The 70,071-nt window shown below is 51.3% G+C and overlaps 2 protein-coding genes and 1 long non-coding RNA gene across 3 annotated transcripts; 2 read left to right on the top strand and 1 right to left on the bottom strand.

The window, feature by feature from the left end:
* Window positions 1-4,379: 4,379 nt before the first annotated feature.
* Window positions 4,380-8,593, top strand: BTG2 (BTG anti-proliferation factor 2). Its single transcript, XM_045983547.1, has 2 exons — window positions 4,380-4,667; window positions 5,983-8,593. The coding sequence occupies exons 1-2, from the start codon at window positions 4,514-4,516 to the stop codon at window positions 6,315-6,317; spliced, it is 489 nt and encodes a 162-aa protein (XP_045839503.1). The 5' UTR covers window positions 4,380-4,513; the 3' UTR covers window positions 6,318-8,593.
* A 3,032-nt stretch (window positions 8,594-11,625) lies between these two features.
* LOC123927468 lies at window positions 11,626-17,747 on the top strand. Its single transcript, XR_006815469.1, has 3 exons — window positions 11,626-11,719; window positions 15,904-16,029; window positions 16,520-17,747. It is a non-coding gene; the product is annotated as an uncharacterized LOC123927468 (long non-coding RNA).
* Window positions 17,748-31,410: 13,663 nt separating this feature from the next.
* FMOD (fibromodulin) lies at window positions 31,411-41,729 on the bottom strand. Its single transcript, XM_045983697.1, has 3 exons — window positions 41,601-41,729; window positions 37,863-38,850; window positions 31,411-33,211 (listed from the first exon to the last, which is right to left on the bottom strand). Exons 2-3 carry the CDS (start codon window positions 38,839-38,841, stop codon window positions 33,060-33,062), a joined length of 1,131 nt encoding a protein of 376 aa, XP_045839653.1. The 5' UTR covers window positions 38,842-38,850; window positions 41,601-41,729; the 3' UTR covers window positions 31,411-33,059.
* Between the last annotated feature and the right edge of the window lie 28,342 nt (window positions 41,730-70,071).

Genomic DNA, 70,071 nt, shown 5'->3' with positions numbered 1-70,071 from the left:
GTGAGGAAGAGAGGCGTCTGGTCCTCCCAGGGTGGTGTTTCTTATCAGCTCTGGACAGAAGAGTGAGCCTGTCACCAGTGAGGTCCGAAAAGAGCGAAGATCCTATTAGCATCTAAACCAGCCCCACTGAGACAGCCCCCAGCCCCCGCCAAATCTACTCTCCCCGCCAAAACACACACTCCACCAAACATCCATACTTCACGAAATGACATTCCTCAATATATACTAGTATAAGCACATTTTAACTTCTACAAACACAGAGCTGTATTCCCTCCTACCCTCAAACAGCAGAGCGCACAACACACCGAAGTGTGTACTCATTCACATATCTATATGCTGCCCTCCCTCCCCACGCTGATACACACACAAGCACACACAGAGACACATAAGAACGACACGCACAGTGTGGGAGTGAGCCGATGTCATCTTTCTAGAATACCTCAGCCCAGCCTCTGCCAGCAGAACGGCTTCACTCAACCTCAGCATTCCACATGTGGCCAGGAAACTGAGAGGTAACCTTGGCAACCAAGCCAAGGCCTTGGAGGCCTAAGAGGATGCTGGGAAAGAAGAACCAGCTGCTTCTGACTGGAGGGAGTGGAGAGCAAGGCCTGTGTGGTGACCCACAGACAGGGCAGAGCTGAGGCCTGAGGAGAGGAACCCTGTCCTGGGTGGGGTTTTGGCCCGAGGAGGACAGTGTGGAATGCTGCATGTTACCCCACAGTGGGCCACAGAGGTGGGCCAGACAAGTGGACGAGATGGGCATCCAGGATGAAGGGAGTCAGTGGGTCAGGATCATAGGGCAAAGAAATTTTTGGTCTAGAAGAGGCACAAGCTGATGGCCACCCCCCCACCCCTACCACTGCCTGCCTACTAGGCAATGGGTGGGGTCAGAGGTCAGCACCTGCGTCAGGGCAGTTCGTGTTCAAAATTCAACTCAAGGCCCTTAGGCAGAGTGGGGAGAAATGAATGAGGAGGAAGAGGAGCAGGAAGAAGAAGAGAGAGGGAGGGAGGGAGAGACCCACTGTCCTTATCTGATGCTCCAATTACACCTTGACTAGGTCAAGGAACGGGAAGCAGCATGCAACATGCAAAGGGAAGAAGTGAAACTTGGACTTTTGAGCCTCTAAGGACCCTGGTCCTAGCAACTGAAGGGCAGTTTCAGAAAATTTCAAAAATAATTTGGACAACTATCGTGTATTTGCGCTTATGAGAAACTGACTGAGAATCCAGATCCTGAGTTGGGTGCAATTGCATTGCATAGTGACTTGGGGGAACGTTGAGTGTGGGATGAATTAAGCCTGCTCTCCCTAGGCTTGTGAGTAGAAAGGAAAGAGAATGAGGAAGGAGGGGGAGGAGGGAGTGCGAGTGCCTTCTGGTTCCTATGGATGCCCTATACGGAGTTCAGGAACTAATCACCAATGAGGAGGCGAAGGCACATCTGGGTAATGGAGGAGGGTCAGGGATAAGACCTCCTTGTTTCTTCCCCCCAAATGCACCCCGTTTGCCCCCAGTTTGTTGCACCATCACCTGGAATAACAGCTCTGTGGGCCATGCCCTTGTAACAACAGCACAGAGGCTCCATGGGGGCCAATGTAAGGGCGCCATATTTGAAGTCGGCAGATGTGGCTCTGGCTGTAGTGAGAACTAGCTGTGCGACCTGGTGAATGATACAAAAATCTACGTAAGGGCAGAGTTCTGTTTCCTATGGCAAAAAATATGAATGGTCTTGTCAAAAGAGTTTTTTTTTTTTTTTTAATCAGTTCTGGACAAAAGCAAAGCCCAGATCACCCAACCCAATCAAAAGACACTCCCAGAGAGATGTAAGTATTTTCAGATTTAAGTGCTGAACCGACCTACATACCTGTCTATACTTGGATCCGTTTCCCTGACTTCCTTGGTGGTTGTCCTCGGTCAGTCCTGATCTGGGCTTCACCTGGTCTCCCTGGATGATACTCTGTAGGTCTTCCTGTTTCCACTCCCAACCCTGTTTTCTGGAACAAATCATTTTGCTCTCAGCAAGCAGAGGGAAGAGTCTCATCTGGCCTCATCCAGCTCTGGGGAGGAGCTGGTGAAGAGACCATCTAAGAGATGAGCTCCAGGGCAGCTCGATGAGCTAGATGAAGCCTTGGAGCAGAGTATTTGAAATCCAAACTGTCCCGGACAAATGTAGGACAAATGAGCATAGTAACCTTTTTCAAGCAGCCTGCAGACTGTTGTTGAGATGACATCCCCTAAAAATATCCCTACTAATACCAAACAATAGATTATAAACACTGCATAAGTGGTACAGATAACATTAATTCTGTAGAAGGAGAATGGTCAGTGCAGGTTTTCAGGGTGGAAGACCAAACTTCAGATGTGCCTTCAGGACAGTGGGAGGGAGATTGGCACAGGTGGGAAGGAGGCAGTGAAGTGTCCAGGACGTAGCAGCATGAGCCCCTATGCAGCAGAGCCTGGTGTCTTCAGGCATCCCTGGAACGGGGGCCATGTTACAGAGTAGAGATGGGGTTCATGGGGAAAATGTTGAGGACTCTGGGCTGCAGAGCTGCTCTGATGTTAGAGAACAGTGAGGAGAATGACCCTGGGGCACACAGTGGCAGAAACCTAAAAAGGTGGATGGGCCACATTATGGAAGATCTTAATAGCAGGCAAAGGAGTCCAGACTTAATGCAGTAGACAAATGGGGGTGGAAGGTGTTTCAGAACAATGTGAGCAAAAGAGCAAGTGAAGGCAGACTTTTGGGAATGCAGCTCTCCTAACAGTGGGAAGGGTCATTTGGGGATGGGATTTGACAAGTCTACTGCAATCATCTAGATATGAAGAAGTAACAAGTCTTGCGGCTGGATCTGAGGAGCAAAGCACAAGGAGAAGTCAAACGTGAGTGAGTTTGCAGGGCGGAGTGCCTGAGGAAGCGATGGTATCTCCGACAAAATGGACATCAGGACATCTCCAGGACTGGAGAAGACAGTGGGCTTGGACTGACATTGAGGTGGTGGCTGGACACCCAGGGGGCGGGACAGAGCAGGTGATAGGAGCAGCAAGATGAAAGGACACAGACTACCCAGGCATGAAAGTCAGCTGTGAGAAAGTAAAACATCAGAGCGGACAACGTGAATAGGGTAAATAGGAAGGCAAGTGGAGAGAAAACGGAGAGGAGTGAGGGGACACAGAGAGGGAACAAGGGCGGGAAGGGAGCCAGAGCAGACACAGCTGGGGAAGGAGGCTGAGAAGCCTGGCATCAGGTACCCAGGAAAAGAAGGAGGGACTGCCTCCAGAAGTGGTCAGCAGGGCCCAGAGTTCAAGAAAAATAAGAATTGACAGAGGCCATTGGGTTTGATTCATTTAAAAATGCATATGGAGCATCTATTATGCCAAATGTCAGATGGGGTTAGGAGTTAGCCCCCTTGGAGGGGACATCTGCTGAGTGCCTGTGATGGTCCCAGGCCTTGAGCACAGTCCCGTGTGTGGACCCTGGAGACTGATGCTGAGTTCTTTCTCCCAGGAGCCTGTGTTTAGAAAAGTTTCAATCTACACGGGGAAAGAATGAGAGAGGGAGGGCTGAGGGAAGAGAGGAGATGGAGGAAGAGGGAGTTGATGGGAAAATGTGTGCGGTTGAGAGCAGACCACTCATTTTAAAATTCTGGCATTTAAAGGAAAGCGAGAGCTAGGAAGACAACTTGAGGGGACAGAAGTCTTACAACACTGCCCCCACCCCTACCATCAAATAGGGAACACTTGGATGCTACCAGGCAAGAGGAAAGGCCTTGGTGTAGAGGAAGGGCAGAACTTGTTTGGCGGAGGTGGGATTATTGTTGAAGTAAATAGAAAACTTAGTCCCCATTTCCGAAGAGCCTGGAGAAACCTATTTAACAAACAGAGCAAAGCGGTAAAATGGTGACAAAGCGTCCGGTGAGTGGTTCTGACAGTGGGGATTGGAAAATGTGAGAGTCAGAGAAGGGACCGAGTGGGAGAGGTGATATCAGCAAAGGAAGGTTTCCTGGAGGAGGTGGCCGGTCACCTAAGTCTTGAAGGACCGGCGGAGAGGAGAGGTCCAGGCATTCCCAACGCGGAGCGGACTGGGCGCAACTTTCCTCCGCCGAAAGGCTCCAGTGCCCTTTTTTCTCCCCGCGCCACCCTTCGCCAGCAAGCCCGGCTCGGGTTCCCAGCACTGACGTCAGCGGGCGATGACCTCAGCGCAGAGGAGGCGGCGGGGGCGGGGGCGGGGGCGGGGGCGGGGGCGGGGCCGGGGACTAGCAGCCAGGCCTGGCCCGGCCCGGAGCGCGCGGGGCGGGGCGGGCATCCGGCCCCGCCCCCATCCGCCGGCGGTAGCCAATGGGTGCCGCCGCGGGCTCCCCCGCCTCTCTGAACAGTATGAAAGGCGCGTCCCGGGTGAAGTCAGGGCAGAGCCCGAGCAGCGGCCCAGCGAGCAGAGAAACTCCGGTAGGCGGCACGTCCCATCGGCGACCTCTCAGTGCTCCCTGCCGCTGCTACCTCCGTACGAGCCGCGCACGACATGAGTCAGGCCCGCTGGACCGGGAAGAGAACAGACATGCTCCCGGAGATCGCCGCCGCCGTGGGCTTCCTCTCCAGCCTCCTGAGGACCCGGGGCTGCGTGAGCGAACAGAGACTAAAGGTTTTTAGCGGGGCTCTCCAGGAGGCACTAACAGGTGAGCCCCCGCCGAGGATCCTGGCGTCCATTGAGCCCCGTCACTGGGGTTCGGCCCCGCCTTCCTGCCTGGTCCGTCTTTCCTCTCCTCTTAGGGCAGGGCTCCCTTCGCGAGCAGCACCGGGACTCGGTTTCCCTCTAGCCCTCTGGGCGGCCCGCATCGCCGCGTTCACCTGGGTCGTGTCTCTTCCTGCGCGGCCCTGCGCTCGGGTCTCGGTGGATGATGGCTCTGGTGGGGCGCGTTCCTCCACACCGACCCTTGTCCTGGAGTTCGAGCCGAGGCACCCGCTTCCATCCCGGGAGAGGAGGCACCTGCGGGCCTGAGTGCGAGCTCATTCCCCTTACTGAGACCTTCCAGGGGCGTTGGGAGCGAGCCAGCCAAGCCAGCCACGGGCTAGTTATGGGGGAAGAAGGCACAATTGAGCCTTCTCAATAACTTGGATCCTTATCGTGATTCTTTCGGCCGCTCGGGGCTGCGCTGTTCCCCGGACGGGTTGATGACTAGTTCCAAGTTGGAATCCCGGCCCCCTTTGTATGCTTTGGCTCCCCTTAGCCATCTGCCACCCATTTTGGCACTGAGAAAGCCTTGTAGGTAGTAACTGCGCTCTGCGGGCGTGTGTGCTGGGGCGGGGGTGGCCTGACACCGGAGGTTGACAAGAGATAAGCAGCGGCTGCCTGGGGAGAGACCTATCTCCCAGCTGTTTCTAGCAGGTTGGCCGCCAGTCCCCAGCAGCGATAGCCATCTTCAAACGTGCCCACACAGATCCTACCTTCCAAGGAGCAACATACATTTCATCAAAAACGACCGGGTTTTCACTCCTCACCACTGCAGAAGGTCCCTGGCTTTTGTAGGAGGCAGAGGGAGCCTCTGGGGCCCAGGGTGAGAGACACAGTGACTTGCTGTGGGTCTGACAGTGAGGGCCGCCTTGCTGGGCTTGCAGCTTCAGCTCATAGGTCTCCAGAGGCCCTGCCTGGACATGTCCTTCCCAGGCTCACCCCTCCTTCTTAAACAGAGAGTGTGCCAAAAGCAATACACTAGCTACTTGGGATTGCCCCGGAGCTGTGGGACTCCTTCCCCATACACCCTCACATCCTTGTCCTAGAAGGAGTGAGGGCGGAAATCCCGTAACGTTCTCTGTTTCAGTGGCCGGAGGATTTCAGGAAGGTCCTGGAACTCCTGAGAAACCACATTGCTCACTTACAATCTCTGGGTTCCTTCCTCTACTCCTGTCTCTTCATCCCCATCTCCCCTTGCTGTAGCCTTCACAGCCCGGCTGCTCTAACCAGGGCATCTCCATCTTGTTCCGTCCCCACAGAGCACTACAAACACCACTGGTTTCCTGAAAAGCCGTCCAAGGGCTCCGGCTACCGTTGCATCCGCATCAACCACAAGATGGACCCCATCATCAGCAAGGTGGCCAGCCAGATCGGACTCAGCCAGCCCCAGCTGCACCAGCTGCTGCCCAGCGAGCTGACCCTGTGGGTGGACCCCTACGAGGTGTCCTACCGCATCGGGGAGGATGGCTCCATCTGTGTCCTGTACGAGGAGGCCCCGGTGGCTACCTCCTACGGACTCCTCACCTGCAAGAACCAAATGATGCTGGGCCGGAGCAGCCCCTCGAAGAACTACGTGATGGCGGTCTCCAGTTAGGGTCCCCCGCCGCCCCCACCAGGCACGCTACTGTACTCATTCTGCCGTGACAACAGGCCACCGCATACCTCAACCTGGGGAACTATTTTAAATGAAGAGCTATTTATATATATATAAATATATATTTTTTTTTAAGAAAAGGGGAGAAAAAAAAAACCAAAAGATTTTTTTGAAGAAAATTCCTTCAAGGGAGTTGCTCGGAAGTGGCCTCCCCAGGTGCCTTTGGAGAGAACTGTTGTGTGCGCTTGAGTCTGGGACCCAGTGCCTGCCTACGGGAGGGGGCAAGTCGTGAGGGGGCCGGCCTGGCAGGGGTGAGGTGGGAGAAGCTTGGCTGGCCCCCCAGGAAGATGTGAGAAGGGAGCAAGCAAGGTTAGCAACTGTGAATGAGAGTGGCCAAGATTTGGCGTGCGGCAGGGAGAAGAGAGGCTGAGTTCAGACCTCTCGCTCGCCAGAGCAGAATACCTGCCTGCATCCCTGGGCCCTCTCCTCCTCAGGGGCATTCAAGCCTGGACTTCAATTATGCTATGTTGCCTAATCTTCTCTTCTATTTTTCTGGGGAGATCCAGGGCAGAAAGTGAAAAGTCCTCTCCCAGTTTCTTCTATCGTAAGCAGCTTTTCTCGAAATCATGACTTTGTTTCTGATTCTACTCTCAGGGGCCTGTAGATGTTGCTTCCCAGGCAGGAAACAAAAAGCTTTTTGTTTTGTGGGGGTCGTGGGGGCTAAGGCAGGAGTTAGAGGTTATTGGGGTTGGGACAGAAGGGTACCCTGCACAAAACCTTGGCTCTGCTCTGTGTGGGAGTATGTGTGGTGAATAACTTGGGGATGGTTTGCAATGGAATTTTGGGACCCAAAGAGTATCCACTTGGGGATATTTGTTTTTGGCCAAACCCTTCTTTTTGGAACCACACGGAACTCCTGATGCTGCCGCCATTACCCCTTCGAGAGTTGACTCAAAAGCTACGGGGAACTCCAGGTTCTTTATTACTGCCTTCTTTTGCAAAGCACAACACTCCTCTCCGACTCTCCCGCTCTTGTCCCCTTCTGGTTGGGTCATGGAGCCGCCCAACTTTCCAGAACAAGAGCTCTCACTCACTGTGCAATATGGCCTCCTGGGTCCCAGGAGAGTCTGAAGGAGAACTGGTTCTCGGAACCTCCTGGTGCCCTGGAGGACTTAGGGAACTCTCCCTCCTCCCTCCATGCTCGGGACTCTGGCTGGCTGGTCAGCCTTGCAGGTGTTCTTGGCTGAATGGGAGAATGCCCCAAGTCCTGCAACTACTTGGTATTCTTGTAGGGCTGACACTAAAAGCCACAATCCTGGGCATTGCTTTTTTTTTTTTTTTTTTTAATGGTTCCCCCTCCCCCCCCTCCACCCTTCTGTGGTGCTCAGAGCACCCGTGGGGAAGTTGCTGTCTCAGTACAATCCAAGTTTGTCTCTAGACTTGTGCAATATTTACTGTTCTGGGTTGCAGCCCATGGAAGTCCATACCGGGAAGAAACCCTTCCTTCGGTTCTTCAGTGACATTCGCGAGGAGTCCCTCAGAAGGCCTTGAGTTTTCCAACCCCGAATCACTTTAGAAGGGTGTAGCTAGAGCATCTGGTCGACCTGGCTCCCCTCCTACAACAGCCTACCTGGCTGTTGCCCCTTAGTGAGGAACTTTTCTCCCTAACCATCCCCTACCCCAGGGGTCCCTGCTTCATGGCCAGTCCCCTTCCCTGGATTCCTGAACTAGTCAGTTCTGACACAAAGGTGCTATTTACCAAACACTCTCTCCCCCCACCCCCATTCCTGCCAGTTCTGCCCCTTTTTCAACTCTAGACTCCAAGCTGCCTTCCCAGACCCTGCTTCCAGCCTTTCTTGCTTTAAAGGTAACTTCAGGCCCGCAGACCCAAGAGCTCCTTTTCTGGCCTGTGGGTGGAAATGAAGCTGTGAATCCCCACAGACTGTGGTGTTGCCTCTTGTCTGCAAACAGGCCCCTGCCTTTTTAGAAGCAGCTTCACGGTCTCGTGCTTCATCTTCTCTTGTAGGGTTTTTTTTTTTTTTTTTTTTTTGATGTTCACTTTAAAAACAGCAAAACACCCAGAGCTGGACTGTTGAGCAGGCCTGTCTCTCCTGTGAAGTAAAAATAATAGTCGTACATTTGTAAGCTATATTCTGACAGAAAAGACAGAGGTTACTAATTGTATAATAGTGTTTTTATATGAAAGAATGTACAGCTTTATGGACAAATGTACGCTTTTTTGTTGTTGTTACTTTAATAAAAATGTAGCAGTTGAAGCCGTGTGGTTTAGAGAAGGTCACATTCCCATATCACTGAGTCTTTCCCTTGGATCCAAATCCTTTCTTGGCATCTCAGTGTTTCCCTTCAGCCATGCCCCGAAGGCCTATAGCATGTGGCTTGTATAAAAGAAAAATCTAGTTGTGTGACTCCCTCCTCCGTCCTTTAATGCATGTCCTCACTTCCCTGTGACCATGCTGGACGGGCCGGGGTTCTAGACTGAGCACTCTGCAGTCTGGCCAGGTCTCCCGCATCTCTTCTTGCTGGGCCTCGGCTGTGCTCACACATTTGCTCATTCAGTACGTGTGACCTGTCCATCCACATGAGGCACAGAAAATATTACACGTGATTGGGACTCATAACCCGAGTCTCCGACTGAGATGGTGAGCCGGGGACCCCGAACCCCGTCCCAGGCTGGGGCAGAATTGTCAGAAAGTTCCAGGTCCAGGCCCTCTTGTCGGTCTCTGGGACGGCCATTTGGTACCTCAGTTCCTATTAGACAAGATCAGCCGGGCCGCAGGATCTGGGCCCTGCAGACCAAGGCTATACCAGTCGCTAAAGAGCAGCTACTCCCAACAGCAAAGGTTTGTTACCAATTTATTACTCCCCCTGGTCATATGGATCAGATATATGCAAGGAAATAAGAGCAGCCTTCATCATCCCAGACTCCTGTGTTCTGTCCGTGAGGCTTGACAAAGGCTTCAGCACCCCCCACCCCACTTAGGAGCTCAGCATTTCCCACGGAGGTCACAAGGACATCATGGACAGCCAGCAGTGGGCTGCATTTAAATTAAATTTTAAACACATTGATTTATGAACAGAACCACCCTCCCCATCAACACACGCTTCCTTTCGCACCTCCATGATCTTTATCAACGAACTTGTGGTTGACTGCGGTGTCCTAGATGGCCGGGGGACCAGAGAGGCTGTGTATGGTACAGTGGGAGGGTAGAGGAGGCAGGAGATGGGGCTGGGGGAAGCCGGCTCATCTGTCTCACAGATAGACTTGATTATAGGGACCCACCTGTGTCAAGAGGTTATTTGAAGGAATGGTCGCATTTTCGCCTATAGCTTCGAACACAAATGTCCTAGGCGCTCGCTTGTAAGGACCCACCTTGAGGGATGTAAGGTAGGGGTTAGGGATGCATTTTTGTCTATCCCGGTGTGTTATTCTTGTGCACCTATCTTCTTGTTTCCTAACAGGCTCCACTCATGAAGGAGATTTCATGGCGATCCTACTGTCTAGCAGAAAGCCTGAAAGGGAGGGTTATCTGGAGGCCAAGGGGACATATCCTCACCCACCTGTCTCCAAGCCAGGGTGACTGCAGAATGGCAGACTGATCTGGGGGTTGTTCACGGCTCCTGGTAGCCTGACAGTCCCTCAGTGGACATGGGAGTGTTCTGTGACCAAGCACGGTCTTCTTTACTGTAGATCTGGTCCATTTCAGCAGGGGCAGCGAGTACCCCTTGGCCAGCTGGGGTCCCGGGGCTGTGGACCCAAACGAACAGTTCGAGGAGTTGTAACTGATGGCTTTCATGTGTTCAGGGACCAGGCATTGCTCCGTCCACTCTGCTCCCCGCTTCCCCACTTGGTACACCACGCCCTCCTGGGAGACCCACGCTCGGTCAGCTGTTTCTGGATGATATCGCACTGTCCAGAGAGTGTAGATGGGGCCTGGGAGCTGCGGATTAAGAGCCCATCCCAGATTCTGATAAGGACATGTGGGTGGGGGAGGCCTTGATGCTTCAACAAGCAAGCCCAGTGGGAAGAAAGCTTCCCCTGGGAGTCTGACGAACAGCCTCTCATAAGCCAAGGCACTGAAGGCCTCCTGGCTCCCAGGCCCACACTGGCTGGGATGCCCAGCGAAGCATGATGCCGCGGAAGGAGTTCTGCGCCGGGAGGGAGAACAGATGGGTTGTAGCTCAGGTTCTTTCTAACGAGCCATGTGAACTTGGACAAGCCCCTCAATTTTCCTCTCAGAAATAGGGAGTTGGATTAGATGACCTCTGTTTCTTTCTTTGGCTTTTGATTCTAAATCATCTCCATTATCCTAGCAATGACGGAGGGCAAATGAGCCCAATTATGATCATTATTTTCAATTAGATGAACTGGAAGGTCACTTGGGTTGGGACATAGAGAAATACACCTCCCCTTGCTTGACTCTTGACTCCGGCCTATGATAAGGTTTCGATGTCACGCACAGCGAGACAGTGCTCCGGAGGTCAGTAGCTCAGGCAGTGGGGTGAGGTTGTCGGGGGTCTGATCTCACCTCTACCGCCCACCTCCTGGCTCTGCCTCCTGGAGCAAGTTACTTCACCTGGCCTCCATTTCCCCATTTGTAAAATGGGAGTAAGGATAGAACCATCTCAAAATGTTGAGAAGGATTAAATGAGGTCTAAACCACTTAGAATAACCCTTGGCATATTTAACTCTACAGGAGAGTTGTAGTTAAGTAGAAGTTAATCTGAATTGGGAGATGAGTAAGGACACTGACATTCTGGTAACCAGGAGGAAACCATGTATTTAAGGAGTATTTCTATTAGAGTCTCCCTGGAGGGCAGCAGTTAACAACATCAGAGCAGCCTTTGGCTTCCCCCACTGAAAGATGATTTTCAATCCTTTGCTGAAAAGTCTTCACAGCCCAGGGGCATCTGTCTGGCTCAGTCGGTAGAGCATGTGGCTTTTCATCTCCAAGTCTTGAGTTCAAGTTCCACCCTGGGCGTGGAGCCTACTTAAAATAAACAAACAAACAAACAACAAGTCTTCAGAGTCTAAGAGCCCTTCCTGGTGTCATGGAACCCGGAGGAAGTACTCCCTAAGTCCCTGCAGAACGAATGAATGCACTCATGCCTGATCTCTGCCATTCTTGCCCAAATGTACCATGTCCTCCCTGCCAGACATTTGACCTCATTGGGAGGAGGAGAGCTCTGACCTCTTGGCTCTGTGAGCTGCTTGTGGATTAATACCAAACTGGGCTCTGTGCTCATTCACACACACAGTGGGTGGGGAGATGGATTTTCCAATAACAACTCTGCTTATCTCCATCCTGCCCACGGGTAGAATCACACCCACGCGTTCCTTCCGGGAAGAGAGAGAAATGGGGAAGCTGAGAAGGGCAAGCCTGGTGAGTTCTGGAGAGTTCTGGTTTTCCCTCTGTACCACTTTTTTGCAGAGCTGGCATGAAAAACATCTGAACTCAGTCTAAGAGGCTATCAGGGCCCCGGATAATGATCTTACACAAACAAGCATGCTGAGATGGGTTGTCTGTCCTTTTCGCGGCTTTGACAGGGGCCTGCTGCTCTGGGCACCCACAGCTCCAAGTCCTTTTGCTCCCAGTTGAAGTGGCTCTCCCACTCTCCACCCCTGTTCCCATAAATGAGGGCAGGCCTTTATTCAACCCTTGTCCAGCAAACCTGTTGGGCTGCCCAGAGCATATCAGATAAGGCGAGGTTATAGCTGGGCAGGTCAGAGCAAGGCTACTTTCTTTATACCCACACCAGCAGGGAGGGGCTGTTTAAACTTCGGGGGGCACCAGAGGAGCGAAGGGACGGCCATGCCGGCCATGAAGAAGGACAGCTGGACAGAGACTGCCGTGAACACAGAGAGTGAGCTCAGGCTTTGTCTGAAAAGGACCCTGCCCCTTAGCTGTAGTCTGCTGTGTTCCTGGGAGACCAGTGATACCAGACGCTGTGATTTTTCAAGAGAAATCTGAAATAGAGACTTTTATTTCACATCTACCTAAGTTCTAACGATGACAGCTGATTATTTTTTTTAAAGTGGTAAACTGCTTTTAAGTACTTATTTGCCTAGGCTTCCCGTTTGTGACTTGTGACTTGTGACTTGATCTTAGACCACTGGGGTGGGGGGCGGGGGGAGTAGGGCTTTCTGGCATACTAGGATGAGGCTGTGCATTGAGGACATCAATGGCACACTGTCACCATGGCCGTGATCTCTCTCTCTCTTTTTTTTTAAATTTATTTATTAGACACACAGAGAGAGATCACAAGTAGGCAGAGAGGCAGGCACGCGCCCAGGACCCTGAGATTATGACCTGAGCCGAAGGCGGAGCCCCAACCCACTGAGCCACCCAGGTGCCCCTGGCTGTGATCTCTTGAAGGAACTTCCTAGCATGTTCCGGATAGGACCGAGGGCACACATGGGGCCTCTGCTTCCCCTCCAAGGATTAGATTAGAAGCAGTTCAGCCCCCCCTCAACTGGTGCCCATTAACTCGGGCCTCTCAGTCTTTGCTCAAGGAATATTCTGACTCCTCCTACCTACCTACTTTGGTCTGGTTAACTCTCATCTCTCAAGCTTTAGATCTTCTCTTCCAGCTTTTCAACGACATTGTCCCTTCCCATGCTACCCAGTTTTTTCCTCTGTCCTGTTCCTTATAACCCCGAATTTACTGCCAGAATGCAGGCCAGACACCTTCCCTGAGCATTGTCTGGTACTTAGTAGGTATTAGTGAATTTTGGTTGAACAGGTGAATGTTAAAGTTGCCAAGAGTGGAGGCTAATTGGTGAGAGGAATTTGGGGGAGGAGTGGAAGAAAAAAAATCAAGTCCATTTAGGGTGTGCCAGCCAGGGGTCCCAGCTCAGAATGGCTAACCTGTGATCTCACCTTCTTAAGAAAACAATCCTTTGAATCTTGCAGGCTCTTAGGTCTCTAAGCACCTGCTAATGAAATGTAAATGTTACTTAGAGAGGGGTGGACACATTTTAAATCATAATGTAGGGGAACCTCAGTTATCAATTAACTCCCTAAAGTGGGTTTATCCCGAAGGTAATCACCTGGACAGAAGGCTGGGCTATGACGTGTGGGGAAGGAATTCTGACCACGGTAGCAGGATAGGGAGAACTCACTTCAGAGATACTGAATACTGCTCCTGTCCACAGAAATCCTTCCCAGTGTCCACTTTGGAGGCCAGCTGCTGGGTGGTAGAAACACCCCTAGTCTTAAGAGTTGGGAAATAGGGGCCCTAGCTTTAGGTCTAACAAAAACTAGTACTAGATTAGTCTTTGACATTTTAGACTAGTCTCTTCCCTCTTCTGAGCCTCCGTTTTCTCATCTGTAAAATGAGTCACTTGTGCTGAATCACCTCTCACCATCCCATTTCCATTTTCAAACAGAACAGGAAAATCTCGGATTCCTCTGTGCTGTGCACTCCCAGGTCCTACCATGTCACACTTGAGATAACACAACAGCCTTCCACCCACCTCCCTACGGGGCCCAGCCAACAGCCCGGGGCCACCGAAAACTTCATTTCCCTCAAGCCATTCCCTTTCTGCTGCCTTTCTTTGCCGTTTTGAGTGTCCAAGATGAGGATACAAGGCTCTCCCAATCTTTCCAACCCCAGACACCCTGGGAAATGGCCTCACAACGCCAGGACCCCCTACCTTCTCAATTCTCTGCTTTTCACCTTTCCTCGAGCCATGACCACATCTCCAAGTCTCTCTACCCTACCAGTTACAGTGGCTGCAAACCACTTGTCTAAGTACTCTGACATACTTTCCTCTAGGACAGGAGCCGGTGCTGGGCACTGAACACCGGCTGTTCCCACGCGCTCTGCCGGGGGCCATACACAAAGCCTCTCCCCTGTGGCCTCCATGAGCACCCTGGGAGATGGTGTCACCTCAGGCCCACAGATGAAGGAGGCAAAGCACCAGTAAGGAGAGGGGGCGGTGGTGGAAACAGATTTATCTGGATGTGTCTGTCTCCAGAGTCCACGCTTTTCCCCCCTTCACCTGCCGCCTCTCCGAGATGTCTTCCCTGAATAACTCCACTGTGCCCTTGAAAAACAGTCTCACCTTGAGGTTTTTCAGCACTGATACCTATGGTTTAAAAGTGCTTACGCTTTCACAATAGATTCCTTATTCCAGGGCCTCCTGATGATGTACACACCTCGCTTATTACTGTTTACATCTGGATAATGAACATGGTCAGCACATCTCCACGTGTGGCTTGGGGTTGATGTCTGGAGGCTTTGCAAGCTCACGTCCCCTCTCGGACTGTCAGTGCCCACGAGCCCCCTGGGAAGGACCCTTGCCTTCTATTTCTCCTCACATCCCCGTGTGCGGCTCATGCCTTGGGGTGCGCAGTCTGAGGGCGCGGGCCCTCGAGTGAAAGGCTGTGGTTGAGTAAACTGTGTCTGACCCTCAGGTGGCTGTGGGGCCCATGCCTTCTCCTCACCACCTTCTTCCACTCTTCCCACTCTAGCCGCAGGAAGGAAGGTGCCCACTCTGGGAGTTTCCTAAGAGGGGATGAGGGAGCCTGCGTGGGCTGGGACCCCTGCGGACCCACGTGGCTCCCAGCTCATGGTCTGCACTCCAGCCAATGTGTTCTTGGGCCCATGCTGATGGTAGGGCTTGCCTGGCTCTCCCGAGTCCAGTCTGTTCCACCCAGAGCCACAACCACTTGAAGACAAGAGCAGTGAGCGGGCAGAGACCGAGGCAGATCTAGATAAGTCCGGAAATACATGGAGACTTTTCTTTGGAATAGGCTTTCACAGGACGTGGGCGGCTACCTTGGTTAGGGGCTCTATATTCCGGCCTGGATCGGACTCTGAAAGGGAGGAGACCACGGGAGGTAGGTGTGGGGTGGGGTGGAGAGGAGCAGAGGCAAAGTCTTCTGAGCCTTTTCGCCTTTATGGGTGTTCTTGCCCTGGTTCTAGGAAAGCTGGCGCTGGAGGGGACGATCCCTTTACGGGGATTGGTGGGGGAGGGGAGGACAGACGGCGCGGCAGTGACCTTGCATTTGAACAACTCAGCGGCTCTTTCTCAGCAGCCAGTGGGGTTCAGAAGTGCAACTAAGCACCTGAGCACTCCTCACCCCCAGCTCCTCACAGGCCCAACTCCTCAGGCAAACTCTTTTCTTCTTTCGGGTGGAGGTCCCCCTGCCAGCTGCCCTCTCCTCCAGGTGTTTCCTGTGGGTCCTTTGTTTGCCGGCGGGGTGGCTGAGGGCGGGGGCGGCGGGGGGGTGGGTGGGGGGGAGGGGGCGTCTCTTTGGGCCTCCTGTTAGCCAATGGCCGCCTGCGGAGGGGAAGCCGGGGCTCCTGTATCTGGGGAGAACCGACCACAAGCAGCAGCTGCCTCCCAACACCTGCCCTGCTGAGAGTCTGTAAACAGTGACGGGCCCAGGAGGCTTCCTCCGCAGAGCAGGGTGGAGGGGGCGGGGCGCGGCGCTGTGTGTGTGCTTCAGTTGGGTCAGACCAAAGGGGGTCATTTCCCAAGTGAATTGTCCAGAAGCTCCCCACCCCAGTTCTCTTTTCCCCAGAGGAGGAGGCAAGGCCTAAGTATGGATCACCGCAGGAACTTCAGGGCAAAGGACTCTAATCCCTACTGGACAAGCCCAGGCGGTATCGGATCACCCTCCGCTGTTCACCCGCCACGAAATGGATGGCATTGCTTCTCGAGGGGAAAGCCAAGAGCAGCCAGGTAGAGCTGAAATAACCGCACACCTCATCTTCACCAAGCCCTCCCCCAGCACCCCCAGCAGTCCCCCAGCACCCCGCCCCCCAGCCGGTTGCTGCAAAGCCACATGCTGTCTTGGGTTTCTCGCTGGCCTCTCTTCTCAGGAAGGCGGGCCTTATTTGTGGTTCAGGTTTCTCAATTTCGGCTTAGATAATCCAGTCATCTGAATGATTATTTCATTTATGTCTCCCTGTCAGGCTATTGGCCCCTAGGGAGCTAGGCTGTTTGGCTGCTACATTTTATCTCCAGCACTTGCACGGGGCCCTGGCACATGGTGGGCTCACTATAATACTGCAAATGAATGAAGGGATGTTCCCTTTCTCATCCCTTTCTGTCTTTCTGTTTGTGGTGGGCCAACAGAATAACAACAATAGCACTGGCGAACATTCGCGGTGTTCACAATCTCGTTAAATCCTCAGAAGCGCAGGCACTGATATTATTACTGTTTAACTAGAGAAGAGGAGACCGAGGCTCTGGAAGGTGAAGCCGGGGATCTACAGGTGTACCGCTACTGAGTGGTGGAGCCAAGTTCAAATCCAGAATGAGAAATGAGAAACAAGAAGAAAAATGTAGCCACAACTGGAACCCACAAATGGCTTCTTCTAATTCTTCCGGCCCTCCCTCAGTGCTCTGGTCTGCTGGACTCCAGGAACTTCTACACCAGGCCACAGTTCACATTACAGAAAGTCAAAAAAGATAGGAAAGTCTGGGATCTCCATCTTCCACATCTTTAAGTTCAAGCTCGTGTTGTCTCTCCTCTATGAAATCCTTGCCGTTTGCCCTGAAGTAACTTTACAAAAACCTTCTGAACCCTCAAAGGAAGGCGTTGCTGCTCCCTCCCTCCCCAACTCCCAGGTGGGGTTTTGTGTACATATGTCTTCCATGAATTTTCTTTTTCGTTCACGTATCATATTTCCAATCGACTATAAGACCCTAGAGATCACCTCTGAATAACATCTGGGACTAATACAGTACCTGGGTTTGAATCTGACAGCAAGAGGGCTGGGGGCCAAGGTCATCTGTTCCAGGCACTCCCGTGACCAGCCCCTCCTCTGCCCTTTGTGCCTTTCCAGTTGGAGACATCTCAATCCAGTAGGAAGGAACCAACCAGATGGATTGCTTCATCCCTCGCTGCTGATTTCCCAGCCCTGGTGCAAAACACAGGAACTCTCTGTGTTCATTGTGACCCACTTCCTTTCTTCCCTGGGCCTGCCAGGGTGGAGGTTTAGATCCCAGTGGCCTCTCTTGTTTTTCCAAAAGGCAAACAACCTCCCTGTCATCGTTGCTGCCTGACCAAGAGACTCTCCCCGTGTCACCTTCCAGGTGGGGAAAACAAAAAATGGAACGCTGAGGGTGTCCTGGGGTGAGATTCAAAGACAAGGTGGAACAGGACATACATGCACTTGTTAAAATTATAGTATTATTGGAAGATGAGGGATTGGAGTGGATCGACGCTGACCTTGGAGTCCAGGGTCTGTATCTGGAGTCTAGCACATGGCCAGCTGTGTGTGATGACTTGGAAGACCTTTTCTCTTGGTTGAGTGTCAGCTCTCCGTCTGCCCTTTGATGCCCTAAGATGGGTCCTTGGGAGGAGCCCAGGGTTGGGGGAGGGCAGAGATGAGGAAATAAAGTTTTTGTCCTCAGGGTATCGCCAGTCCAAAGGAGGTGATGGGATAATTACATACGAGATTAAATGGAAATGAATGGAAATGACACAGAACGATGCATGACACAGAAGTACGTGCCCAGATGGTTGTTAGAAACATGGAAATGGTCAGGGATGGGTGAGGTTAGCTTGAGTGAGGGTTGGGAAAGAGATGTTTTGAGAAATGCCTTTACTATCTTCTGCTAGAGAGAAGACCCCAAACCAGCTGAGCACAGTTGGTGTGCGCCAACACAAACAACAGGAGGTCAGGTGGGTGGATGAAAGGGCAGGGGCTTGAAGGCAGGTAGGAGGAGAGTGGAGAACTCTGTCCCCTGTGTCCCTGGGCAGCCACTCTGCTCCACCATCTTCCTCAATCCCCCAATCCAGCCCCCCCGCCCCCAGCACCACCAGACCAGACTTCTGCAGAAAATACAATGGGGGGTACAGTTTAGCCCAGAGGCAGGCCTGTGGCCTCAGAATCATAATTTTGCATTTGCTACACTTATTGTTTTAAGATCCAGGGAATGATTGCCCTTTGTTTTGATTTTTTTGAGATCTCTTAGCCCCTTAACCTAGAGTTCCCCCGAAACCTCCCTAATCGGGCTGATGCTGGAAGATAGAGAGAGAAGGGCTGATGCTGGAAGATAGAGAGAGAAGGGAGACAAAAATCGGAGATTCAAGAGCCTGGCAGGTGGGTGGGGTAAGCAGGGGGAGCCTCGATCCTTGCTGGATAAAAAAGGATCTTTGCATTGCCCTAGACCTTTCTGCTTTCAACTGCCTCACAAAAGAACAGGTACAAAGTACTTTAAAAAATGTTGGAAGTGCCATGCCTAGTCTACCTCCTGGGAGGTATGGGTGCGGGGAAATTGAGAGTAAAGCCTTATATTTGCACAGCCTCTCCTGTGTAGAGAACATCGGATTGCACATCAGCTTATTTTCCAGGGCGCTGGGAGGCAGAGGCCGCAGGTGATTTTACCCCCCACTGACAGAGGGAAAACTGGGACTCCAACCGTGGGGATGACCTGTCCAAGTTACACAACAACCAGATGGTGAGCACAGAGCGGAGTCGGGTCCTCTGATTCCTGGTCCACTCCTCTCCGTGAGCTTCTGATGTTGAGGAGCGTGTGCGGATTATTTTGACGGGATCCCATTCTAGAGCAACTCGAACTTGATTACTTAATGGCAGAAGACCCTGACCCCACTATTCTCCACCTGTCCGAAGGCCCTGGATTGTCCATTTAACCCTATTTCTGATGAGACAAAACAATGCCCAGTCAAGAGATTTTGCAACACGAAAGCCTCAAAGGGCAAAGCCCGGAACTCCTGTGCCCCAGCCTGGCTGCCCCACATTGAGGTGTCCCTTCCTGGGGCCCCTGGCTCTGCACGGAGCTGGCCAGAAGCTGAGGAGGAGGAGGAGGAGCCCCGGGGGCAGAGCCTCCCCAGAGGAGGACAGATGGGCAGGCTGGCCTCAGTGCCAGTGCTTTGAACAACCTTTTTGTTTTCCAGCCAAACATCCAGTCTCAGTTCCCTGCCCCCGCCAACTCCCTGGCAGCCTCCCCCCCCAGCCCCCCACCAACGTGTGCGTGTGCGTGTCTCTTTGGGCTGGCTCTGAGGAGTGGGTGGGCTCTGGAGGGATGGCGGCTGTTCTTTATGACCCGGAGCTGATGAAAGAAGGCTGGCAACTGTTGCCATCTGTCTGGTGGGACGTCATCAGGGACGTTCTTGCCCATTCACTCCTTCATGCACCGCTGGGCTCAGGCCTTTGTTTGGTTGGCTGGCCCTGGGGTGGGGGGGCTTCTGTAGGGCAGTTGAGGGAGGCAGCAGGTGAGAGAAGCAGCTTCTTTGTGTCTGGACCAAACTTTCAGTGACTCACTAAGATAATTTGCATGAGGACGCTGCCCAGGGCCCAGACAGCTCAAGTGACGACCGCCTCCAGCCCTCTCCCCATTTCACACCCCTCCACCTCCCCCCTTCTGCCTGTAGCTCCCTGGGCTTGAAGAACATGGCCCCCAGCTCCTCGGCAGGGCTGGGGAGCCGGAAAAGCCACTCTGGTTCTCTCTCTCCATCCTCTGTCCCCATCCCTTTCCCAGTTCCATATGGGTCTGGTCCCTTCCTCTCTCCCCACCCCCATCCATCCCTTAGAGTTCCTTGCTTTTTGTTTGGTTTCTGCTGCCTGGCAGAGGGGCCGGAGCAGGAGAAAAGGCCCATTAGCTGCTGGGCAGCTGAGTAGGAAAAGAAAGGAGCTGAATAGAGCCTCTGGGGTTGGCAGCCCTCCAAGCCAGCTCCTGGTCTTTGAATAACACCCCAGGCCAGGGGCTGGGATCAGAGTGGGGGAGGCTTTGGGGCATTTAATTATTTAAAGGTCTCAATAAAAGGAGTTAAGTCCCTGGGGCAGGGGGAAGCTAGGCAGATGGTGTGGCCAAGGATCTGGGAATCCGGTGCTGGTGAGCCAAGATGGGGGTGGGGGAGGTAGGGAGTGTTGAGCCCAGGGTCAGAGCTCAGGCTGTGCAGGGCTGGAGGAAGTGAATCAGGGATTGCTCTTCAGATCCCAGCAGTGGGCCCCGCAAGTAGCTTTTCCTACACCAGGTTGAAGCAGGGGCTCAGCCTTTCTTTCCTGAACTCCTGCCCGCCCCCACCCTGGCCAACCTCAAAGTTCACATCTGCCCTAAGTGAGGTCCAAAGCTGGAAAGTGTGGGGATCACCCCTTTACCTCTCTTCTGGCACTTAGGGATGGTTCAGATTGATTCAACAGCATTGATCAGGGCTGGGCAGATAGATGGCAGGATTTTCCCTTCAGCCATCCTTCCCTCCCTCCCTCCTTCCCTCCCTTTCTCCCTTTCTCTTTTCCTTCCCTTCCTTTCCCTTCCCTTCCCTTCTTTCTTCTTCGTGGTAAAATTCATATATCATAAAATTCGCCATTTTATCTGGTTTCATTCTATATGGTGAGACCATACAGTGAGTCTGTGAAAGTACGGACGAGGCACATAATTGGAGTTCCTGCTCTTGGCGGCAAACCCATCGCAGACATTTCCACTGACAACATCGCAGTAAGGGCTCCATCATGAAGATCAAGGTCAGATGGGGCCCCTCGGTGGAAACATACTACTTAGGTTCCAATCTGGCGTTGCCATTTACTAGCTCTGTGACCACAGGCAAGGTACTTCTCAATGCCTCAGTTTTCTCATCTTTAAAATGAGCATAAAATGTAGTGCCCATTCTGTGTTGTTGAGGGGATTAATACACGAGAAGAGCTTAGAAGAGTGCCTGGATCTTAGTAAGCACGAAGTTTTATTAAATATTAATATCACCCTTACCAGCCCAGAAGGCCTTTATGTACGTTACACAATGGAAACTGAGAGAAACAGGGCATTTGGGAATTGGAACAGGGCATCTGGGAATTGGGTTTGAGGCCAAAGGAGAATTTGGCGAGGACAACAATTTACTTCCCCCTTTCTCCCATTTGTAATGTGCTGTGGTTGGAAATACGGTCATAATGCGGCTCCATAACCCCCTTTCCCACCTGCACCCCTCTTCCACCTTCCCCAGGCTGAGCCAACAGCTGTAGGTCCTCAGGCTCCGAGACCTTCTGGTCCAGACTCTTGCTGTGTGGCATTTGGGGCATTACCATTAGTCCCATTTTACCGGTGGAATAACCAATCCAAAAGGTCAGGGCGCTTGAGATTTGATTCTTCTGCTTCCTGGGGCTTTTGTCACTCTCCTTAGCCCCTCCCAGACTGCAAGGGCACCGGGCATGAGGCGGTCACTGCAGGGCACACACCGCAAGACAGCCTCTTTGTTAGCAAGGCTTCATGTCTTAGTCTGGCCCTCGCCCTGCCTGGTGGGGTGTGTTTTCCGCATCTGCCAGCGGAGGCAGTTCTTTCTTCCTCAACCTGTCTGGGGGGCAGTGGCGATGTCTTTCAGCCTGGGACAGCGGAGGATCCCACCCGGGACCGCCTGGAATCAGACCTGCCTGGCGAGGGTGGAGAGAGGGCAGGCTGCGGGGGTGAGAGCAAGCAGGTGTCTGGCTCCCTCCCTCCCGGATATGGGCCAAGGGAGGAGCCCTGGGCCACCCACCCACGTCCCTCAATCCTCCACCGAGCAGCTGGCTGGACCTTGAAACTTGACCAAACACTCTTGCTTCTGTTCTCTGCGCTTCGCTACAGCGAGGAAGCCCGAACGTCCTCTCGCTCTGGGAAGCCCCACCTTGGTAACAGGCTGCTGATTGGCTGGCGGGGCAGCAGAGCGGGCCAATCAAAGTCTTCCCTGACGCGGGAGGTTCCCCCGAGTTTTTAAAGAGGGGACTAGGGGCGGGGGCATTAGGTGGTTGCGGAGCTCAGTTGAACAGCCGGTAGACTGCGGAGGTTGAGGCCTTTCAGAAGGAAGCGGAAAGGCGGAGAGCGGCCTCTCGGCGTGGTGGCTGTGGTGCCGGGAGTCCCTCCCGTTCGCCACCTGCTGCCTGAGTGCCTTGGGTCCCTAAAACACCGTCGTGTCCCCGCTGCTTCTACACCCTCGCAGCCATTCTTGAGCAAGTCTAGAGATTCTGGATTTCTGAACCTGTCCTCTTTCCAAAGTCTCTATAGATGTGGGCGTTTATCTCCCCAAGTTCGTTCCCTGGGCCCTCTTCGCTCACCCACCCCTAAAACCTAACTGACCATTGCTTCATTATATTATACCCATTGCCACCGGCCTCATGCGCTCTGATACAGTATATATTTGTGAGGACACCTTGTGAGTGTTGTAAGAGAAAGTATCTTTAATAACTTTGTTCCCCCAGCCCAACCTTCACAAACACAGAGACTCCAAAGACCGAGCATGGGAGCAACAAGATGAAGGCTAGAGACAGGTGACCAGGGGTTGACTTTAGCCTCTTCCACTTACTGACTGTGTGATCTTGAGCAGTTAATCATTCTCTCTGAAAGTATTTCTTTTCATGAAAAATGCTAAGGATAATAGCGCCTGCCTTCTAGCATTACTGTGACAAAATACCTAAAACATGAATGTTTACTAATGATGCTGTCATTTCAGTACTGAAACAAAGGAATGAGTATTCCCTGCCTACATTTAATTTCAGCCCTCCATTCTTGGTTTGGCTGCTATGGAGAACTCTTGATTTTAGGGATGTTTAAGATTCCTTTCTATAAGTCTACCATCCAAAATCTGTAAAGAGTTTATCCAACTCAACACCAGAAAAACAAATAGCCGATTAAGAAATGGGCAGAAGACATGAATAGACACTTTTCCCAAGAGGACTTCCAGATGGCTGACAGACACACAAAACTATGCTCAGCATCACTCATCATCAGGGAAACACGAATCAAGACCATAAGGAGAACCCATCTTACACCTGTCAGAATGGCTAAAATTAACAACACAAGAAACAACAGGCGTTGATGAGGTTGTGGAGAAAGGGGAACCCTCATGCACTGTTGGTGGGACTGCAAACTGGTGCAGCCACTCTGGAGAACAGTTTGGAGGCTCCTCAAACAGTTAAAAATAGAATTATCCTTCGATCTTATTATTTACCCAAATAATTTCACCTTATTATTTACCCCAATATTTACCCTTATTATTTACCCAAACATTATTACATTTGATCTTATTATTTATCCAAACAATAAAAAAATACAGATTTGAAGGGACACATGAACCCCAGTGTTTCTAGCAGCATTCTCAACAGTAGCCAAACTATGGAGAGAGCCCAAATGTCCATCACCTGACGAATGACTAAAGAAGATGTGGTAGATATATACAATGGAATATTACTCAGTTGTCAAAAAATGAAATCTTGCCATTTGCAACGACGTGGATGGAGCTAGAGTGTATTCTGTTAAGCAAAACAAATCAGTAAGAGAAAGACAAATACTATATGACCTCACTCATATGCGGAATTTAAGAAAGAAAACAGATGAATGTTAGGGAAAGGGGTGGGGGAGAGAGGGAGAAACAAGCCATAAGAGACTCTTTTTTAATTTTTTTATTTTTTTTTTAAAGATTTTATTTATTTATTTGACAGAGAGAGAGAGATCACAAGTAGGCAGAGAGGCAGGCAGAGAGAGAGGAGGAAGCAGGCTCCCTGCAGAGCAGAGAGCCCGATGCGGGACTCGATCCCAGGACCCTGAGATCATGACCCGAGCCGAAGGCAGCGGCTTAATCCACTGAGCCACCCAGGCACCCCCCATAAGAGACTCTTAATGATAGAGAACAAACTGCAGGTTGCTAGAGGGAAGTTGGGTGGGGATTGGCTAAATGAGGGATGGACATTAAAAGACCACTTGTGTTGAGCACTGGGTATTGTATGTAAGTAATGAATCACTGAATTCTACTCCTGAAACCAATATTACACTATATGTTAACGACCTAAAAAAATTTTTTTTTAAAGATTTTATTTATTTTGACAGACAGAGATCACAGGTAGGCGGAGAGGCAGGCAGAGAGAGAGGAAAGGAAGCAGGCTCCCTGCTGAGCAGAGAGCCTGATACGGGGCTTGATCCCAGGACCCTGGGACCATGACCTAAGCCAAAGGCAGAGGCTTTAACCCACTGAGCCACCCAGGTGCCCCACGACCTAGAAATTTTTTAAGAAGATTTTATTTATTTATTTGACAGAGAGAGAGATCACTAGTAGGCAGAGCAACAGGCAGAGAGAGGGGCGGAAGCAGGCTCCCCGCTGAGCAAAGAGCCCTATGCGATGTGGGGCTCCATCCCAGGACTTTGAGATCATGACATGAGCCGAAGGCAGAGACTTAACCCTCTGAGCCACCCAGGTGCCCCGAATGACATAAAATTAAAGAAAAAAAAAAAAAAGAAAGAAAAAAGAAAGAAAAGATTCCTATCCATAAGGCAATATAAGACATAGACTAAAACTTAGTATAGGGTCCTGCTTTTAGCTCATGGATTTTTACTAAAGGAGAGATGTCTTGGCAGGAGAGAATTCCTTTTTTGCTTCAGGACTTTTCTTCAAATTCCTCTCTCAAAAGTTTTACAAGAAGCAGCATCTGAGGACTTATAATCCATGCCATTTGAATAGGATTTGACATTGTCCTTTTTTTATGGACTTGTGGGGTACCCTATCTCATCTCCCCCATATACCTACATTAACGCCAAGATGACTGTTTTTCCCCAACCCCTTTCCTGGAGCCACCCGGAGGCCGTCTCTTCTGCAGGCTTCAGCTTCCCACAAGTACTACACCCTGGTGCACAGATTTGTATCAGGAAACGGAGACTGGAAATTCAGTGCTCAGGGATCCCTCTTGGCCATCCAGTTCTAAGCCCCTGATGGGCCCTGTTGCTGTCTGAAGGGCCTTTGTGGATGTTGTGCATTGTTCAAAACAAAGGCAATGATGGAGGAGGGGGCCGCCTCAGTGGCGCAGGGTGATGGGGGCAGGGAGGAGGGCAAGGAGCACACAGCACTGAGGCACAGTTCAATGGGAAGTAGTAGACCTGGGTTTCAGTGTCGAGTCTATGCCATTAGAGTTAAATCAATCAAAAGTGGTAGGTCTCAATTACCATATCTGTAAAATGGAGAGAATCATACTTGCCTCCTCACTGGGTGGATATTTTAGGAAAAGAAATGAAGCCATACAGTTGAAAGCACTTTATATGTTTAGAAAAGAAAAAAAAAAGGTGTGTGGGGTGGGTGGGTGGATAACAGACTGAAAGATCCATTTTATATCACTGTTTTCAGTGGGCCCCAGAGAATATGATCCAACAGGTGTTACTAAAATTTTGGAAACCAGCTCTGTGCTAACTCTTGTGGGTACGTGAAGGAATCATATGACATAATCTCTACTTTTAAAGAACTTACCATCTAACCAGGTCGCTCCACTACCCCATGAAAGATTGATGTGTGGTGCTGACTGTGGTCTTGCAAGGAAGTTTCCAGACCCGATCCTATGTGACATTACAAGGAAAGGATTGTCTGATGATGTGACAAAGAAGCCAGCAGGTAGGGGTGCCCCACTGGGGCCAGCACAGTTGCTGGCTTCTTACTGTTGCTTTTCTGTCCTTGGCAGGGCGCAGGAGCCTTACAGACCACCCTTACCGCTGCCTTACCAGGGCCCATGAGTCATGACCTCATGCCTCGGGATGGGCTTGCGGAGACAACCGTGCCTTCACCGGGGTCTCCTCACCTGGGCTGATGCTGCCCTTCACCTGCAGTCATGGAGGTTCCTGTTCCTGACACTCCCTCGCCTGTTCCCTTTCACCGCCGCTAGTTACAAATGCCATCACAGCTAACGGCAGCAGCTGCTCCGGGGGGACCTGGGGTGGGACACGGGGTGCTCTTGTCCCCATCCCTTCTGTGCTGGGCAAGACAGGCCACTTCCCTTCCCCCTCCCACCGGAGGAAGAAGGGTGCTAATGTACCCTTCTGATCTCTACATTTACCCCAGGTAGACTAGAAAAGATGCAAGGTGCTCGCCTTTTCCCCAAGCACAGAGGGCTGTGTCCCCTTCGGGGACTGCCCCCAGCCTTCTTGGTTGGGGTGGTTGGTCTGCAATGGGGTGAAGGACCCGTTCTGTTGCTCATGCTTGGCAGGAAGTTTCCAGCTCCAGCAGATTTTGGGATTGCCCCCCAAAAAGTCTCAGCCTAACTTCTGAGGAAGAATAGGTCTGTGTAATCACTATCATCTTTGAAAATAAGAGCTGGGCTATCCTAATTAAAATAAAAATCAGTACCAAGTCTCCCCCATCAGACTGTCAAAATGACTCAGGTCTGAAGCAGTATTTGGCCTTGTGGGATGTGGGGAAATGCGGGCTGTCAGGGACCATCGGTGAGAATGTCCATTTGTACGCGCGCTTTGGAGAGCAGGCTGATGGCATCTGGTGGAGGTAATGGGCTCAGACTTCACAGTTGGCCGTTCCCTCCTGGCTGTGCACACCAGTGGTTCTTAACAGGGTGGTGCTTTCGGCCCCCAGGGAATATTTGGCAACCCTGGAGACACTTTAGATTGCTTTGTTTTCTATTTATACCAACCCAGAAATAGTCCCCTTTCTTTTGCTCTGTTGTTTGGTTTGGTGCGTATGTGATGCCTACCTTGGACTGCTTTTGCCGTCATCAGGATGTCATCCCCAGCACCTGGTCTGTGCTGCCTGGGTCTTAGTGTGTGCCTGGTCATCCATCCCCAAGCCCCTGGAAGCATCTGTCTGACAGCCTGTAGGAAGCTCTTCCAGTCTGCCTTTGGGGAGTCCCCTTTAGATGAAATAATGGATTGAATAGTGTACCCCCAGATTATTCATGTCTGTCCAGAACCTTAGAAAATGGTCTTATTTGGAAACAAATAAGGATCAGGATGAGATCATTATGAATTAAATCCAATGACTAAGAGACAGAGATAGATACGGAGAAGGACACGTGAGGACCGAGGTAAGCAGAGGTCAGAGAGAAGCTGCCCTAAGCCAAGGAAAAGGGGCGTCAGAAGCCAGAAGTGTGAAGGAAGGATTCTTTCCCTGAAGCCGTCGGAGGAAGCATGGCCTTCGTGGCACCTTGATCCTGGCCTTCTGGATTCCCGAAATCCAAAAGAATGAACAAATTTTAAAAAATTGTTTCATGCTGGAGCGCCTGGGTGACTCCGCTAGTTAATCATCTGCCTTTGGCTCAGATCATGATCTCAGGTCATGAGCTCAGCAGGGAGCCTGCGTTTCCCTCTCCCTCTGCCCCCCTCCCCTCCATTCACGTTCTCACTCACTGCGCTCTCAGATACTGCATACACGCATACATACATACATTAAAGAAAATGTGATCATTGAGGCCAATGAGAAATGCCCAATGAGAAATACTTTTCATATTTCCAAGGTGCCGGAGGGTTGTGAGCCTCCACGTGTGAGGACAGGCCGGGAGACCCCACCGGACACTTGCACTGGGCTAGTCACCAGGGCTTGCCCATTTGCCATAGTGCCCCCTCCCCTGGATCACCTTTATTCCTGGGCTTCAAGCTGCTTGTGTCCCTGCCACCCTGACCACATAGAACCCTATCTAGTTCTATTTTAGGACTCAGGTTTTGTGGCTCCTTCCGTGGAATAGCTTTCCCTACCCCTTCCTATACTAACTGCCCTTGCTGGCCCTTAGTATCTGACTCAGATCAGCTTCCGGAGCTGCCCGTTAAGCCTGGCACGCATCTGTTACCATCCCAGCCTATCTTTACAGTCTTATGTCACCAAGGGCCCCAAGGCTCTGTATGACAAGGGGTGGAGACGTGGGGGACTACTGGAGTACAATGTTTACTGCTGCTGGGTTGCAAGAGGGTTCAACACTAACCCCACCTGCTTTCGGATGCTTTTGCTTAGGGTAGATAGGTCTTCTCACCTCCTCTTGGGACTCTGACCCATTTCCTGTTATGATCTCTAAAACTGGGTCAAGTGTAATTCTGTTCTTTCTCCTCTAAGGGTAGCTGGCCACCCAGACACCCAGGAGGAGCTGCTCACTTCACTTTAGCATTTGCAGGTCCTGTTGGAGCCCAGCACGACCAGGCAGCAGGCACTTGGTCCTTTTGTCCATTTCGGCCTTTCCAGGTCCCATGCGGCAGCCAGGGACCAGGTCCAGTCTCTCGTGTCAGTCCTTCTCAAACCACCTGTGGGCTCTCTCTGTCCGCAGCGCGTTGTCTAGTTTCCGGGAAGGATCGCTGCTCTGGAAACTCACGCTGCCATGGGATCGATCATTGTGTTTGCTCTCGCTGGGCACAACATGGTGGCCTCGGGTACCCCAAGGACTCAGTCAGTGGTGGGAACCGTGTCTGAGAGCTTCCATTTGTCTGTCTGAGGCAGAGGACTTTCTGGGAGAATCCGAGGTCTCCCCAGGATGCTGACTCTCCTGATGACACGGTTTCAAGAACAGACCCTCCTCCGGACTGCTGGGAGACTGCCTGTGGAAGGGATGGCTGACTACTGAAGAAAGGAGATCTTCCGTCCCACCCCGCCACCCCCTTCCCCCACCCCAGGGGGAAAGGGTGCCTGGGGCTGCTCCTACAGCTTTCCTGGCCACTCAACCCTAATCATTTCTTCTTCCTCTTAAAACAAAACAAAGAGACATTTTGTCCTTATACTTCATTCGGCACTTAAAGTCTCAAATAAATAAATAAAATCTTAAAAAAAAACCTACTTCAAATATTCTCAAATTAATAGTCTTTTAAATGGTTAAGCAAAATACACCTGGTTACTACCAGCTTCACCAAATTCCACAGCAAGGACCAGGAGACTTTGTATACTAAATGCACTAACTATTGACCTTTGCTGGCTTGGGGTTTTGCACACGATAAACATTTCTTGAGGGACTGAGCTATGCTCGTGGAGAGAAAAGATCATATGTACGTTCTTTTCTTGTCTTTCTTCTATGATCCATCCTTTTGCCTCTCTTACCAGAGCTTAACTTAGAGGGGGTCTGGGAACTTGGGTGAGAAAATACTATATTTTGATTTTTCACACAGCTCACTGAAATGTAACATTCCCGCCATTACAAAGGTAACAAACCACTGCGGTATTAATGGTCCCTGAGGTTTTATCACCAACTGAAATCACAGGTATTTTTATGTCATATTACAATTATTGGAAACAGTTCAAAATGTCATTTATGTTCATCAATACTTCCAAATGAATTAGACCCATTGCTAGATCTTGCCATTTGTTGCATTAATAAACAAGCATATATACCATATAAAAACCTGTATATTTTCTATTTTGATAACTGTATTCAATGCAACTGGGTTCCTTCAAAATCTTATGCATTCTATGCCTTTAAAAACATTTTTTTAAAAGATTTTATTTATTTATTTGACAGACAGAGAGTAGGCAGAGAGGCAGGCAGAGAGAGAGGAGGAAACAGGCTCCCTGCAGAGCAGAGAGCCCGATATGGGGCTCGATATGGGGCTCGATCCCAGCTGGGATCATGACCTGAGCCAAAGGCAGAGGCTTTAACCCACTGAGCCACCCAGGCGCCTCGCCTTTAAAAACATTTTGAGAAGAACTCCGCAGTTTCACTAATCTGCCAAAGGGGTCCACAGCACACAAAGGTCAAGATTCTTTGGTTATACAGTGCCTTCTGGTGCCTGGATTTTTTTGTCGGTGTCCAGTGGGGCCGAGGACCAGCTGATCGGAGCAGTTGGAAGAAAGTGGAGTGGATTGAAGCCTTAAAAAGTTTCAGAAAAGGCTCTGCTGGCACAAAGTGAGATGCTGCCCACTAGTGGCTGGATGTCAGAACTGCGAGATTGACTGTAAGGCACACCTTTACCGGGTTTGGGTGCTAATTCTAGGTACTTGGGTCAGAAATAAGAGAAACAGAGGCAGTGGGTGGTTTTACCCCTGCCCACATATCCCTGTCGCTTGAAGCCCTCTCCTTCCTCCTCTGCTCCAGCCATCTTCGCCATCATTCAGTGACTTGGAAGCTTCTCCCGTTTCAGGAGTTTATACCGGCTGTTACCTCTCCTGCACCGCCCCTCCCACCTCTCCATCTAGATAACGGTGCTCTCCCTCCTTATCTGTAATCTGCCCCTGAACTGCCAGTCTAGGTCAGCCTCCTTGATCATCTGCACGCAGACCTGTAGCTCACGTCCTTCACAGCCCTCTCTCAGTTTGTAACCACATCGTCTCCCCACAATTTTTTTGTGCCATGGTTTTTGTGTCTGCCCAAGGATACTCGTGCACTGATGGAGAGTACATTTCGGTCGGAAAATTCGTAAAGGGACTGTGAATGCTAGCAGAATGGATTTAGGTACACCAGCAGTTAAGTCAGATGGCCTTCGTCCACATGGCCCCTCCGTGTTCCTCGTAGACCTGCTTACACCAGTGAGGTGGAAACGTCAGGCCCAGCACAGGGGACAGAGGATGATGAAACTGACAGGCCAGAGGTCAGATCCTGGCCTCGATGCTTCCTTCCCTGAACAGCACCTGGAGCTGTGATTTCCTTCCCATCTTTGTAGCCCCTCCCGTTCCTGCCTAACTCTTGCTCCGAAGGACCAAGGTCGTTCACTCCGGCTGAAGATGGGGTTGTAGCATGTGAAGCCGTCTCGGCAGGGAATTTCACAGAATGTATTAGTGAACATATTCGGTAAGGAATATATTCAGCTCAATAAGTATCAGTTGTGGTGATTTCCCTTTTCGAAAATAGCGGACTGCCCCTAGCGCCAGGCTAGTGTGCCCCCCTAACTTCTGTGACATCTGCTAAGCACCTGGCACTTTGGGGCTTTCGGGAGAGCTTGGATGAAAGAGCAGAGAGGCTGCTCTTTTCCTCTTACAAGCCTAACTAGGCTGCATCGCCTTGGACGACCCTCGGTTCTGCACAGTGACCAGTAGAGGGCAGGAGCAGTTAAGACAAGGATACTCAGGACCCGCCCGCCCCAGAATTCCTGGCTTGAGGAGGGAGTAGGGAGGACGGGGAGAGAGAAAAATGTTAACAATGAATGAAAAAAAACAAGACAAGACAAAACAAAACAAACAAAAAAGCCCAGTTGTTCCTTATATCCCGGGGGACCAAATGGAAGGAAATGTGCTGCTAGCAGGATGGAAGTTAGACTTCAGGAAGAACTTCAGGAACACAAAATTTGCTACCTAGAACTTTTAGACAGGTGACTTTTTTTTTTTAAACCCCCTAGCTACCACTGTGCAAGCAGAAAAGATGAGAAAAGGGGTTCTTCCAGTCCGAGGCCTATGTGACCCACTAGGTTCCCTTATAGGAACCCTTCCGTGTGTGGCCTAAATGACTCTGCTTTCGCAGATGCAGTCATAAAATAACTTTATTGGTCAAGTTAGCCACCACTCATGCTCTTCCTGTAATAAGGATCCTTTATAGAGGCATGATGGCGTTCACATGCAGATGCTTTCTGAAGAGCCTGGGGCGGGGACAGCCTTGCCCCCCACATCAGAGCTCCTTTGTTGAAATGAGCTGGTTTGGCTTTTGTGGATTTTTGAGTCTGGAGCCAAGAACATAGTCCAGGGATCCTCCCCTCCACTTCTCAGGGAAGCTGCTTTGAAGCATACACAGTATCAGGAATCTGATGGCATCTGGGCAAGGGTCCAGGCTATGGCTAGCTGTCCTCAGGGAGTCCCTGTCCCTGACTGCCCAGTTGGCTCCATCCCAGTGGTGACCAAAGAAGCGGGATGCTTACGCCCCAGGCAACATTACCTTTCAGACATGGGAAGAAGGAATTGCTTTCCAGCCAAGCTATAAAGTAAAAGACATCTTCAGTAATGAGGGTGTAGCTCAGAGATGTGAAAGCAGAGGGTGTCATCCTCCGCACGGGCCAGATCTGGCTGCCTGGCCCAGGCTTCCCAGACCCAACAATCATCTCCAGCCAGAGCTCTCACTAGGAACTGTGGCCTCAGGACAAATCAATAAACACAGCTGGACCACAGCGCCCTCCTTTGGGCTAGCCGGGCATGTGCAGGGCTGGCTGGAGTCTGTTTTTCTCCCCTCAGGATGTAGACCTTTCAGCCTGGATAAGAGAGGAGGACACACTACCTTTCTCATGCTTCGGGAACCACGTGCCTTGGAGGATAAGGACCCGAGTAAGGAGCGGCTGGAAACAAGCAGAGGGTGTGGGGCAAGGGTGGACCTCAGGGGGCTGCTTCCTCATTTCAGCGGAATAGGGATGTTTAGCCCTGTTACAAGGTCTGGCCTTTCCTTTCCCAGCTGCTAAAATATAGCCCCTCGGTGTATCAAAGCCTCAGGCTGGGTGTCTCCTCCCATACCAGTCCCTGAATATTGTGATCATGCCGGTGCCCTCTGGGCTGGTGGCTTTCAAGGAGTGAGCTTCGGGAGGTGTAGAGGTGACTCTTGATTTCGCTCCCGCTAGACACTAGTGTGACTTCTCTGTAAGGCCACAGGGCTGAAGGCCATGCGCTTTGGGCTCTCGTGCTTCTGCCTAAGGCACAGAAGCGGGGGGGGGGGGGGGGGGGGGGGGGCCAAGGCTGAGTGGATGAGGAGGGTGAAGGAGGAGGCAGCTGGGCAAGAGGTATATTCTGAGGAGCACTGAGAAGCAGCCCAGAGGAATCGCACCCCCGCCACCCGTCTGGCCAGGGATTGCGGGGGAAAGCACGCTCCCGTGCGGTTGCCCAAGCGACTTGTACAGTTCATGACGCCAGATTGTTGGGAAGAACTGTCTGGGGTTGGGACTTCCAGGGATGACTTCCTCTGCTACCACGTCTGTCCTGGAAAGAGAGCTGCAGCCATGTCCCTCAGTAAAAGGCTGCCTGTCCCCTGATCCCGCCTGACCCCGCCTACAGGGAAGAAGACTATAGAGGGAGCCCATGGAGTTCTGTCACTTGGTCTGTCCCAGACCTTCCAGCAAAAGCCAAACCAAACCATCAAGCCAAATGCAGTGGGGTGTGGGGGGCCCCCCGACCCCGTGCCCCGTGCAAGGGCCGCTCAGATCTCGATGAGGCTGGCAAGGCGCAGGCAGAGGGGCGCGTCCACCGGCATCGCGCTGCGCTTGATCTCGTTCCCGTCCAGGCGAAGCACCTGCAGCTTGGAGAAGTTCATGACGTCCACCACGGTGCAGAAGCTGCTGATGGAGAACTCTGTGGGGACAGGAGGGGCGGGGTGGGTGGGAGAAGTGCGGATCAGGGACCGGGATCCACAGGGAGGCGGGTCAGCCACTGCGAAGCGGCTTGAGCCCTTCTGAGGGCAGGAGTGGGACTTGGCTGGGTGGGGCGGCGGCTTCGGGATCGGAGTCATACCGACTGGCACCGCTAGGGGGCAGCACCAGGGGCGGGAGCGGAGTCTCCGCCAGCGTCTGCGGATCAGCTTCCTCGCCGCCCCTGCTCTGCCGGGTACTCTGCAAACCCTGGAACGTCTTGAGTGTCCATCCCGTCAGGACCTGATCTTCCCCATGTGTGCGTCAGCAGGGGGAAGCAGAACGTAATCAAAGACCAGCCTTAGCAGCTTCGAAGGACTTTGCCGAATGGCTCTGAGAAGGAAGACTGGGAAATGGATGGACCTAAATCCGGAATATTTCCTGACACTTCGCAGATAGAAGGGGCAGGAAATTAAAGAGAGAAAGCCTGGGCAGGGAGACAAGTGACCTTGCGTGCAGGAGATTTGAGGGGCGCATGTCTCCATTCCCAGTACTGCCAAAGGACTGAGCAAGGCCTTGAGGTTCAAGTAGGTGGAAATTCATAGACAAATGGGGCTGTCGTGGACCTCAAAAGTCAAGTAAATAATTCCCTTGCCTCCTATGTTTAATATGATATGGCTCACCCTCCTTTTTTTAATCTCAAAAGAAGTCCCCTTTTTTAAAGATTCCCCCCCCAAACCCACATTATCTTAATAGATATAGTAGTTCTGTTTGGGTTTAACATAAACCCTTCCCTTTTCCCTCTAATTGGCCTCTTGGACATATTGGCCAAATCGGTTTCAAGTCTCCTGGGTTAGGAACTTAAAGGGAAAGCACCAAGAGCTCAGCTACAACGCCAGCAGCGATGGCACACATCACCAGGAAAAGCTGCCTCCCACGCCATGCCTGAGGGCCTCTGGAAGCCCATTTCTGCCAGAGGGGCTCCTGGTGAAGCTTAGTGTCTGGGTGGGCTACATCTCGAGCACAGTTTCTAACATGGGGCAGCCCCAGAGCTTGCCTGTGCTTCCACCAGAGGCATTCCTCTGCTTGCCAGGGTGGCCCGGAGGCATGGGAGGAGCGGGAGGGGGATGGCCTCCTAGAGGATACGGTCATGGGCCATGGGCACGAAAGGGAAGGTTGCAAAGAAGACAGTGTGGGGAGCTTAAATAGGCTCGTTAGCAAGGAAAGTGCTTTCCAATGAGCACAAACAATTGTTTTCAGTCTCTCTAAGGAACTGACTGAGAGGGGGCACCTGGGTGGCTCAGTGGGTTAAAGCCTCTGCCTTCAGCTCAGGTTATGATTTCAGGGTCCTGAGATCAAGTCCTGCGTCCGGCTCTCTGCTCAGTGGGGAGCCTGCTTCCTCCTCTCTCTCTGCCTGCCTCTCTGCCTACTTGTGATCTCTGTCTGTCAAATAAATAAATCTTAAAAAAAAAAAAAAAAAGAAGACCTGACCAAGAGGGGATGGGGGGAGACTATAGCCCATGCACTTGCATTGCAAACTTAAGACAGAAAATCCAGCCCCGAAGAATAATGCAACACTGGACTGGGAAGAGGGGAGAGATGGGAAATGCCTGTCTGTGGGCAGCGTTCAGTGGGGGGGGCTGTGACGAGGCGGCGGGGTTGGGGGGCGATAAGGAGGGGAATGGGTAGCGATGGGAGGAGTGTGGGGAAGATGGAGAACTTTTGGATACTTTCTGATCTCAGGAAGTAGATTAAGTTGCCTCTGAGTGGGGAGGTTGGGCACATAGCTTAAGCCAGGGGCTGCGCCTGTGGTAGCCACTGAGGAGGTAGCCACTGAGGAGGGTAGAGGCGGGAGGGCTGGGGAGAAGTCAGCTGGGTCGGCTTATAGCTCATTTCCTACTGGGGACTGCACTAGATGGATTCCCTACCCCCGCCTCGGGCCCTCAGGCCGTCTGCTAAATCCTGGATCCTTGTGCATATATACAAATATGGGGGGTACTTAGGGCTGCTAGACACACCCCGTGTATCGATTCCATCCACACAGCAGCGCACTGTGCCCCTGTTTGCCCTCCCCACGCTCACGAAGAGGACAGGGCTTCTGCTTGGAGACTCTGGAGGGCATTTTCCAGCCCAGATTAAATACTGACATAAGTCTTTCCAAATTCCTCCTGGGGTACCCACCCTGCTCCCTTGGATCCCGCAGCTACTGAATAACATTCTGAGCTCTGTTCCCTTGCTATTGCCAAGCTGGAAAATCTGAGGGAGATGCTAACGGAAGAGGCAAGGGGGAGGGAGGGGACTGGCTTGATTCCCCTGCAAACTCTTTAGTTCCTGCCCTCTGTTTAGCTCCTCCCCCAGAGGACTGCTTAAGTCCCACCTCCACCCCCCCTCCCCGCCCCGGCCCCCAGTTGTGGGAGGACATCCTAGGAGAGGGGGCCGAGTCGGGGCACTGTCCTGTCTGCTGGACAGTCTGAATCAGAGAGAGATTCCTCACGGTCTCAGACAGAGATGCCTGGTGCCAGGTTCTTGGATATTGAAGGCCAGCCTTCAGGGTTTTACCTACATAGCCTGGGTGGCCTGGAGAGACGGCTGCACCTTCTCAGTGTCCCCGTCTTCACAATTCAAGAAGTCAAACAAAACAGGACTATGCCTGTCCACTCCCAAGCGGCAAGGAGAGAAGAAGCTAGTCCTGATTATTGTGTCTGGCTCCTCAGTTATGTGCCAGGCCCCGGACCAACACCTTCCATGTTTTGATTTGCTATTTTAAGACAAATTAAATGCAGGAAGTGGTGTTATTTTGCCTCAAAAGCAGACTGGCAGAGAGACTTAATGATAACTAGATCAGGGGATCTGGCTTCAATGACACAAGAAGGGATTTGGGGGAGACACTGAATGTGTTTAGGTTGTTTGACTTCATGGGGAACTTTCTTGCAAGACCTGGGGACACTTAAGTGAAGGGGTTTTATGTTCCGCAGAGCTTTGCGAAGGGGCGGGACCCCCCCGCATCTGAGTGGCAGATGAGCTCTGCGTGGAGGCAGGCGTTGACAGGGTGCCCCACCTTTCTCTGACTGTGTATCATCGGGCAATAACTAATGGGTGCTCTCCCATGACAGCGGCTCTTTGCTGGCACATCTTCAAGGTCAAACACAGCACATGATGTGACCTTTCTGATGTGACAGTCCTCCCGGATTCAGAGTAGGGTGACAGGTGACTGCTGGGTAGGATGATGGACAGCCACGAGTAAATGTCAAACCCTTTCCAGCATGTGACATCTCAGAAGCATCCCAAAGCACTGGCCCACTTGGGAATAAGACCTGCCCCTCCCCACCAAAAAAGAGAGACTTTACATATAAAGCTGTCTGGGTGCTCATGACGGTGTCTCGCACTTCCAACAGAGGACCAGACACCTCCGTACCTCGCCCGCCCCGCTGTCGACCTCTGGGACCGGGTGCCTCTCTCACTCAGAGGGCTGTTCAGCCTGTTTCTGTCTTGCTGAGTGATTGATCTGTTCCTTGAGCACCAGGAGAGAGAGGAGGGGGCGGGAGAGGATGAAGCCTCATTCCCCATCAGTGTTTTGACAGCGCCCTTTGCTCACAGCAGGCTCTGCTTCAAAGCCCTTTGCCCAGGGGTCAGTAGTGAGTCCTTTCCCAGGGAAAGGGGGACCTGGCTGACCAAGGAAGGCTCAGTACCTTCCAGCTGGGACTCCCAACATCAGAGGCCCTGGGGTAATGTAAGCACATTCTGAACACAAGATCCTGACACGGAGATGAAAAGCAACTAGATCATTCTACCTCAAATAAGTATTTCAGTCCTAAGAGGCAGAGGCAGCACTTTTGATTCCTTCAAGCATTCTGGAAGACAGGAGGCCTGTGTCTTTGCCCACTGCCCCAGGGCTTTGTGGTGATAGAACCCCTGGCATCCTAGGGGGACCTCTACCCCACCACCAGGGGCTCCTTGTACTCCAGGGAGAATGGACCAGAACGAGTGCCTCATTCGGCTCATAGAGGCTGCACATTCTTATCCAACAGCAGCTATGTTTAAAAAACAAATAAACAGCCAAACACACAGCTGGCTGTAGAGGCAGGGATAGAGCGTGTGGAAACAGAGTTCCTCCTCTTCTGGGTCAGTGAATGAAAAGGAAAGCCACAGTTTCTTAACAGCCCACCTTCCTCCCAAGATGGACCTGGAAGTTCAGCTTAAATCCCCCTCTCTAGGAACTGCTCTCATCTCTCCTTACTACTCAACACCCAAGCCCCTTCTCTCAGACACATAGAGTTCCTGGCTGTCCCCTGCAGGTGACCCATTAAATGATCAGTTCCCCTGTGACATTCCCATTTCCCAGAATGGCCTTGTCCCTTGCCTCCAGCACGCTCTCACTTAGCTCTCAAGAGTTAAAACAAAGCTTACCTCTTCTGGGAAATCTTCTTCCAAGCTAACCCCCCCACCCCCAGAATTTTCCCAGCATTGCTGTTTGGTCTAGGGGCGTGCCATGTTGGACCTCTTGGACAGGGGTGGAGCGTGGTTTGCTGGTGGCTTCCTTTGTGTTCTCCGGCCCCCCTACTTCTGTGTCTTTCGCATTGCTGCTAGCACTCACAATGGGGTTTTTTCCAATGAAACAGACAGACACTCCCCACTCCCTTCTGTCAGGGTCTCACCATTGATTCTATTGCCTTGGAGGTAGAGATTCTCCAGGTTGGTGTTGACCGGGGGGATCTTCTGCAGCTGGTTGTAGGAGAGGTCAAGCTCAAGGAGGCTGCTGGAGTTGAAGGTGTTGGAGGCCAGGCCGTTGTTGGTGAGACTGTTGTGGGACAGCCGCACGTACAGCAGCTTGGGGGACCCCCGGAAGTAGCTGTCGGGGACGGAGTAGACGTTGTTGTGCTCCAGGTAGAGCTGCTCGAGGGCTATGGGCAGCCCATCAGGCACCTTCCGCAGGTGGTTGTAACTCAGGTCCAGCAAGATCAGGGACCGGAGGCCCCTCATCGCGCTGCCCACTTCCTGGATCTCGTTGTGCTGGAGATACAAGGCCGTGAGGTTCTCCAGACCCTCCAGAGCATTGTTGGGGACCCTCGAGATCTGGTTGTGGTCGAGGTGGAGCTCCCGCAGCGATCGAGGCAGCGGGCCGGGCATCCGGGTGAGGTTGTTGTGGTCCAGGTAGAGCCTCTCCAGGTGCCTCAGCTTGGAGAAGACCTTCCTGCCCACCTTATCGCTAGTGATCTGGTTGCCATGGAGAGCAATCCAGAGCAGCCCAGTGGCGTTGTCGAAGACGCCCTCCTGCATGGACGAGATCTGGTTGTTCTGGAAGTAGACGTACTTCATGCGGGAAGGGACGAAGGGCAGATACTTGAGGTTGCGGTTGTCACAGTACATGGCCGTGGGGAAGTTGGGGGGGCAGTCGCACTCCTGGGGGCAGTCACGGGGCTCTGGAGGGGGCGGAGAGCCGTAGGCATAGGCTGGGCCTTCCTCCACCCCATAGGGATAGGGCTCATAGGGCTCATACGGGTAGGGCTCATAGGGGTCGTAGTAGGTGGACTGCTGGCTGCGGAGGTAGTGGAACCACCAGTGGGGGTCTTCGTCGTACTGGGCCCGGGAGAGGGAGCAGAGCCCGGCCAGCAGCAGGAGGGAGGCCCACTGCATTTTGTCTCTCTGCAAGAGGGGGGAGAGAGCAGAGCAGGCAAGCATGAGTGAGACAGCAGGGAGGCAGGGCAGCAGGGAGGCGAGCCTTGGGCTGTGAGCAATCCCATCTAACTTCTGCAGCGGGCTCCTGGGACAGGGAGCCCTGCCCTCACTTCCTGCACACCTCGCCCTCCTGGTGCCGGCTCTGAGCACATGATCCAGGTGGCCCATAACTCCCTGGGGGAGCTGGGTACATCTTGCCCTGCTCACAGAGTCACAGAAACAGAGCCTTCGAGATTAGAAGGAACTTGAACCGGGCGCACTGCATTTTTTTTTTTTTTTCAAGAGGCAGGTCCTTAGGAGCCTCTAGCAGCATGAAGGTTCTGTTGGGGGAGCTGGGAAGCCCCAGCACTCATCCCTGAAATGAGTGCAGGAGTGGTGGGGAGCAGGGTGGTGGTGCGTGCTCTTCAGACTTGAATTCCCATTCAGTTTGGACTCCCCGGGAATCTAAGATTTTCCAAGAGTCCAAAGAAAAAGCCCTCTAGTCCTTTCCCTGTCTCTGGGAAACCTCCAGAAGCATCTTGAGGTCTCAAATGGGAAGATCTGAACTACTCCTGGAAGATCTTTTGGTCTCTTGGGCAGGCTGGGGCTTTCTGGTTTCTAGGCTTTGGGGAGGGGTGTGGTCCGCCGGGAGTCACCGCAAGTTTTGGGCTAACTTCCAGAGTGTCAGTGTGGGTAGCAGTCTGCTGGGGGAGAGCACTCTCTGGTTGGCAGTCTGCAGCTATCCATGCCAGTTGGAGGGCTCAGGGTCTTCATGTAACAGCGACAGTACCCCCCACCGGAATGGGGACGTTGGCACCAGGTGTGGCGTTGTCTTCTAGGGTGGGTACTGAGTGTGGGGAGCCTGAGTCAGTGCACTTGGCTTCCGTGGTATCGAGTAAATTGTTAGCCTCCCTCTTGCTCCCCCATGGACATTACGCTAGAGCCATGTGGACCCCAAAGAAATGAATGAAGAGCACTGAAAAATGGGATAGGAATTGAAGACACTGAGTATACCCAAGAGAACATGGCTTTGGAATGGGAGTCTGGCATCCCTTCTCCCATCCTGGGCTACCTGTGATGACATATGGATCACCAGCCTCCATGACCAGCCCTCTCGCCCCCCCAGTGCCCAGCAAACTGTCACCTTGAGCTGCTATGCTAGTGAGATAAGAACAGGGCAGGCATGGAGAGAAATGTGGGTTTGGTGCCCACATTTGGGAGGAAAACTGAAGGTATGGAAGATGAGGAACCCTACTGGTCAGCCTACTCTGTGTACCTATAGCCAAGGCACTGGATAGCCCTTGGGAGCAATGGGAACCTTCCAGAGGTGTGAGTGTCACCCTTGGACAGAGGAACCTTAGAGCCTTTGCTGGTCGTGGGAGGGTCACATATATCCCTCACCTTGCTATTGGACTTCCTGGGGTTGGCCACTGGAGACAGAGGAAAGAAAGGAATCTAAAAGTCAACATCAAATCCAATGATGGGAAAGACCCTGACTGTGACATTCAAACTAGTCACCTCTGCCACCCTGCCTCCCAGGCCGCAGACCTCTCTGTTTCCTGAAAGTATGTCCCGTCGGCCTCCTTCATTCCATTAGCCTCTGGGCTTGCAGGGGAGAGGCACCTGGCTCGTCCTCAAGCAGCCTCAGGCCTCAGACAAAGAGCCCACAGTGTTTCTGAGAAGCCAACCCAACTGCCCACTGCCTGGGCAGGCTGGCTGGGCCCTGGCTCCGGCCAGGAGAGAAGACGGAGGGAGCGGCCCACTGCCAACAGTGCATTTTTCCAGCACAGCCCTGGACTGCTGCAGGACCAAGGTGGCTGTCTGGAGGCTGGCACAGTGAGCCTCTGTCTCCATTTCTCCTTCCAGACTGGGCATCTTGGCAGACGAGAGCCACCTTCCTCTTCAAGACCCAGCTTTCCAGGGGCCGTGCATCCTGCCCGCGTTGGCCTCTCCTCAGGAGCCGTGACGGCCAAGAGGGCTGCATGGGGGGCTCGCTTCTCTCTTCTGCTCCGTCAGCAGCGTTGGCCCGCAGTCACCTGCTCTGAAACCCCTGCCCACCCTAATGGCAGAGACCTTCCTGTGCTCAGAGTTTCGTGAAGTGGAAAGTTTCTGGGATCGGTGCTCCCTGAGCTGTGGGGAGCTGACTCAGGAGCTAATGCTGTCCTCTCCCTTCTCCACTCTGGAGAATGATCCTTCCCTCCAATCAGGGTTGAAGAGGTCAGACCAGAAGTCATCCTCTCTGCTGGATTAGATCCTCCTTCATGGCTCCCTGAACATGGTTGAGTCTCAACATGTCTCTTTATTCTTTCCCTTTCACCCCAGCAACACACACACACACACACACACACAGACTCACTCACTCTCACCCCCCCATCCTTCCCTCGTAATAGCACTCCGGTACCATCATCTGCCCACAGGCCAGACGGCAGGGCTGGGCTGGTGGGATTATGAGTACCAGTGGGACAGAGCTGGCTTCTCTAGATACCTGGTCCTTCCCTTTTTCATGCCTGAGAAAGGGAGCCCCCCTCCCCAACAACCGGAAAGGAAGCATAGGACAGAGGTAACATATTCCTTCTACTCCCCCTTGCGCCTCTCCAGCATCCTGGGGTCATGGTCCGGATGGGAGAAAGAGGAACGGCTCCTCCCTGTGAGCCTCTCTCCCTAAGCCCCGGCGCTGCCCTTTCCTCCCGTTATGGAACTACAAGGGACAAAAACTGAAGTAAAATGACTAAACTTACCGCCAGTTGAACCTTTCAGAGAGTGACCACGTCCCTCTGTCTGGCCTCCTTGGGTTGGAGAACGTGTGAGAGAGAGAGAGACAGAGTGTCTACTGAGAGTGTGCGGGTCTTTGCCAGGCCAGGGTCCCGCCCCCAAATTCCTAATCAAATATTGTGAAGAGAGGGACTGAGGAGGCCGGATCCTGGCTTTTTCGGCTCTGCTGCGGGGGCGGAGCTCACACTGAACCAAGCAAAATCCTTCCGTCCGCCTGACGTTAGAAAAACCACCTTCTTTCCACTCACTTATCTTCCCTAAAGCATTGGCAGCTCCGGGTCTCTTTCTGCTGAGTGAGTTAGTGGCGCCCTGGAAGGTATTTGTACAGTCTCTTACCAAGTGTCTGGCTTTCTCATTAAACCCACAAGGGCAGATGCAGGGCTCGGGAGGGCCAGGATTGGGGAAGAGGCCATCTTAACTCTTTCAGCAACCCCCGTGTCACCCCAGAGGGCCAGGACCACTCGGCCTCCTCGCCTCCCCTCCGTGCAGGTGGTTAGACCAGTGCACGAGCAGGCAGGACACAGGACAGCCGGCTCGGGCTCCAGTTCTATCCCTTACCCGTGTAGACTTGCCTGGGCTGCAGGGTTTCTCTCCTCCTTTGGAATTAATGGAAAAGAAGGGGAGCTCACCTTTGTGGATCACTTACCGTGCGCCGGCATCACACACTTTCATTTAATCCCCTGGCAACCATTCAGCTTTCGGTCTCTATGAACTTGACTGCTCTGCAAAACTACCATAAACAGAATGGTACAGCACTTGTCTTTCTGTGACTGGCTTATTTCACTTAGCATCACGCTCTTAAAATTCATCCATCATGTGGCAGAATCCCCTTCCTACAACGTTCTCTTTTATGTATAGACCACGTTTTGTTTATCTGTTCATCCGCTGATGGACATTTGGGTTGTCTTTGCCTCTTGGTTCTCGTAAATAACACCCCTATGAACGTGAGTATACAAATACCTTTTAGAGCCCCCGTTCTTCATTAATGTGGATATATGCTCAGAAATGGAATTGTTGGAACATATGAGAATTCTATTTTTAATTTTTTAAAAAAGATTTTATTTATTTATTTGTCAGAGAGAGAGAGAGAGAGCACACAAGCAGGCAGAATGGTAGGCAGAGGCAGAGAGAGAAGCAGGCTCCCTGCCGAGCAAGGAGCCCGATGTTGGACTCCATCCCAGGACCCTGGAATCATGACATGAGCTGAAGGCAGCAGCTTAACCGACTGAGCTTCCCAGGCATCCCTATTTTTAATTTTTTAAACCACCATATCCTATTTCCTGTAGTAGGTGGGAACGCTAACGGGGCACAAAGGATCAAATTTGAAACACTCCTTGTTTTTTTAAGAAATATCAATTGAGAAAGCCTCAGATTCGAATCTGAAGACGTTCGAGGTGTTGAGGAAGATGCAACTTTTGGTTGCTCCAATTGGTGTAAACTATGTAGGCCGTCAGAAATGTCCTTGTCAGGAATCCACTCTTCTCAGGACTTATGAAGAGTTTTTAAATTTTTAAAAATTTTAAAAATTTTATTTTCTTTAAAGACTTTTATTTATTTACCTGACAGAGAGAGAGACAGTGAGAGGGAACACAAGCAGGGGGAGTGGGAGAAGGAGAAGCAGGCTTCCTAACGAGCTGGGAGCCTGATGCAGGGCTCGATCCCAGGACCTGGGATCATGACCTGAGCGGGAGACAAAAGCTTAAGGACTAAGCCACCCAGGCATGAAAAGTTTTTTAAAAAGATTAAACATAATGAATGGGTATTTGCTGACCACCTACTATAAAGCAAGTGGTCTACTGATGTTATCTCAATGAACACTGGAGGTATTTTGTGTTGGAGATAGAGGTACAGAGAAATGGTGTGACTAGCTAGAAAGTGGTAAAACAAGGATTTAAACCTTGATCTGCATGATTCCAAAGCCCATAGACTTTCCTACAACCAAAGGCCACAGGACTGATGGAGTGGAAGGGGCGATGAGCACCTTGCTATCATGGTTGGACTCAGTTCATACGGAACCCGACTAATTCGAGGGGTCCAGTCTGCTGGAATCTGAGGACAGAGAGGGTAGAGTGAGAGGGACTGGGGTACAGGGCTTCTCTTTCCAAGTTCAGACATATTTCATTTCAGTTTAATAAACATGAACCTCTACTCTGTGCCTGGTGTGGTCTTAAGTGTTGGGGACGTATAGAAGGTTCTAATATAACGCTTGCTCAAAACAAAGCGGGAGACTTTGCAGCAAACTCTGATTCCATGAATGAGACAGAGTGACCTTAATGTGAAGATGGTTATCAATAATGGACAGACAACCTTCTTATCATTCTGAGTCCAGAAAGCAGTCACTTTTCAATAGAAGACACTGGTTTTGGTAACAGGGCCCAAGAGATACTTCTTGGATGGGCCTAGATAGCCACGCACATCCGCCCACTGGGTACAGATGTTTATTTATTTTTTAACTGCAGCATGCTGAACAATGCTGCACTTATTAGCAGCGAAAGTCAGGGGAGCCTGGGGACCAACCGTTGCCTGGGATCCTTCCCAACCAGGCTCCGCCAAAAAGGCAGTATCCCCATGTGTTTCGTTGACCATTTCTAAAGTGGTGAGATCTGTACCCGATCTTTCGTTATCGATCCTGTTCCAAGGTAGGCTTGGGAGGAAGAAAGAAGAGAGGATGACTGGGACCAGGTCAGGAAGCATGTTCTGGGGAGGCCATCCACGGTTCAAAAGTCAATGGGCTCTAATTCCCATTTTGACTACTGCTGCTCTGTTCGCCTGGGTCCTGGATCTAGGCCCTCAGAGCTTGGCTTTAGCTTGAGAAACCAAGTAGGGGATACTGATGTCCTCCAGATTGCTGAGGGAGTCCACATGTGACAGGGGTTCATTCAGGACACTGGTGCTTTCTGGGAGGTGTCAAGCCAGCACTGCCCAGTCACCAGACTGCAAGCAAACTAAAAAGAGAGGCTATGTTATTCATTTATGTAGCCCCATCCCCAGCTGGGCGTACGGTGCCTGGTGCTTAGTAGGTGATCAGTAAAGAGTTGTGGAATGAATTGTATTTTTGGCTCCCTACAGAGTCTGCCTGTCTTCAGTACCCAAGGCCGGGTAGAATAACCACCACCACCGAGGCCAGGAAAACCGTTTGGCCTTCAGGCCTATTTGACTTTCCAGGGGTTCAAGCCACTGCTATTTCCTCCCCACCCAGAAAAGTACAGGTTAAGCCGCAACCACTAGGCACAGCTGATTGTCTCTGATGTTGGACCCACCCTGTCTGGAAGGGATGAAATATGTTCCGATTCAAATTCCTACTGGAATTCAAGACACAGTGACCTTTGGTGGCCACCAGCCCCTTCCTCTTTCTCCCCCATAGGACCCAATATTTCTTGTTTTTATAACAGAGCCTCTGATCCCAAACAATAGGAATGGAGGAGCAGGGGGGAGGATAAGAGTGGAAATCCACCCAAACAGAATTAGTGAGTTGACTATAAAGAGGTCAGTAGAAAGACGATCATGGTGATACAATCCAGGCTCCACTCCTGGTCCATCCTGAAGACTCTTGATGCCAGAGAGAGATTGTTTATTAGTCTGATGTTTTGATGGAAAGTCTGGGCTACCCTGGCACCCAACAGTAATGTCCCAAAGTTTCCAAGGGAGTTTTTTTCTCCTTATTCCCTTGGCATCAAGGGGTCATTTGAAGTCCTCACCATGGATAGTCTCTTCTTTCCAGAAGGATGAGACAAAAAGATGTTGGAGCTGGGGAAGAGAGTTGTTTTCTTTCAAATGCAATAGGAGGAAGACTTTGAGTTCTAAGTTCTGGGAAATTCATTGAGGGCTTCAGAATTTTCTTCTAATGAGCTCCTTAAAAATAAGACAGAGAACAACTTTTCTCTTTTAATGGATAGAATCTCTTGTTTTGACTGTGTATTTGCATCATGCTTGATGCTATTAACCTGATGATGACAGGTTCTTTCTAGAAGATCACCTTCTAGAAAATGTAAATGTGCTTGAATAGGGAAATCAAGAGATACTCTTCGGGGAGAGATACTTAGATGAGGAAGGAGGCAAAGGAGATAACCTGAGATCTGAAGTCTGGAGGCCACACCGCATAGGGCATCCTTCTTTGTTTTGCAGACGAGTTGAGAGCTACTGATATTCCTGAGACGGTGCTGGAGAGAGAACAGATCTAAGACCGACCCGTTCCCAGGATTCTGGCACCAGCTATGATTACCTGGCTGTAGGTAAGACCAGGACTAGATAATAGCTCTCAAACACCAGCTACCAGTTCTGAAATTCTTACCACAACCCTGTCAAGTAAGTATTATCATACCTTATTTTTACACATGAAGAAATGGAAATTTAGGAAGGCTCATAAATTTGTTCAAGATTGCATAGCAATTAAGTGGCAGAGCTGGGAGTTTAAACTTGTCTGTCTGCTTCTAGAGTCTGAGTTCCTGACCACTATGCATATGGACTCTCCCGGGTAAAGGAAAAAGCATGGGTTTGGAACACATATTTGTTCAGATTCCAGCTCAACCACTTACTGTCTCCGTGACTTGGGGCTAATTGCTTACGTATCAATGAGATTTCGTTTGTAAAATGGGGGCAATGACCCTAACTTCTTGAGATCTTGGGAAGAGTAAATGAGCTTAAAAAAACAGAGGCTCCTGGTAGAGAGCCTGTCACATGTTGGTCCTTCAATAAATGGCAGCCACCTTTGGTTATTTTAGTAGATTACAAGTTCCCTGGGAATGTGTGTGGGGGGGAATCTCATTGGTTGACCTAATGCTTGGCCAAGTGCCTGGCATTTATTAGGCCCTTTCTAAACATTGGTTGAATAAATAGAAGATGTAGAAGCTGGATTTTACTAAGGGTAGTTAATCTACTTCGGTATCTTAAACCAATCAGAGAGAGGCTAGTTAAGGATAGAGGTGGGACTTTCAGGGCCTAGAATTTTCAACACCCCTCCTCCCGATCCTGCCAAGGAAGGACACAAGAGGTGATGGCAAGGTCCGTGTGGAACACTCTACGGCCATGGAGAAATATCTTGGGGAGGGGGTCATGAAAAATGTCAGGATCTAAGAGCCAAGTACAGAGCAGCCCAGAAGAAGAGATGCCTGGCTCCTTCTCAGACAGGGGCTTAAGAGTCAGGTTTAAGGTGGAGAGAGGGTAGAACAAGAATGCTACCTAACGAGTAGCATTCTGAATCCCTTTGGGCTGAGGAAAGAAATCGGCTCCAAGCTGAGGGTGGACAGGGCTGGTTCCTCAAAGCAAGAACTAGTGACCTGGGTCCATGGAAATGTCTAAGGACTTGGGTCGAGTTCTACTGGAGTTCAGAGAAGAATGGAAAATAACGATCCCTAGTAATGTGTGTGATGTCCTGAATTCTGGTTCATTTATTCATCCGCTTACCTCTACATGGTCCCTGTAGTAAAGTAATAGCTCAACAATGAAATTAAAAAAAAAAAAAGGAAAAAACCCTTAAAAACAAAAAGGGGGTTTAGGAAAAGCAATGCATTATCATTGCTTTGGAAAGGGCATGGATTTTGAGTCAGACAGAACGGCTTTGGATCCCAGAAATTTAGAGTGTGTTCCTTACTTCCTTTGGTCTTCGGGTTCCTTATCTGCAGAATGGGAATGATTAACGCCTAGCTCATTAGGTGGTTTTGTTTTATTTTATTTTATTTTTTCATTAGGTGGTTTTAAAGCAATCGGAAGTGTCTAGCACAGCACCTGGCACGTGGAAGACACTTAGAAAAATGTCACTTCTTTTCCTCTCCTTGGGTATTTGTCCAGGAATAGGCTGGCGCCAGGGTGTAGAAAGGAAGCCCTGATGTCCTAATCTACGGAAAGTTCAGAGAGAAGACGATTTTGGTAGGATTGTGGGTGGTGGCAGCCTGGAAAGGAAATAGATGATGTACTTGACACTTGTAAGGAAGAAACAGAACAGGAGGTTAGTAGGCCCAAAGTGCCTAGGATTCCTGCAGCACAGCCCTCCATGTGGGGGGCCTCGTTCTCAGCCCTGGCTGCATGGGGGAGCCAGTGGGATGGCTTTCAAGAACACCCAGGCCCAGGCGCCACCTCAGATGAATGAGATAAGATCTGTGCAGATGGGACCCGGCATCTCATCATTGATTGGCAGATGGTTGTTGTGTGTAGCCAGGTTTGACAATGCTCTCTGGAGGCAGGGAGATCAACATGATGACCTCGAAACTAGAGACCATCGCTGAAACCTCTGTCTCTAAAAAGAGGGGCTTCTCAAACTTTTCTTCATGAAGTGTCCAGAAAAGGAGAGAAGAATGCAAGAAGAATCCAGTAATCAAAGCGTACCATCCAAAGCAGCCCCCTCAAGCCAAAATCTCACATTTGATGTTAAAAAGTCATGTGATGTTTGCATTTTGGTCCATGAAACATTCATGTTTATTTCCATAGCAATCTACCTCCACCCCCATGAAAACTCCTGGGGTAAAAATGGGGGTCTAGATACACCATGCTTCTCCAGAGGCTCTGTGGACACAGGTCACCACAGACAGAGCAGTCATTCACTTCAGCTGGTGAGCTCCCTGGTCACTGGAGGGACAGCTTGGGGAGTTGTCCCTGCAGATCTTGTATCTCGGGGACGCATCACGGCTGTGGAGTTCACAGACTGTCTCCCCTCGTCTCTTGCTGGAGCAGGAAGAGGGGGCACTGTTGCTTCCTCACCACTTTTCCTGTTGGAGAAACTGCCAAATGGCTCCCAGCCAGGCCGCTTGGTAAGCTTTGCGAAGAGCTGAATTCCTTTTCCAATCCCCAGGCGGCTATATTTCTAAGGGAATTTGCAAGAATAGAAATTGTTTTGATCTTCAATCAAGATACAGAAAGATTCACTCCTGCTACCTTCCACTTCTTCGATCCCCAGCCATGTTAAGTAACACCCCCCTGTGGGAGAGTTGGTTCCCTGCCCCCTCCCCGCCAGGAGGAGCAGCCTCCCAGGGCAGCCTGTTCTCCAGCTTCTGCGCCCGAGCCCCCGTGATGTTTCCTTCTAACCTGCCCCTCTCTGCCTCCAGCTCCCCTTTCCATCCACTTTAACAAAAAACAACATCTTCCAGGAGGCAATGTGTTGGGCTTTGAGGGGAGAACTGGGGTGCACGGTACAGGGCTAGAAGAGAGTGCCTTCTTTCTGGAGAACCAGAAAAAGGAAGACGAAGGGAATTGCTATTTTCGAAAGCTCCGGGCTGGGTCCTCTACCTACAACATTTACTCTTTGTAAAACCCTGAAACATAGTTACAATTATTTCCATTTAACATGGAAGGTAAACTGAGGCTCGAAGAGGTGAACTGAGATTTTAACACGAGCCCAGCGTCAAAGTGAAGGAAAGGTTGCCTAGGTGAGAGGATGAATGAGTAGATCAAGTCACCTGGGAAGCAAAGCCTGCTCCAGGGCCACCGGCAATCATGGCTGTCAGCGGACACCCCGCCAGCCCTCCCCGCCACCTCCTCAGAGAAATTGACTGACTGGGATTCTCTGGACTTCTCCCGGCAAAGACAACTCTCCACCATCCTTTCTCTTGCTGCTCCCATCAATGGCAGACAAGGGCATCAGTAGAGATGCTCGAAGCCTGTATGACAACCCCCGCTGTCTAAAGCAGCCTTCTGTGTCCGCTGGGGAGCTCTCTCGGAAGACCCCCACTCGGGAAGGTCTGCTCCTGGAGTCTGGGGTGGGCCATCACCTAACCTTCTGCAACAGGCGCTCCTGACCCTGTTTGTTCTTTTCCAGAACCAGCTTCCATAGGAACCAAGCCTGCAAGGTGTAGAGGTGAGTGAGACCTTCTTTTAATTTCTTTCTTTTTCTGTGTTCTTGCCTAGGTTGCTCTGACTTGGACCCTGGTGTGTATGACGTTGCTGGAGGCCCGGCTCCCCCAGAGCCCCGCACCCACACCTGACACATTGTGGGCATTCGGTCAGATTAGCTACGCTGCCTGGAGTTGCCAGCTGCCGGACATGGCCTCTTGCCTCCACAGGAGGGACAGTGGGAGGGCAGTGGTGGGGGCAGGAGGGAAGCAGGAGGAGACCCTTAACTGGCAGGCCTGGTCTCTCGTGGGCAGCCTGCAAGAGAGGCGTCAGCATCACCCGTGACTGGGGTTTGATGCGAACCAGTGCCGTTCTTCGGTGGGAGAAGATCTGAAAGGTGAAGCGCTGGGAGATGTTCTTGTCTAGTCTTGCTGTTGTTCTTAGAGGCCTGGGTCAGCACCCCCAGCTGGGGAGCCCCTCGGAGTCTCGGAGCAGTGTGGGGGTGTCACTGGGAGGCATTTTAAGGGAGTGGGAAAGGCGGCTGGGATTCAAACCCGAAGCTGACCCTTCCATGAGCATCCTCTCCTTTGCCATGGGGGGCTCTCCGCTAGTGACCAGAGCAGAAGGGCAGGGTGGAGAGTACCAGCTGCTTGTGGGTAAAGGCGGTTCAGCTTCTATTGCTCCGCCTGGTACAGAGGGCCTCCTCTGGAAAGCTCTGCTCCCTTCAGCGTTATTCTCCCTCCTTTGGGGAGCACGGGGGTTCGCCTGCCCTGGTGCCAGTGTGCGTGCACATATCCAGGAGGGCGGTGGGTGCAGACCGCGTGATTGGAGCTGCCGCCCCCCTCTCCCTCCCCCCAAAACCTACCGTCTGCACCCCAGCGGAGGGTCAGACATAGTCTTCGGGACTCCAGAAGCCCCAGTCCCTCCCAGGGGGGTAGGGTGGGAGGGGGGTAGATGGGGAATGCAAGGGGACACTGCGGAGCCATTAAGAGGCCTCTAGCATCTGGGACTTGAGTGGGCTTGGCTGCCAGGTTCAGGGAACCTTGAGTGCTGCTGGCAGGGCCCCTGGCCGCTCGCAGGGTAAGGGCAGCACCAACCCGGGCAAAGGAGCCCAGCGGCTTGAACTCAGTTCTACGTTGTGTTTTGCGGCTTAGAGAGGTCCTCTGGTCCCGGTCCCCTAGGGTCATGGCCTCAGGGCAGCAGGCAGCTCATCGGGGGTTGGTGACAAGGGGCCTGCTGGACCTCGGCATCCTCTGGGGGTCAGAGCAGGGCGTGGACGGAGGGCAGGCGCTGTCCCTCCTGCTTGGCAGTCTGAGAAAGTAGCCTTTTCCTGGTGAGCTCGTAGCACCTGAGACTGTTCTCTTCCCGCCACACACAGACTGCTCTGTCCAGCCAGCCCTTCCAGGATCTTCATGCAAAGTCAGAATCCCAAGGCAATCAGCAGAGGAGGCCTGGGTACCCATCCAGAGTGCTGTCCCCTCCTTCCTGATGATCCGCATCCAGCCCCACCTCCCCTCCTGGCCTCTGCCTCTCTGGAGACTCTCCCCAAGGAAAGCAGTGCCCCTTAGGGGCTTTGGAGATCAGCAGGGGAGGAGGCATGAGGGGAGAGCGGGGCTTTGTTCATTAGCTAAAAGCAAATCCTGCCGGTGAGAAGTGCATTATAGCGGGCCGGGCAGCCACCCCCACAGCCTCCCTGTGCCCACCGGCCTGCGCCTTGCTATTGTCTCTGGAGCTGGAGCCCGTCTCACCGGTCTGTGAGCCTCGATGGACGCTGCTGTGTGGGAAGAGGCTCGGTGCTAGGAGAAGCCCATTTTTGCTGGTAACTGCCGGCCACCTGAGATGGGTACGTGGGGAGCTCTGAGCACATTTGCCGCCTGCCAAGGGGGATGCTGCTGTGGGACCATGTGCTCCGAGGAGCAGCAAGCCCCTGGGCGCATCAGGACCTGCATGGGTCACATACGCCTGTGCCCTCTGGCCCGACCGCTGGCCCGGGAGGCTGACTTCAACCACGTGCAAAGAAGCAGGGCTGCATCGTGCTTCACAGGACAGCGGAGGCAAGCTGCCTTGATCCCTCTCATTTTAGAGGAGTCAGCTAGCTGGAATACGTACACTAGTGACGTGACACATGGCGGCGGCTCCCATATCTATGCATGCATGTGTTTCATTAGGTGACGGTCACGTGGTACACAAGCGGCCATCCTCACATGTACATTTCAGGCTGGTTGGTGCATCCCAAGTATTGTGCAGTCACCACACTCTGGTCTCAAAGATTTTTTTCACACATTAAGTAATCACTCCCCACTCTCCCCTCCTCCCATTCACTGGCATCCACGAATCTACTTTCTATCTCTGTGGATTTGCCTATTCTGAATATTTCATATAGAGTAAATGATGCAGTGTGTGATTCTGTGTCTGGCTTTCATGTAGCATCATGTCCTCGCGGCGCATCTGTGTTATAGGGTGGGTCGGGACTTCGTTTCTTTTTATGGCCGAATAATGCTGTGCTGTATGGCTATACCACATTTTGTCTATCCGTCCATCTGCTGGGAGATGCTGGGGTTGTTTCCATCTTTTAGCCATTGTGAATAGCTGTGAACATCCGTGAATGAGTATTTGTTTGAGTGCCTGTGTTCAATTCTTTGGAGAAAATCCCTAGGGGTGGAATTCCTGGGTCATACGGTAACTCTGTGTTTCACTTTTTAAGGAAATACATTTTTATCTGACCTCACAGCCTCCCTGCATGCTAGACAGCGTTGGGATTAGACAGAATGCATACCAAGCATCCAACTCATTGCCCTGCACATAGTATGGACTCAGTAAATTAAAAAAAAATTGTATTTATTTACCTGATGCAGAGAAAGAGAAAGAGAACACAAGCAGGAGGGGCAGCAGGCAGAGAGAGAGGGAGAAGCAGGCTCCCCACAGAGCAGGGAGCCTGATGTGGGACTCGATCCCAGGATCCCAGGACCTAAGCCGAAGGCAGACGCCCTACTGACTGAGCCACCCAGGTGCCCCTATGCTCAGTAAATTGAAAAATGTTATTATCAGATGTTGATACCGAGGCTCAGAGAGTGGAAGTGATTTGCTCAAGCACACTAAAATTCGTAGAATCAGAACAAAACCGAGGGCTTCCGCTTTCAAGTCTAGAGAGCGCATGTCCTATAGTAGATTTTAGGAACTCATGCCATAGCTTTTGCCCTGAAAACAACCCCAGTAGTCTGAATTTCCCCATGGGCTCAGGGGACCTGCCCCATCCTGACCCAAGAAGAGATAGGACAACTGAGGAGAGAGCACTTCTAGTCGGCTGTCCCAACCCACAGCCCACCGCACTGCCCTGCCCTCTCCCTGGGCTGGAGCCACACGGTGGCAGCCGTGACAGCAGGTGGAGAGTGGCGCTGATTGTACCCGACAGCCGGCTGAGCTGTCACTTCCCCTGAGCTCCCACTGTCCCTACTGAGCCCCTCATTGTCCTGCCCTGTGGCCGATCTGCCAAAGCAGCTGCATTGAGCCTCCGCCTCAGGCAGCCCAGGGGAACGTGAGACCCAGACTTGTCCACAACAGAAAGATCCATCTGCTTGTCTCTTCCCATCTGGGAGTTCAAGTGAACATCTCATGTCTGCATCCGTGTTAACTCACTACTGTCCCACAGGGACTTGATCGGCCCCCTTGCTTCAGAAGACTACATTGACTTTCCAGAAGTCAGGCAAGGGAGTAGCAGCTCGATTTCCTGGCTGGCCCCCGTTCCTGCCCTGCTCTGGGATACCAAGAACAGGAACCCAGGCTCCTGGAGAAGAGAGAGGTCACAGACTCAGGCAGGAAGGATCCAAGGAGCCATGTGGTTTATCCCTGCCTCTGGGCAAGATTAGGCCCAAAGTCAAGGGATCAGACTGACTCCCACCATGAGAGCAGAGACATGTCTGACAGGAGGTGGGAGAGAGCAGACGGCCCATCCTGGGGGACTTGGTAATTGTTTTGTTTCTTTAACCCATCCACAGTCCCGGCCCTGAGATCTTATCCCTTTGCCCTCCCTTCTTGCTAAAAAGTCTGTGGTTTGACTGGTTCAAAAAAGTGGACAGCCACTCCCAGATTTTGTGGTTCTGAAAAATGTCAAGACCAGTTGGGAGTTGTTTTTTTTTTTTTTACACTCTGGAATGAAGGATGGAGAAGAGCCCCAGAGAGGCACAGTTTTAGGGAAATTGTGAGCCTTAGGGGAAAAGTCTAGAGGAGTTCCCTAAGAACAGAGGCTTCTGACTTCTTAGGACAGCTCCATTGATTCTGAAGGACCCAAATGTCAGAAGAGATTGTGTGGTCTCGTGTAAGGAACACCGGCCTGGGCTACCTGGGGGAGGAGGGAAGGAAAAGAGGGTGGCAGGGGGCTCCTGGGAGGGGGGCGATGTTCTAGTCCTTGACCTAGATGGTGGTTATATGGGAGTTGCTTTCCTCAAGCTTTCCATTTGTATTTTGTGCATTTTTATAGATGTGTATTATAACACTTTAAAATAAAGAAGTTTAAAGAGAAAGAATCCGGCCTACGAGTCAGAATATCTGGGTTCCGTCTTGGCTCTTCTGCTTGTTTGTCATGACGTCACAGGGTGATCAGTTTCATCTCTCTGGTCCTCAGTCTCCACATCTATAAAATGGGGTCAACAGATCAAAACTCTCAGGAAGGCTGTGAGGACAGACTGAGATGCTGGGTGTTGTTGGTGCCTTATAAACTGTAAAGCATGATTTCATGTAAAATATTGTTTTGGTTTAGGAAGAGCCAGATCAAGGAAGATATCCCCAGGAAAGCAGGGGCTGCTGATGGGAATGGGGCCAAGGAAAGGTCAGTGGCTGTGCTTAGGATTTGGGGGGAGGATGACGAGGATAAGGCTGCAGGTACATATTACCAAAAGTGGGGTGGCTTAAAACGACAGAGATTTATTCTTCCACAGTTTCTAGAGGCCAGAAATCCAAAATCAAGGTATGGGAGGGACCACGCTTCCTTTGAAGGCTCCAGAGAAGGATCCTTCCCCGCCTCTCCCTACTTTCTGGCGGCCCCTATCATTCCTAAGCACTCCTTGGCTTAGAGTTTATCACTCCTATCTCTGCCTCCAACTTTCCATGGCCTCCTTCTTTGTGTGTCTCTGTCATTGGCTTTAGGACTCACTCCAGTCCAATGACTTCATTCTAACTTAGTTATATGTGCAAAGATCTATTTCCAAATAAGTTCATGTTCACAGGCCCTAGGGGTTAGGACCTCAACATATGTTTTTGAGGAACACAATTCAACTCACTGCAGAGGTATTCTGGGTGGGGAACAGAGAATCTGGACTCAGGCCCCGTGTCCGCCATTTTGTGGCCTTGTGTTGGCTTCTCCAGTCTAAAGGATAAAGTAAGCAGGAAATGAGAATTTGTTGAATGCCTTGTAACACGGTATAAGGGCATGGTGAGGTTGATGGTGTCATCCCTACTTTGCAGAGAAGGAGGTGGAGGCTGGAAAAAGACATGAAGTTTACTCAACCCCACTGTAATAAGAAAGGTTTCCAGGAATATGAGAGGGGATGGAGTGTGTGTTGACCCCTTTGGGGTTCAAATGCAAGACAGTCAAAGTCTTATGATTTCATAAAATACCAGAGAGTTGATTCCTGTCCCCTAGTGAATTGAAGGATAGGAGATTAAAAAAATAAACTGCCGTTGAAACCAGAAACCAGGACTCATACTGCCTTGTGGAAATGATGAAGTGTGCTAGACACGAGACAGGACGCACAGCGATATACCTTCCTCTGGGCAGTGGCCAGTGGCAGCAGCCAGGGCTCAGAGACCTGCTTTGGTTATGCGACACGGACACCAGGAACAGGACAGAGTCAAATCTCTGCTGTCGGCAGCTACAGAGGTCCCCGGCTCCAACCCCGAAGTGTTCTGACCCTTGAGGGCTATGACATCGGTTCCCATCTTGGTGTTTAGTGTTGCTGTTGGATTATCTGTGGGTGGTCAGCCTGTCCATGTGTCCCCCTCCGACTGAGAGACCCGCAGAGACCATCTGGGAATCCTTCAGCCCAGCCCACTATTTAGGCACCTTCTAAATGCAAGCACTGTGCTCAGGATGTAGATGAGAGATGGGTTTTCCCCACTTGAAGGAATCGGCCCTATTTCCGGGAGACATTTCCTCTCTCCAACCCGCTGGCCAGCTCCGTCCCTGGGGCCCAGCTCCCCAGCAGGTGAGAATTGATCTTCTCTCGCCCTGACCCTTTCCTGGGGCCACCGCTGGAGCTGCCAGCCGTTCTGGTCAGAGCCCCAGGTGCAGGGGAAAGGAAAAAAGCGGTGATGTTTACTCATCTAACAACTCTGAATCGAACCTTTCAGAAGGGCCTTTGGGCCAGGCAGCCCGCAGAAACTGCCGCCCGGTACACCAATAGCCTCGGAGAAGCTGTCCATGGCAGCAGCTCCCTTCCACAGGTCATTCTCCAGAGAAGGCTAGCGAATTCCCGGTCTTTGCTCCCCACTACTCGGGCTGCATTGGATGGGCCCAAAGGATCAACAGCTGGATTTGGAATTCCAGAAGGCCTCTTGGATCAATGGCTCCTGAACTTAAATCTGTCTCAGAATCACCTAGGGCAGAGCTGCTCTGACTTCTCTATGCGTCAGTATCAGCTGGAGGGTTGTTAAAACCAGATTGCGGGGAGCACCTGAGTGGCTCAGTCGGTTAGGCATTGGGTTCTTGATTTCGGTTCAGGTCATGATCTCAGGGTCGTGAGATGGAGCCCCATGGTGGGCTCTAAGCTCAGCGGGGAGTCTGCTTGTCTCCCTCTCCCTCTGCCTCTCCCCCTGCTCTCTCTCTCTCTGAAATAAATCTTTGGGGGGGGAGAAAAGAACCAGGATTATGTGGTCCCATTTCCTGCATCTCTAATTTAAGGAGTCTGGGGTAGAGGGAGAATTTGCATTAATAAGAAGTTTCCAGGTGTTGATGGCACCGGTCTGCAGAGTAAGGACACCTGTCTAGAGCCAGAGTCTCAGGCCCCAATCCAGGCAGGGGATTCTTAGAGTTGAGCGGGGCCCAGGAATCTGCCTGTTTAAGAGGCTTGCAGGTGAGGTGAGGCACAAGGGTTAGGAAACCTATGCTTTAGATCTGCGTTGTTATATCGGACCCCCAAGGACACAATCAGGGGATGCTGAGGAGATGGGTTTTGAACCCAGTTACGGCAAGGACAGTGACGTAGAGAGAGACATCGCTGTCCTTGGCAGCAAGAGGATAAAAGGCCTGTGAAATGAGAGTTCATTGCTGAGAGCCAGCTGGGGGTCCCCCGAGGTAAGTGACCATCAGGTGCTTTGCTTTTTTAACGGGTCAACCTCAGATAAAGCTGGTGGTCCTGCTTACGTGCTGGGACTTCGCTCAGCCCGATTAAAGGGTGCTTCCCCCTCCCCTTGCCTTTGAGTTCAGAACCAGATAAGACTCTCGTATCTTCTTTTTTCCCATAGTTCCCTTCTTCCTGCAATGTCTAATGTCAATTTCCCTCTGAGATTAGGAGGGGAAAGGAGCTGGACTCCTTATTAGCTGCTTGTAGCGTCTTACCCTGTCTGGGCTTGGCCTGGCAAACTCCTGCAGGACAGGAGAGACAGAAAAGAGCCTCGCTCTGCCCCTGGCATGGCTCAGGCACTTGCTAGGGGAGCCAGCCATGGGGACCTGCAGGGGTCTAGACTGGCAGGCAGAACATAGAGGGGATACAGCAGGTGATGGTCCAGGGACCCTTAGAACTGGGGGTGCCAAGGCAAAAGGACCAGGTTGTCCCTGCAGGTGGGGCACAGGAGACATGGGGTACACAGACGGATGAGGAAGTCATGGCAGCCCGTTCCATTGAGGGGCCTTAGCTGCTCTTAGGACTCCAGGTCTTGAGGAAGAAATGGAAAAAGCAGAGAGGGTAAATTGATGTCTGCTCCTGTGCTCCCACCCCAGGCCCAGACCCGGGACCCAAGACTGTGTGCGGCCCCTGCTGGAGTGGGGACCAGGCGAGGCCACCTTTGAGCCAACCTGGTTGATATACGACACAGTCCAGAAAGCAGACAAATGGGTTCCTCGGGGCTCCCAAGTCCCGTTGGCAGTGTTGGCCTCTCAGCCCTAACCTTATCTGCTTAGGCTCTGCTGAGGGACTGGCTGGGCCTGGACAAGCCATTTGGGAAGCGTCTGAGATCAGAAGAAGAATAACGGAGCCAGGATCTGGGAGACACATTAATTTTTCCACCCTGTGTCCTGACACCAATTTTTCCATAGGGGAAATTGAGGCCATGCTTCTGCCTCCTTCTTGACCTCTGTGGCCCTGGCTGGGCCTCCTGACCTTGGTGCCTCATCTCATCCTTCAGAAGACAGTGTGCATCTGTTCAGGCCAGGCTTAAGCCTGAGATCTCCCACCCGCGCCGCCCTCGGGCGTCTGGTTCCTGTGCAGCCCTGGGCTGCGGCTTCAGGCCCGTGCACATTCCTATCTGAGGACAGAAGGGGTCGTGATGGGCTCACAGTTCAGTCCTGGAGCTGCAGCCTGGAGCTCGGCAGGAAGGAGGGCCCAAACGGATGTCGTGCGGCAGCCTGGGGGACACGTCTGGTCTCAAGGTTCCTGGGGTCTGAGCAGGAGGAAGACAGCCCCTTCCATTCACAGCCCCCTCAACCCCAGCAAATAGCGAAGCTGTGGAGAGCAGACTTGGACCTGCACCCAGACTAAAAATCGCCCATTAGGAGCACCGCCTCTTCCCAGGCTGATTCCCTGAGAAGCCCCTCATTTCTTCATCAGGAGCTCAGGGCCCTGGTCAGATTTTCTCTCCTCCTCCATGGGCCACCGCCTATCCTACCCCAGGGAAGCTTGGGAAGTGGCCTTTCCAGCTCCTCCTCCCTGCCCCCCCATCTCCAAACTTGGAGGACCTAGGTCTTTCTATTTAAAGATGTCTGCATGCGGAACACACTGGTGGTCCCCAGAGGGGAGTGGGTGGGCGGACAGGTGAGATAGGTTAAGGGGATCGAGAGCACACGTACCGAGATGGGCACTGAGCACCTGATCCGAACAGAACACTGTACGTTAACTCTACTGGAATGAAAATTTAAAAAAACAGGTGCGGATCAGCCAAAGCAGCCATAAAGACCTTATTTGCTATAAAACTATACAACTGAGATTGTGATCACCCATCTCAAGGATATGGGTAGAAAAAAATAAAATATCTCTGTGGAAATGGACAGGAGGAAACAGGATCACAGGGAATATCTCCAGCGGCTTTTAAGCCCTTTCTACCAGGAAGAAAAGAAAAGCCGGGCAGTGGTCAACTCACAGGACGGAGCAGACAAGTGATGCCTCCAGTTCCAACTCGTGCAGCGGGGGCGATGGGGGGCGGTGGCATCTGAGCCTCTTAACCGGACCGGGCATTTCTTGTGATCGGGAACAATGTCCTCACATCCTGATGGATCCCCAGGGTCTAGGAGTGTCAGCCTCATGGTAGAGGTCAATAAGCCTTTCACTCCCTCATTCATCTGTTTCAGCAACATTTGCTGAGTGTCCTGATGGGCCACGTATGGGGACTACAAAGACAGGACAGTAGAGTCCCTGGTTTCTAGGAGCACACGACGGGAGAAAGGTATGAACACATAAAATTACAAAAGAGTGTCAAAAAGTCCCTGTCGGCTCTGCTGGAGTGGAGCCATCGAAGGATCTGGAGGTCAGGTGTTGACGCAGAGAAGGACGGGGCAGGCAGAAAAGGCCGACTGTGCTGTTCCTTCGAAGCAGGAAGGTATTCCCCGGGGGGCCGGACTGAAATAGAAGTGGAGGAGCCATCTCCTTCTTGTCACCCTCTCCGATCCCTTCACTGTCACCTCTGGGTAGTGTGGCAGGGGCTGGTGGCGTCTGTCTCTGGTCCATCTCTAGGAGAGACAGAGCTCAATGGTCCTTCTGCCTTCGTCCTGTCGGCTTTTGTCTGGCCTCCTCCTCTTTCAACCCCATGCTTACTGGAGAAGCAGGAAGGGCCAGTTAGGACAGGGCGAATGTTTGGTATCATGGCTGAGCGCAGAGACTTTGGGGCAAGACTTTCTGAGGTTGCTTAGCAGCTCTGTGATCAGAGGAAACTCCTCTCTGTGCCTCAGTCTCCTAATCTGTAAAATGGGGGAAACAGTAGCGCCTACTTCATAGGGTTCCTGTGAGGAGGAAATCAGATGTGAGACCCTCAGCAATAGCACGCGGCACGTGGGGAAGAGCCAGCAGGTGCTCGGGCCATCGCCGCGCCCCACTGCTGCTCCTCTGGTCGTGGAAGTCTGTGGAAGTCTGAGGGTGCTCTCTGCAAGGCGCTTGGAGCATCTCTCCTCTCCGACTCTGTAGAACAGACTGCCCTCAGCCAGTTGTTCTCAGACTTCGGTGCACATCTGGATTCTCTGGGGAGCTGTCCACGCAGCCAAGGGGATGCTATGACAGGAGATTTGAATCCAGAGGCTCTGGCTTGGGGTCCAGGACTGTAATTATAACCACCTCTCCAGGTGTTTCATGGACATCAAGGACTGGGAGCTTTGCGGAGGCCGAGCGTGTCCCCTTTCAGGTTCCAGGATGTGCCCTTCTGAGTCTATCACTCCTGCCACTCAGGGCTGGGTTAACTGGGGCTCTGTTCCCTTACAGAAGAAGACCTGCGGGAGGGACTTACACGTGTTTTTGCATCTTGTTGGCCATTGGGGAGGGACGGATCCAATTTGTGGTGATGGAGGAGGGGTCAGTGCAAATGATCTCCATCAGCATGAGCTGGACGCCATGACCTCAGCTTTCTGTGCTCCAGCCTCGGTGGAGGGGGTGGCCGAGGGTTAGAAGGGGCTGGAGAAGCGGAGGCCCTTGACCAGATTTTTTTATCACTCTGATAAGACCCCTACCGCCTTCTGGCTGCTCTCCTTGCCCTCAGCAGCCATGACGGCCCCGGCTCCCCGTAGCAGGCTGCTTCCTTAGACACAGCTGTCACCTCAGTGTTGCCTAGGTCACAGGGCTGCCTTGTGGAGCCTTTCATGGTCTGCTCCTTCCCCCTGATCTTACAGAGGACGGCTCTGCTCTACAAATCAATCAGTACAGCTGGATGAGTAGAAGCTGAGCGCAGAGGGGTACAGTGGACCGGGAAGGGGGACCAACACCCCGAGGGGGACGGCGCCGGCCATTGAGACACACAGTCACTAGGGAAATAAACATAAAATGATGCCGTGGGGCAGGGACGGTCAATAAACGAAGCAGTGCCACCTGCTCGGGCCTGTGAGCCGGTCCCGGCACTCAAGAGCCGGAGAGGCCTCAACATGCTTCTCAAGAGAGTGGCGAGGGGCCACGCCCACGTCCTTGGAAGTGACCTGGAGGGGACATCTCATGTCCGTCCCTGTCTAGAGAAGTGAGTGAAGCAGCTGAGGTTCTCTCAACAGCAGACCCTGCCTTAACCGGGAGCTGGTGACGATGTGGCAGGCAAAATAGTAAAGTGAGGGGCGCAGGGATGGAGACAGCTCCCCTACCCATGCCAGCCTCCCTGGGGAGGCCCCATGGCCACGTGACTGGGTTCCAGCCAATACAATGAGGAGAAGCGCTATTTTGGGGTCTGACCCATAAAGGTCTCTGGTGCCTAGACCTGTGTGACTCTCCTCTGGTCCCCAGGGAGGCGGGGGCCGGAGGTGGTGGGGTTGTAGAATGGAAGGAACCTGGATGCCAGCCACTGCTCAGAGGAGGGCTGCCTGCTAGTCCGGAAGTCCCTTTTTGGACTTTACATGAACAAGAAATGTATTTCCCCCAATTGGAGCCGTATGTATTTTTAGGTTTATTCGTGATAGCAGTTAGTGTTGTTTTATGCAGTGCAGAGAGTGAGGGTAGGACTTCCAGGGGCCCAAGACTGAGAGACTTAAGAGTAAAAAGAGGATGCAGCAAGGTCTAGGTGGTGGAGGGATGTCCCTCCTCGTCCAGGAGTCCTGGAAGAAGGGGAGGAGCAGGACTGTTAGGGTGGGAACAGAGTAGAGATATAGGCTGGCCCAGAGCGGGACAGGGGAGGGGAAGAAATGAGAGAGAGAGAGCGCGAGAGAGAGAACACACACCTGGGGAGGCTGAGATACAGGTCCTGGGAGGGACAGGGCGGCCCTTCCACTGGCTTGTCAGAACTCCCTTTTTCTCTCCTGTGTTTCCTCCCCCCTTCCGAGAGGACGAGCTTGCCTCTTCTGTGGCGGGACAGAAAAGACCTTCAAGAAATGCCATCCCCTAGAAAGCAATAACATCAATGGATTCAAATGTTAGCTGATTCAAATATTTGCACCAACCAATGTTAAGCCGGTCAGCCACCCTCAGAGTTACTCCTAGGGGTGGGGGTGGGGGGGGCTTGTGATCTAAGGCCAGGAGGTTTAGCTGAGAGTTTGGAGCATTTCGGGGAGGAGAAAACTTTTCGTTAAAAGCCTAGTGCTTATCTGAAAGGAAACAGAGCCAAGGAAACTACAAAGTCACTTCTGACCTTGGGAAAATAGAAGCAAACCCCAGCCAGCCCTGGGGCCCAGAGGGAGCATTGAGCTCATCGCCTGCAAGGTTCTGTTCACTCCAGTAAGATGGTATTTAAAGGTTCAGTGTTTACCAAGCAGTGGCCTCCTAGGAGCCTGGAAGGTTTCTAGAAGGGGCTTGGGGGCCTTCATGGTATGTTCTGTGACTGCCCCCCTCTGCTTGGCTTGAGCCCCTTCTCAGCCCCAGACTGCTGCGAGGAGGGTTCCCCAGTGAAGCCTTGGCTTCCTCGGGGCCTTTCCTGATAGAAAACTCCCCCAGGCTTTAGGCCTGGAGCTCCCTCAAAAACAAGCAAACGACATGTTCTCTTCATGAATGTGCTTGGACCTTAGGAGAAATAGCTAAGGCAGGAGGACACAGAATAATTGAGAACAATTGCCGGAAAGGGAATTCTTGAAGTACGATGGCAAATCTCGAAGTAGCTGAGAACTACCAGTAATAATCCAGAGGAAGAAGCGTGAACCCTGGAGTTTGACTTCTGAAAATGTCTTTATTTCACCCTCGACTGGGAATAATAATAACATTTCTGTGTGTGCGATTGCAGGCTGAGAGGGTTTTCCCCCTCAACATGACTCCATTGCCTATGGCTTCCATCATTGCTGTTGGGAAGTCTGAGGTAGTCTACGTGTCACGCCTTCGCTGGTGATTTCGCTTCTCTCAGTTCTTGGTGGCAAGATCCTCTCCTGGCCTTTCTTATTCCTTGAAATGGGTCTAATGGGAGTTTCTATGTGTTCGTTCTGTGTGGTACATGTTGTAATCCTCTCTAGATTCATGTCATTCCTCCTTTCTGGAAAATTCTCTTCAAATGTTCTCTTTCCTCCATTCACTCTCTTTTCTCTTGGGATTCTCGTTAATGTTTATTCAGTTTTTTCATTCTATCCTCCATTCTTGCTTAATGCTTTTCATATGTTCTCTTTCTTTGTCCTGTATTTATACTTCTCTTGTTCTCTCCTCATCAATGTCTCGTTTCCTGTTTAAGCTCTTTATGGTGTTTTACCAAGGGGCGCCTGGAGGGCTCTGTCAGTAGAGACGGAGTTGATCTCAGAGTTGTGAGTTCAAGCTCCATGTTGGGTGTAGAGATTACTTCAAAAGAAAATATTTCCAAAAAAAAAATATGGTGTTTCACCTACAAAATGTCTTTTTGGTTCTTTTCTCAAACATGCCTGGTCACTTCTGGTGGTATGTAATTCCCTGCTAATATTTGTCTTTCCTTTTCAAGTTTCTTTTAATGTTTTTTATACCATGACTTTCTATTCTGTATCTGATTGTTTCAATACCTGAAGCCCTTGTGGGGAGGCAGGGGTCTACGCTTGCTGTGGTGGTTTATTGCTTATGTGTTTGGTGATCTTTGATTATGATCTCCTAGTTGACTGATTTAATTTCTGGAAAACCTGCAGAACTAACATGAAGATGCTTTCCTCAGTGAGAATTTGCATGTGTTTTTGCTGGAAGCAAGGGGTACTCCTGACCAGGGACTCCGTTATCCCTGGGATCCTTCACTTAACCTCAGTGTCTTGGGTTCAGCTCCCTAATCTGTTGATGACCCAAGGCTTGGTCTCCTACAGGCAGCCCTGATAGTTCATCTGGACAACCTTCACCTTTAACTTATGCTCAACATTCCCAGTACTGGTTTTAGTTCATGGTTTTCAAGGCCCTTTTCAGTCCTTATAGAATTATTTACTATGAGCCTGGCATTGGAATAATAATTACGTTATTGGTAGCAAGATTTGTTGTTCAGTTGCAGAAGCCTTCAGAATTTCTAGCCCATAAAAATCCTGGAAGGTAAAATCAGGATCTAAATTTTTATCCTGTTTCTGACGTGTCCCAGTTGCGAATCTTTGGCAGGGGTGGGTCTTAGCATTTTGTGTTTCTGTCAGACTCCCTGTGAAACGGCCTATAAGAATATCCACTGTGATTCTCATCTGTTTCCCACTGCCACATGCTGCACTTCGCAACGGAGGGCATTCACATGAATGACATGCCAGATTTTTAGCATACCCAAGTCGATGTGGCAAGTAAGTAAAGCACTACTGTAAGGGCCTACTTAATCAGAGGGAGCCATTTTGTTGTTTATGCAGTAAACTTAGATTGACCCTGCCCCTCCCAGAGGAACTTACTTGCAAAGCCTAGATACAAGGGCGGGTCAGGCCAGGAAGAGACAGTCAGTCAGTGTGGCATGCATACTGTCTCCCTAGCTACCAGTCCCAGGGAGCAAAGCCTAGATACAAGGGCGGGTCAGGTCAGGTAGAGACAGCCAATCAGTGGGGCATGCATATATCTACTAGGGCGAACTGTAATTCAATTGGCCGCCCACGTGTGACCTAACATGACTGTGCAGTTTTCTCTGTGTATTGCACTCTCATTGGCCACCTGTGTATAGCCCGGCTAAACTACCTCTATAAAAGTTAGTCTGTGAGACTGGGAGGGGTTGCCTCTTTGCAAGAGACGGCCCTGACTGGTCAGTTTGATTCTCGATGCTTGGCATGAAATAAAGCTTTGCTTGGGCTTCGCTTTGTATCAGTCTCGCTCCTTTGATTACAGACCCTAATACTATGATAATCTGTATTTGCCACAACTCTTAATGCATGTGATATGTGGTTGCTGCAGACGTAGGTAAGATATAGCTCGTGTTCTGTGACAGTTTCCTACCTTTCCTAATATTTCCCCCCACTCCAAATGGCATTTTAAAACACAAATCAACCAAAGACTTATTATGGGATAACATCAATTCTGAATTCTAACAATATAAAAAATACAGGCAATTTGAAAACTTCAGAATTCTAAGCAGGCCTTTAGGTTGCAAAGAGATCACTCAAGCTGCTTGAGGACATATAGGAGCTCAGGTGGTTCTGAAACCAGAAGGCCATTGGGATTCAGCCACATTCTCTCTGTTTCTACTGTTTCTCTGTCTCCATCATCATCATCATCATCATCATCATCATCATCATCATCATCTCTCTCTCTTTCTCCCTTATAGCCGTTGTTCACTCCCAGTTTCTGCTTCCTTGTAACCTCAGTTTGCACATGACTTTCATGGCCATTCCGCTCTTTGTATATCCTAAGCTTTCCACCTTAACTTGCATGGTTAACCACCTCCTTTTTCCAATAGTCCCTAGCTTGGATTCCTGAAAGCAACCTTAAATCAGTATCTCAGTTCGCCATGTTAGCCTGCGCTGGCCTGCCTGTGAATTGGCTGCCACTGGGTCACATTTGCCTCCAGGCAACTGTATCCAGGGAGACTGAACCACAAGCTTACAGGGGCTGCAGGCAGGGCAGTTTTCCTTAGAAGAAGTCCGTGTGCTTGGCAGGCTTTCACTTAAGACAGACTTTACAGCTGTGGGGAAACAACAAACAAAGGGTTTGTTACTAAGGGTTTATGACAAGACCTGGTGACTGAGAGATGCTGGTCATTGAGACAGAGGAGCTGAGCAGCTGTTAGATACTAGGGGCTCCATACATGTTAGTTTCCTGCCTGCAGAAACTTCCCGACCTCAGCCCATGGGGATAGGTGACTTCCAAGGTTCCCTTCCAGCTTAGGGTTTTCATGGCATGAACACACACATCTGAAAGCTCTCCTGGTAGTTGGGAACCTTTGATGTCTGCCTGGTTTAGCCTTATGCTTCTGGATGTGAACACTAAGAAGAGGCAGGGACTTCTCTGAAGTGACACAGAGCCGTGGAGTTGAGTTGGCAGGACTAAGGTGGCCTAATGGCTACCAGCATGGGCTCCAGAGCCAGACCACCCGGGTGTGAACCCTGGATCCATCGTGTAATCCATTGTTAACTCCATGACCTTGACCAAATGTCTACCTCTTTGTGTCTCATTTCCTCATATGTGAACTAGAGGTAATAATTACCCTTACATAGTTGTGGTGATTGAATGACTTGATACACACAAAACCTTCAATCCATGCTACCATAACAAAGGCCCAATAGACAGAAGTTATCGTACTGTTAAAACTTCCAGAGGCTGTCCTCCTGATCACATGCCTCTCTGTGACCCTACTTGTAATTTGTGTCAGAGAGCAATGAGTCTCCTCTTAGAATCTTCTGGAGGAGATGCCACAAACACAGCAGAAAATCTCATATTCTCCCCTGGTTCTAACCTCATTCTGTCTTTGTGTTTCCTTGTCCTCAAAAGTAAGAAGGGCATGGACCCCTGGTCCTTGCCCATGTGCTAAATGGATCCACAGCTGGAGACCAGCTCCTTTTCTTTGAATGGTGGGAGGAGGACCAAAATGCTTCAGAGGCAGCTGGTAACAGCTGTAAAGAAGCAAGGGAAGCCTGCTACATTGCAACCTGCCCCTTCAGGGGCCATGGCCTCTCCTCCTTCACCTTAGGACCTTCCTTCTAAAGAAATTCCAGCTTAAAATGAATGATGAAATCTGTCCCCAGATAAGATCAACCATTCTTATCAGGACAGAAAAATCCAAATATTTGGTATTTTCCCATTATAAGTGGGGAGTTTTTAAAAAGAAATATGTTTGGGTGGGTTTTGTTTGTTTGTTTTTAAGATCTTATTTATTTATGTGACAGAGAGAGAGAGACAGTGAGAGAGGGAACATAGGCAGGGGAAGTGGGACAAGGAGAAGCAGGCTTCTTCCTGAGCAGGGAGCCTGGTGTGGGGCTCGATCCTAGGACCCTTGGGACCATGACCTGAGCAGAAGGCAGACGCTTAACGACTGAGCCACCCAGGCGTCCCTGGGTGTGTTTTTATTAAAAGAAATCCTTTCTTCAAAATATTTCAGTTCCTCTATTTTTAGAAGATGGTGACATTCTTCAAGCATCTGAACTAGGTTTGTGGAAGTCACTGGGCTTCCTGCCACACACACATGATCACGTCTGCATACACAGAGGTGTGGGCAGAGGAACTCACAGCTGCACACGTCGTTCTGGACACGTTCAAACACCAGACACCTACCCCGTGGCCCTCACATATGCTCGTCTACACACATACCCATGTCTACCTGTAGACATTTGGGTTCATGATGATGCAATCATGATGATGATTGCACTACACACTAACATGTACATACGAGTGAGTAGAAGTTAGTAAATCAAGCTGTTTCTGCAGGCTGTTGGCATGTCCTAGCATGGAGCACATGTCCACAGGGCATCTTTAGTGTGGCTAATTCACCAACAGGTTTTGGGGTAGAAAAGACAGTTGTGTATTTATTTTCCGGGATGATCAGAAATCAGAATTCCCAACTTGGTAGGTTTCGCATCTCTTCCCCTGTCCTATACTTGGTCCTCGAGCGAAATGACTGAGCTTTGAATGGAACTGGGGCTGGAGGGTTGTTCCAATTCAGAGCAATGGGTTCTGGAACATGGGCCCTTGAAAGAGTCCCATGATGCCTAAGCCATGTCCACGATGGAAGGAGAAGTAAAGAGCTCACCCCTGGAAACACGTGTCCAGAAAAGAGCAAGTTTCTCCTGTCCTAGAGCCAAGGAACAACCAGGTGCCGGTGGCATCCCTGGGGAAGGGGGAGGGCAGTGCAGGCACAGACCGTGTCCTGTTAGAGGAAAGAGCAGGGAGGGCAGGATGGGAGGAAAATCTGAATCTATAAGTTTGTTCTTTACACAAACCAGACTCATAAGTTTGCTTTATTTCAGCTGGAACTCACATCACAGCCGCCCTATTTACTGACCTACCGGCTGCATTCCTTAGAACTGGTTTTGTTCCCATTCAAAAGGAAACCAGGCAGAGCCGGGAAAATATTTCCTCAGCCAGCTCCTCTGAGCACTGCTGTCTGAGGGATACCATCTGGCCGAGATGCCCTCCAAGTAAATGCAGCTTTGTCCCCTCCCTGCAGAGAGGAGGGAGTGGGGATAGGGCAGAAAAAAATGGCAGGGCGGTGCTGCAGTCATTCTAAGGGCTCTCCCTCAGGTCCCTGGGTTCCCTGGGGGCCAGCGGTGCAACTCCAGCTCTCTGGGGAGCAGGGATGTGAGTGCTGTTCCCCACTGCCCCTTTGGAGCTGCCAAAACTGAAATCACTGAACACGGAGTTAGGAGGAGATGCTCAGTGGGGCTCCAACTTACAATATTTCTGCCATAGAATACAACCCATGTATATAAACTCAAGAGCACAGATAGCAATAAAACACAGTAAAATAATCAGTGCATGATGAATTTTCATTATTTCTTATCTTTGTTAATATCCCTCAGGATTTATTATCTTTGTTTTTTAATGTGATATTGTCACATTAAACTCCTATAACTTAATTCCAAATGATGTATGCCTTTAACAAGCAGCTCACAAGGTTCTGGAAAAATGGACAGTTCGATCTTGTGAGCCAGTGTGGGCTGGCTTCAGAGTATGGGGCCAGAGTTCCTTTTTCACTTAGAGTCCAGGGATAAATGCATTGGTGTTAGAACTGCTCCCATTAGAAGCCATGGCCACACCACCAAGGGAGGCTTAGAATGGGCTCCATTTCCTTAAGGAGATTGTCTTCGGATGGTGCAAAAGACACCAGCCTGAAAGAGAAAAGAGGTTGAAAAGCACTTTTGGAGGGCGCCTGGGTGGCCCAGTTGGTTAAGCAACTGTCTTCCTTTCAGGTCATGATCCTGGAGTACCGGGATTGAGTCCCACATCAGGCTCCCAGCTCCACGGGGAGTCTGCTTCTTCCTCTGATCTTCTCCCTTCTCATGCTCTCTCACTGTCTCTCTCCCAAATAAATAAATAAAATCTTAAAAAAAAAAAAAGAAAGAAAAGAAAAACACTCTTGGGGTGGGGGAGCGGGGGGGAGGGTAGTCTACTTACCACGTGTAGTTGACTAGCATAGCTCAACACAAGTCAGGAGTCTCCACCTTCCCCAGCCAGCTCTAAATCCTATGTGCTTCAGCTGGTGCCATAAGATTACGTGACAACTACTGATTTTGTTCCCTTGAGACCCTTGTGCTCTCAGCGTAGTTCTCCACTAATCTCGGAAGCTAAGTAGAGTCGGGCCTGGTTAGCACTTGGATGGGAGGATGGTTCTCTGGTGGGAGTTCCCTGATGTTACCTGGGTCTCAGCCCTTTGCCATTTTAGCTGGAAGGTCCTGGAGGATCTGTGGCTATTGTGTCTCCCTCTTATTTCCTGGACCCCACCTAAAGTAGCTGGGATACTACTTGTCTCCCAAAGCTCTGCTGTGGAAAGCATTTGCTCATGAGAGGGAGAACATGTTCCCCAGCTGGGGTTGAGGGGGACCTACGCCTCTACCCCCAGTTCTGACTTTCTGAAAAATGACTGAGCTTTATCCAAGGCACACGGATCCAGAAATGGCAGTGTGCAGAAAAACAGAGTATAGGGACTGAAACCTGAGGGGAAAGTCCTTTGAGTGGCATTGCGGGACCAAGAACAGAGCTAGATTCACAGCTCCTGCAATTTGCTGAAGGACATACAGAGCGCGCCAGAAATAGGAGCATCAGACAACAGACAGTGGGAAGCCTCTGGAGGGTTTAAAGGGTAGAGAGGTGGGTGTGAGCAGTGCTAATGGATTTGTGTCTTCCATTTGAGGGTTGTCTGTGATGGCTGCTTAGAGACACAATCAGCCCCACAGTTCTTCATACTCATCGGGACATTTGTGATGTTGGCCCTGTGATTTGGTGTCCTTCAGCCCCCTCTTGTCTTCATCTCCCTCCTGCCCCAGGTGGATATTATGGGCCATCAGTGGACTCACCCCTCGTGCATGTCCTTGTCTTTCTCCGTCATATCTACCCAGCAAAATCCAAACCTTGGTAGACCCAGCGCTCTGTTCTGTACCATTCCCAAGCAAGCAGACATGGACAGAAGAAAACTACCCCTGCATAGCCTGGTCCTCTCCTTAATGCAAGATGACTCTGTAAATGAGGCTCAGTACTGCCGGGGTATCAGCTACATTTCCCTAGTCAATTTACCCCCAAGCCCCAGCTATGGGTTCAACAGCCTGTTCTATAGGGACAGGTCCCTTCCCTGAGACATTGGGTTGATCCCTTCTCCTCCTGTCTACTCAAGACCTTCGCTACTGTGGCAGCCCCTCTTTCTCCTGACACATCAATTCTTCCCTGTCTAGGGGAACAAAATCCTAAATTTCATATGATATTAAGACTTCTCTCTCTCAGTCCTTGTCTGCTTCAGGCCGGAAGGTGCAGGAGGGATGGTGGTCCGCTTGTCCTCTGTTTCCTCACCTTGTTCATCTCCTTGTCTTCCCTTCCCTCACTAGGC

This window comes from Meles meles, chromosome 17, assembly GCF_922984935.1.
Source record: "Meles meles chromosome 17, mMelMel3.1 paternal haplotype, whole genome shotgun sequence".
NCBI lineage: Eukaryota > Metazoa > Chordata > Mammalia > Carnivora > Mustelidae > Meles > Meles meles.
Note: the sequence above shows the minus strand (reverse complement) of the source record. Positions and strands in the feature narration are given on the sequence as shown.

What these genes read in the sequence shown, in the direction of transcription:
- BTG2 (XM_045983547.1), top strand. Translation starts at nt 4,514, where the DNA reads ATGAGTCAGGCCCGCTGGACCGGGAAGAGAACAGACATGCTCCCGGAG. An exon ending in TCTCCAGGAGGCACTAACAG is followed by an intron (nt 4,668 to 5,982) that starts GTGAGCCCCCGC and finishes CCGTCCCCACAG; the next exon opens with AGCACTACAAACACCACTGG.
- FMOD (XM_045983697.1), bottom strand. Translation starts at nt 38,841, where the DNA reads ATGCAGTGGGCCTCCCTCCTGCTGCTGGCCGGGCTCTGCTCCCTCTCC. An exon ending in CCAAGGCAATAGAATCAATG is followed by an intron (nt 33,212 to 37,862) that starts GTGAGACCCTGA and finishes CTGTCCCCACAG; the next exon opens with AGTTCTCCATCAGCAGCTTC.